The sequence below is a fragment of the Canis lupus genome, chromosome 22 (assembly GCF_003254725.2).
Source record: "Canis lupus dingo isolate Sandy chromosome 22, ASM325472v2, whole genome shotgun sequence".
NCBI lineage: Eukaryota > Metazoa > Chordata > Mammalia > Carnivora > Canidae > Canis > Canis lupus.
The window spans coordinates 31,496,547-31,568,635 of NC_064264.1; the positions used below are offsets into that span (position 1 = coordinate 31,496,547).

A 72,089-nucleotide genomic window follows, 5' to 3' on the forward strand; every position below is an offset into this window, starting at 1 on the left:
CATCAACAAAGCAAAAAAAAAATTAGTGTAACATGGTCTGCAAACTCCTTAAACCTGTCACAAGAGCTCTTTGGCACAACTTTTAAGATGTATTAGAAATTCCAATGTAAGCAGGCGGTCCAACTTGTGTTTTCTTGCTTTGTCAGTGTACACTAGATATTTATGTAAATTACTCTCCGGCCATTCAATCATGGATCAAACACTATCCGATCCATTCAATCATGGATCAAACATTATGATTGCTTTTTATTAAAATGATTCTATCAATCATAAGGCACTCCTTTCAGGTGCTGTGATTTCATATGGGAAATAATTTATAGTGAATTTATGGGTATGTCTACCTCCAACTATTTTCTTTACTTTTCATCTTTTTAACTATTACTCTTTTAATGCCTTAAATGGAGTGTCCAAAAGGATGTGAAATAGCCAAAGGAAGTTAGATATAGAGGAGAAAGAAAAACTTGGAGATTTAACAATCTTCAGTTGAATCAAGGAGAGTTGCTACTTCTTTAAAGAAAGGAAAAGTTCTTTGCAGTATAACATAGAATATGCTAAAAGGCACAGAAAGGGAGAATTGTCACAGTGGGTTTCTTTTTTTTTTTTTTTAACTGTATTTTATCAGTGGGTTATTTTTTTTAAAAGATTTTATTTATTTATTTGAGAGCGAGAGAGCACAAGCAGGGAGGAAAGTCAGAGGGAGAGGGAGAAGCAGACTCCTCACTGAGCAGGAAGCCCAGGGACCAGAGCCAAAGGCAGACACTTAACTGCTTAACCAACTGAGCCACTCAGGTTCCCCATCAGTTTTTATTTAATTTCTGCTAATAGTTAAGCTTTGGGTTTTAATGGAATCTTTTTAGTCAAAATCTGCTTACATCTTTTAAAAGTTTCCTATTTTATTTTATTTTTTTTAGATCTAGTTGTAGGAAGATAGATCTACTTGAACCAAAATGTCAAGGGAAACAATGATATTCCTGATATTTTCTCTACTGCACATTAGACAAATACTTTGATTTCCAGCCTCATCTAAAATAAGTAGCTCAGAGTTATGGCTTCTCTTTGTCAAAGCAAGGGATCATCAGGGACTTTCAAAGATGTGCCCAGTTTTTATCAGGCTGTTTCTAAGGAAGTCCCTTAGAGATGCATATACAGGAAAGTGCCTCTTCTCCTTCAGGCCTTCTAGAAGAACATTTGTTGCTACCTATGCAGACAGAGATTCTGTAATGGCTCTATCAACTCTGGATTTTCCAAATGAAATTGTTCACATAAGCATATATGAAATTCACAGGAGACACTTCCTCCAAGGGCAGACTGGTGATGTGAGGCTGGCATTTGAGGGGTCAGTGCAGAAGTACTGGGTACCAAGTGACAGGCAGGCAAGCAGGCAGGAATAGCAATAGGGAACTCAGGGAGTGACTCATCTTCTGTGTTTCTTGTTTCTTGTGTTGTGGTAAACAACGCAAAACACAAAGTTTACCACCTTAGTCACTTGTAAGTATACAGTTCGGTAGTGTTCAGTAGATCCATATTGTTGTATAATAGACCATAACTTTTTCATCTTGCAAAGCTGATGAAACTCTATACTCAAGAAATAACAACTCCTCTTTTCCCCTTCCTGCAGGCCCTAGTAATCATCATTCTACTTTATTTCTGTGAATTTGACTACTTTAGATAGCTCCTGTAAGTGGATCCACATCTCCTTTAAGTGGAGACAGATACTATTTGTTTTTTGTCATTGGCTTATTTCACTTAGCATCATGTCCTTGAGGTTCATTCATACTGTAGAATGTGATAGGACTTTCTCCTTTTTTAAGGCTGAATAATATTTGGTATATTCCACCATATATGTGTATGCTACGTTTTGTGTATCCATTCATCCATCTATGGCTAATTAGGTTGCTTCCATCTCTTGGCTCTTATGCATAGAATGACCACGTGTTATAGACTGGATGTTTGTGTTTATTCTTCTAAAGCAAATCTCTAAATCTAAAATCTCTAAAATTTACCTGGTGAAATCAAATCCCCAATGCGATGGTATTTGTAGGTCAGACCTTTGAATGACCTCACCAAGTGAGGACACAACAAGAAGACAGTGTTCATGAATCAGGTAGTGGATTCTTATCAGATATTGAATTTGCAATCTTTGATCTTAGACTTCACAGCCTCCACAACTGTAAGAAATAAATGTCTACTGTTTATAAGCTACCTAATCTATGGTATTTTTGTTATAGCAGCTCCAACATGAGTCTATAAATATCTCTTTGAGAATCTGCTTTTAATTATCTTATACACACACTGGAAGTGGGATTGTTTGATAATATAGTAGCTTTAATTTTTTAAGGAACTGTTATACTGTTTTCCATAGCAGTGTACCATTTTACAATTATAATATTTATATTTTAAAGTAAACTTCTTTTCAGAAAATAGTTTATAATATCATTGAATAGAAAAATGTGAATGGTTAAAATATAAAATAACATACTAAATCTATCTTTAAAAGTATCATGATTGATATTGTTGTTTTCTTTTTCCCCTCTCATTTCCTATTCTGATACAATGGAGAGGATTGATGCCAAACAAATGAACAAATAAATAAGTTAGTTTCCAATGTAAATTGCAATATCTATACTTGATGATCTTCCACAGCTTACATGAGAGAAGAAAATCTTTTGGTTTGTTGCAATGGGAAGGGATTTACCCTTGGGCAGTGTGGCCTGTGATTGACTTGATAATATGGTATGATAATATCAAGACTTCTGAGAAGATTTACCACTGCTCCTCACTCTCACCCAAATGCATACCTTTCCTTCTGGTTTCCTGATGTCTGGAATTCCACATTCAGGAACTAAGATACTTAGGATCCTTTCTTGAGAGCAGGTTTTTTCCTATTGAAAAAGTAAAGAGAATTGCTAGGTAGGGGGCAGGGTGGAAAATTAATTCCACTCTACAGCTAGACAATGGCCAGGTGATATGAGAATGGAGTTGGAGAAGAATACATAAGAAGCTAGGGACCAGTATGTTAGTAAATTGAACACCAATAAAAAAAAAAAAAAAAAAAAAAAAAAAAAAAAAAAAAAAAAAAAAGAAGCTAGGGACCATATACCAGCAGACTGGGAGGATACAGTAGAAGGGGATCAGGGGATGGTCTGTTACTGGCTCTAAGTCTTCTCCGGTCACACTGAGGTTTTACCTGGACTATAGTCATCTCAAAGTTTGACTGGAGGAGGCACTTACAGCTCATTCAATAACAGGCCCCACCTAACCCATTTCCAAGTCCACTCATGTGGCTGTTGTCAGGCCAAGGTCCTCACTAGTCAGAGACATCAGTTTTTTGCCATGTGGGTTCCTCCATAGCCTAGCTCACAGCCTGGCACCTGGTTTTCCTCAGAGCAAGTAAGCAAGAGAGTGAGAGAGTGTCCAATATGAAATTCACTGTCTTTTTGTAGGCTAGTATAACGAGTGACATCTCATCACCTATTCCATGTTCTGTTTATTAAAGCAAGACACTAGGTCCAGCTCACACTCTAGGTGAGGAAATTGTACAAGGGTATGGACAGGAAATGATAATTTAGAGCCATTTTCAAGACTGCCTTCAGCAACTATTAAGAGAACTCTAAAGAATACCTTAGGACTGAGAGATAGCACCAAACATAAGTAAGCATTTAGAAAGGAGGGCTCCTCCCCAAGGTACAGGGTGTGATTGTGGCCCACTGGGTGGTAGAGAAGTTCACTGAGTCATCCTGGGCCATTGTTGGTCTATAACCACTAGCCAAGGTTGGAAGCATCCTGCTAGGGAGAGGATGGGTTGAGGCTGGCAAAGGGGAAAACACAGGCAGGGACTGGGGATCAAAAAGCCTTGGACCAAGACTGATGAGCAGGAATTATTTGCTAGGGTTTCAGCAAAACATTCCTTAGGCGGGGAACACTGGTGTTCTGTGTGCATGCTGCTGGCACATGATTTGAAGTGAAATGAGCCCATGTGGAAGCTCATTTACTTCTGACCCACTCTTACTCTTAAGAAAGAACACCTCTGAGTCACAACCTCAAATGGTGCCATTTACCAACACTCCCCCTATAGTGTGTCCTGGACTCCAACTTTTGTCTTTCTGGCTCCGTAAGGTTGGAAAAAAGCCTGTCTCTATTTAGCATTGAATGCCTGGGGCAACAAAAGAGATCTCAAAATGACAAGCTCATTTCTCTGGATTTCCCACCTCTCTGAGAACTTGGGAATTCATTGCTTTATTAATACTTTAATGGCTTCAGGCTAATTAAAATATATTCACACACGTAAGATAAATATCTATCTATTATCTATCTGTCTTTTATCTTCTAAAGAAAAAGGTTCTTCATTCCTGGTGGTAGAAGTCTGAGAGTCAAGGATCACTGGGGGAGCTTTGAGCCCTCAGATCCCTGATCTAGGAGCTGGAGTGAGTTCAGAAATTTCTAAATTGAGGCAGGTTGAGGATTAGACTCTTGTACTACAGCCTGCCTTGTTCTGGATTGATGTGGGAACTGGACAGACCTGAAATTGCACAAGAAGAGAGTGAGGATTGAGGAAGTCTATGGCTAGGAACTAGTTCAAGGGCCACCAAGGGGGCGGGAGGTTCAAGGCAAATTTAAGACAAATTCTCCCTTTTTGACAATTTGACAAGAGACCAGTCCTGACATTTATTAAATTTGACAATCAGGAACTTCATGGAACTGTTTTCATGATATTTTCCAATTCTAAGGTAGTTGGAAAACTAGGTGATGATTATCATCACTGGGATGCCTTGGATAAAATTCATCCCGAGTAAAAGCTATAATATCCTAAGACTATCACAATTTCTTTCCTTCTAGCACCTTATCCACTCTTCCATCTAAATGTTCATGATGAATAATCCATATATTGTGAGAAAGTCACGTATTTATTCAAAAAAAGCAATATTGTTACTTAGATATATTTACTCTTTTATATGCAAGCAAGTAAACAAGCAATTACATTAATCTTTCATAAAAGTTTGGAGGGTAAATAAGATATCGCTTTTATTAATATATACCCATATGTGTGGATTTAATATTATATATTGCTGTAACGTGCCATATTTTCAAAGCTATAATGTTAACCACCATCTTATGTCAAGAACCAAGTGACCTGATCTTTGGTGGTCCTCAACACCACCAAAGTTGATATTTTCATCAACAAAAATATTCTGAGGAAATGTTTCATCCCTTTTGTTTACCACAGGGTGGTTTCAGTATTGTTACCAAATATTTTATATATTTTTTTCATGACAGTGGTTTTTTTTTTTTTTTTTTTTTTTGGTGTAAAATTAGCTAGAGCACATGATATTTTAAGGAGCTTTGTTTTCAAGGGGAATGTTTTTTCCTGAAAATGTTTACCACTGGAGGCATCAGCAGTGTGTTTGGCTTAAAATAAGCTTTAAGAACACATATTTAAGTTATTTAATCTGAAGTATATAAATGCAAATGAATTTGCCTGAAAAACAAAAATGCCCTTTTTCCCTTGGAATTCCAGACATAACACAGCTTCTGGGAAGTCAAGAGAAAATCAAGTCTGAGAACAATGCTGTCCTTACCTTTACTCCAGGGAAAAGCTGAATTTGCTCTAGGAATAAGAAGCAAAGGCAAAAATGTCATTGTCTTAGTAACATTTTCATCAAATTATGTAAGTATAATTTCCTAAAGATTTCTTAAAATATCTCTAATGCTTAATTGAACAATAACAACCATTTTCTACCCCCAAATTTTAAATTAATTTCTGTAAGCATTAATTTACTTAGAGCCTAACCCATTAGCAAATGATAAAGTAGGATCCAAAGTAATAATAGTTGATTCAGCAATAAGCATTTTCAGCTGAAAAACTCAGTTGTATTTCAACATGTAGCAGCTTTAAACTTCAGGTGCAGACACTGATGAAAGTCAAAAGGTTAGTGATTAATTTCCTGCCGTTGTCACTAGGCTGCTTATTATGACAGATTTCTGGAAGTGATAGACAATGGAAGTAATCATGCAAAGGTCTAGTTTGTGTGGCATGAGCAAATATAATGTAGGCCTAATACCATGAAGCATTTTGATTATTAGAAATTCTCATAGCATATGAGAGGACCAAAATATATAGGAAGTCTATCTTCCCCATCACAAATATGATGTAGGGGAAAGAGGGTAAAATAAACATATAAAGTTTGGTCATTGCATGGTAAGATGTACCTTTCCATCCATAAATATGTGTGAATATTCTTTGATGTTTAGCATTATATTGGCTTTAGCTTGATCTTGTAATATAGCTCCTTTTCTCCTAAGTGAACTTTATTTTTTTTTAAAGATTTTATTTATTTATTCATGATAGACACAGAGAGAGAGGCAGAGACATAGGCAGTCCTCTGCAGGAAGCCTGATGTAGGACTTGATCCCAGGACCCCAGGATCACGACCTGAGCCAAAGGCAGACGCTCAACCACTGAGCTACCCAGCTGCCCCTTGACCTTTATTTTTTAAAAAACACATTATGATAGACTTTCCTTTCTGTGGCTAGTATTGGCTATTAAGCTTTTGGACTAAGATCTATCTATCTTGGAACAATGAGACATCAATTGTCTTAGTTCTGATGTGGGCTAGGTATTTGTCAAGGCCCTGAAAACTGATTTATATGCAGCAGGCCAATTTCCTGATGCCTTTCTGATAACAACCTTCCTTTAAACCTCTGGATCAGAAACTGGAGAGAGGTATGTCCCTTTTCAAGTTAAGCGGCCTGGAAAAGAGAAAAGAGCACAAACCTTGGCAATTCTGAATCCTGAATCCAATTCTAGTTGTTTACTTAGCTGAGAAGCCTCACGTGAATCGTTTAACCTCCATATATCTCTTGGGCAAAAAGAATAATAAGAGTCTTGTGATGGGGAAGATAGACTTCCTATATATTTTGGTCCTCTCATATGCTATGAGAATTTCTAATAATCAAAATGCTTCATGGTATTAGGCCTACATTATATTTGCTCATGCCACACAAACTAGACCTTTGCATGATTACTTCCATTGTCTATCACTTCCAGAAATCTGTCATAATAAGCAGCCTAGTGACAACGGCAGGAAATTAATCACTAACCTTTTGACTTTCATCAGTGTCTGCACCTGAAGTTTAAAGCTGCTACATGTTGAAATACAACTGAGTTTTTCAGCTGAAAATGCTCTAAGACTAGTGCCTCTGTTGGAGCTCCTGGGTGGCTCAGTTGGTTAAGTGTCTGACTCTTGACTTCAGCTTAGCTCATGAGATCAAGCCCCACCTCAGGCTCCATGCTATGTGTCCCACAATGCGTGGAGCCTGGTTAAGATTCTCTTTCTCTCTTTGCCCCTCCCCCACCACTGCAGTCTCATTCTCTCTCTCAAAAAAAAAAAAAAAAAAAAAAAACACAAAACAAAACAAAACAACTAGTGCCTCCGTTGAAAAGTTTAAATTCTATGACGTTTGTGAAACATTCAGTATGGTGCCTAGAATAAAATGACTGTGTAAGAAATACCAGAAAGCATTTTAATTAATACATTTATTAATACATTTTCTGGTTCCTGGAAGGTAAATATTAAGGTGGGTACACTTGTTAGACTGCATGATGGGGTCTCTTTTAGGAAGGTCTTGCTTCTAATAGACTTGATTGTATTATGAATTGATTGATAGCTAAGTCTGTGCAATCATTGGTATTGGCTGTTGTGCTGGGTTGCCTTCTTTTGATGAACAACTATATGATAATCATGAAATATGTGAGACTGACCACTTCAGTGATTGTTCCACTGGTCTTCAGAGATGTGACCAAGGTCTTTATGACCAACTTAACAATAACCACTTGAAAAACAGTCAAGAAAATGGAAAGCAGTGAAGATTAGTTATGTAGATAGCATATTTTGCTTCAGTTATGGAGCTACATAGATTCAGAGGCTTTGTTAAATTCAGTAAGTTCTTAAAATGTACTACCATACACGAAGTGTGTTTCCCAATAAGCTACCTTTGGAGAGGAATATACAGATAACTGGAGCACAATGGTATCAGATCCAATTTTTACTTCAGGACATTTCTTTTTATTTTATTTTATTTATTTCTTGTTTAAAGATTTTATTTATTTACTCACAAGAGACACAGAGAGAGAGATAGAGGCAGAGACACAGGCAGAGGGAGAAGCAGGCTCCATACAGGGAGCCTGACATGGGACTCGATCCCAGGTCTCCAGGATCACACCCTAGGCTGAAGGTGGCGCTAAACCGCTGAGCCACCAGGCTGCCCAGGAAACTTCTTTTTAATTTTATATTTAATATTATTAAACGTCTGTGACATGACACTACAAATTAGTATAAACGATTTCTTCATCCTTTGGATGTTTGCTCTAAGGAAGACAATAGTGTTGCGATGGAGAAATGGTTTCAGATAGACACTTCCACGATGGTGGACCTACACCATCCACATTAGGGAATATATGAGACCAAAATGAAGTCAGAAATTTTGATAGTTTGTAACTTACTAACTTTTGAAAAATACATACAAAAAGCTATTTCTAAAAATCCAGCATTTATTGATTCATCTGTTATGTGCCAAAAATAGAGCTTTTAGCAATTCTGAGCTGTTCTCAGAAATAATGAGACTTTGCTAAGTACATGCAGTGCCTAAAGTTTGGTCTTTGAGGAGTTTAATATGCACAGCTGGGTCTTGTTATTGGTGCCAGTGGAATTTGTAGCACTATCTATTTTATGACACTTCCACACCTACTTTTACCTTATAAGGTAAAGACCCAAACTCTAAATGTGTATTATACATAGGCCTATATTTAGCAGCAAAAATAAGGATTTTTGCAAGCCAAAGAGAAACAGAAATTCTGTCTCCAGATGCTGTTTTTGACAAGCTGCATCTAAATAGTTGCTGCCCAATGTCATGATAGTTGTTGGCTAATTCCGGCCTGTTTTCTTAAAGCCATTATGTAAAACCAGATTTCTATTTTTTTAATATGACATCTAAAATACTTACGTGCATAATTGAGCCTAAAATAAAATGAAGCTTTAAGTACCATACAGACATTGATGAAGTGGCTAGTTTTATTAGACTTTAAAGTCGTGACCCCAAATCTGACTCTCCTCACAGTGTTGAGGAAGTTCTTAAATTTTATATAGCAAGGCATATTTTAAAAAAGACAAAAACTTTTAATCAACCTGATTATAATTGTATTATAATTATAATTCTTGAAGAAACTTTCAGATCCATACATGTTTTTTCCTCTCTGGGACCTGTCTTGAACATACAGAGTTAGATCCCCCAAATGTCCATTTTATACTGTAAGACCCCACCTTGGTGGCCATTGCTGATTGATGGGGGGGGGGGGGGCACCAGACTTAAGCTGTCCTACCAATGCCTTCTCATAGTTTTGCTGTTGTTGTTTTATTGTGGTGGTGGTTATTTTAAGTAGATCAGGGAAATATTTTTTTCACAGGAGATCTTGGTGGCCTCCATTAAATGACAGAAGTCAGTGCACACTTAGGATAATGTAACCAACTAGCCAAAAGGGGTGGAGAAGAGATTTTTTAACTTTGAGTTTCTCCATCTGGCTTTTGTGAAACTTAGCTATAGCCCTCCTTTTCCTTAGGTTTGGCATAGTGGAGTATTTTTACAAAATCAGTTTTGTAGAAAGCTAAAAAATTACAAAATTAGTTTCAGCATGGCATCTTTCAGCAAATACAGTAATCCAAATAGTTATGACTGATACAAAGGCCATGAGTAAGAACTATACTACCTACCTATCTAATAAACCTTATTCTAACACTTGTCCAGTTATACTTTTATATTTGTCTATCTCGCTTCACTAAACTATAAGCCTACACAGATAAGAACTTTTTCTTTCTTGTTCATGACTGTATTTATTGTGCTTTGAATAGTACAGCCATATAATTAATTGGCTTTCAGGAAATAATTGGTTAAGTGAATAAATTGCCTAAATTAAAGGTAGTAGCCATTAGTATGTCTCTTCTTTGGGGGTTGGGAGGATGTATTTTTCTCTGAGAAATATTAGTGGATTACAAAATGAATGTATTTTTCATTTTGGGGATCAGCGGACAGTTGAACAGGGATGGCATATAAATATAGCTTGGTTATCAGCTTCTAAATTACATCTCATATCTGAGAGAGGAATGATTTACTACACTTTTTCTTTGCAATTTGTCCTCTATATAATAATTCTTTTCCTTGAGGCTTAAATTCCCAATAAAATTTTTGTTGAATTGGGTCTAGCTCATGCATTCACTTCGCTCATTCATTTATTTATTCTTTAGGGTGTCTTTTGAGATTATTTTGACTGTCTGTCAGGCCTGTAATCACTAATATAGCTGTTTGTAATTGGATATTACTTCTTTACCTGTTTCCTTTTGCATCTTTCTCTCTCTGTCTACTCTAGGTTAGAGTACCTGACCTGCCATTTTGGGCAGTCATTTCTTACCCAGGAAAACCCAGTTTGGTTTTTCCTAAGTACTTTACACAATCAAAAAACCAATAAAGCCAACATACCTAGTTATGAAGATCTCTAATTACTATAGCTTCCAAAACCACACACAGATAGGAGTTTTTGTTTTTGTTTATTTTTGATATCATTCTGTTTTCTGAACTGGGGCAACAATTGACTAGCGCTAGCCAATGGATGAAGTTCTCTTAGATCCTTTCTTCTCATCTCCTTGTTTTAACTATGTATTCAGTAGCCAATTGTTAACTATCTTGTAGGAATAAGATGAAGACAGAGGCATGGTCCAGGCTTCTCAGGAGATCACACTACAATCTCATTAATGTGTTCTTGGGGGATCCCTGGGTGGCGCAGCGGTTTGGCGCCTGCCTTTGGCCCAGGGCGCGATCCTGGAGACCCGGGATCGAATCCCACATCGGGCTCCTGGTACATGGAGCCTGCTTCTCCCTCTGACTGTGTCTCTGCCTCTCTCTCTCTCTCTCTCTCTCTCTCTGTGACTATCATAAATAAATAAAAATTTTAAAAAAATGTGTTCTTGGTTGTGTCTTCTTCATATCTCTGCTAACATTTTATGTTGGACAACTTCCCTCTTGGTTAGAAGCTTGCAGACTCCACAACCATTAGGTCTTATGTATTTCATAGGTTTGGGAAGGCTTTTTCTCTCTCTTATTGTTGGCTGTGGGATTTTTGGTACATGTTGAGCTAGATGATGCTTCTTTCCAGGACTGAATTCTGTGTATTCTCTGATAACTCACTAAAATATGCTGATAAGGAAGTCAATTTATCTGAGAGATAATCAATTTACATAATGCTAATTATGTTCATATTTGGGAGCATCTTTGTTATATCTTACATTTTAATATTTTGGGGTTTTTTTAGATTTTAAAGATTCTCTCTTTCAACTTTACCTCTGGTAGAAAAACATGTCCAATCACAAATGTGGTGTCTTTGGTAAAGGTTCACCTTGAAGAGTGGGTGGCTATGTTTAGGTAGTTGTGAGGGAACAGTGACCTAACCTGCCACAGCATTGTAGGACATAAATGATATTTGGATGATACTGGCCTTTAAGGGAGACTTTAAGAATTCTGCTATGAGGGAATTCTTGTAAAAATTCCTACAAAGACTTGTAGTAAGTCATTTTCAGATGGGAATTTCTCTTATCATTTTAGAATTTTATTTTGAATTCTCAGCTCACACACCACATCGTTTCTTGATCCACAATACAAGTAGATATTTTTCCAGATACAACAGTGAATTGTCCTTGGCTTATAAAAATTGGAAATAAAATTATATAAACATTGAATGGAGAAAACACAAAATGATATAGAATATCCTTTTATAAAGCAAATATTTAAAGAAATAAGCAGGTAGGAAATATTTGGGACCTAGCCACCAATTCCTATCTTATTAATAAGACTTAACCATGATCTTGTCATTGCTGTCCATCAGCATGTTTGTTTATTAACTCACCCTGAAATACGTCTTTGTGCTAAATCTATGACATGATTAGGATTTACCACCCAAGTCTTTATAGCAAGTCAACACCAAGCTCCCTTCAGACTACTTCTTGGACTGAGTTGTTTAAATGGCTGACATTTGTTTGCACTTCTGCATATCTGATCATTAGTACTTTCTCAGTATCATCTCTGTCATTTCTAAGAGCTGCTTTCTCAGTATTTAAGAGCTTGAAGGAAAAAAAAATGAGAGGAAGAAACCATGTGGGGTTTCTGTATCCTTAAAGTAGAGAGTTATTAGTTATGTCTCCATAAAATGAAGTAATTTCAACATTATTATTAAGTAGGAGTGAAATATCCTATCAACATCTAAAACTGGTCGTCTATAGTGAAATATAATGGTTAGGGTAGCTTGGATCATATAAAAATAGCTCTGTCTAATAAGAGGTATTAGTTTATAAGCTAATTTTTATACAACTGTGTCCTGAAAAAATCAATTGTTCTTTTATAAAATATAAGACAAAACAGTATCAGTATCCGATTTTAAAAAACAGACATAACTATCTTGGTGAGTTAGATTATCAGAAAAATGTGAAGGGAGAGCCAGTTGAGAACAGGGTAGGAATAGAGCCAAAGGCAGGGACAGAAGTGCTGAAGTTTAGATGTTGTCTATCTCAGGAAAGGGTAGACCTTCCGTTGAAGAGGGTACAAACATGAGGGGATGAAACCAAGAAGTGGGGGACCAAAGATGCTAAAAAATGCAGATGACTCTGCAGTAAAGTGAATATCAGAGACAGTTTGACCTCTTTTCCATGTCTCTCCCTGGATCCAATTTATCAGGACATACCTATGTATGATGTATGAAAAAGGCACGAGAAACACCAATCTCTGTTGCTTATTTAACAAGGTTTATTATTTAAAATAATAACAGTAGAAATAGTTTCCATTTATTGAGTGGCATTTCAATGATGTATTAGTCATTTCATTTCTGTATCTGTATTGCTTTATTAAAATTTTATTTCAAAAACACTGGGAGATAGGTATTTCCCCAGCATTAAAGATGCAAATATTGATGCTCAGAGAAGGTAAGTCCATGCCTGTGGCCATAGGGCAAGTGAGTGACAGATGGAGAACCTGAGACCAAATCCATCTGACTGCAATCCCATGCTCTTAACCAAATGTTTTGATCATGTTCATATTGACACTGCATGTCAACGTCTATTCACAGCTTCCTTGTCCATCTTCCACTGACATACTTATTGGAAAATACAATGAATACAATCAAAACCAAAATTATTAAGTGACTCTTTCCAATGATTGATATTTGCCAAAGCAGTTTTTCTTTCAATCCTTTTTTTTAGACAGATCTCAACTTCAGTGTTCTAATCATACAAATTTAGAGTTCAATTCAAATCTCTATAAGATTAAAACAAATGAATAAATCAGGAAGCATAATGACTTTTGGAAAATATCCAGTGGTTATAAATCTGTCATGACCAACTAAAGGATACATCATATTAAAGAAGCAAACTTTGATGTTTTGCCAAGTATTAAAACATGCAAATTGCTCTTGTGCTGCATTATGTATATTTAAGAAATGTTGATGACAGGGCTATTTAAAGGCTCTGAAATATCCTTTTTTGGGAATATTTGTTTCTGTAGCAATTTCAAAATGCTAGCAACTCACATACTGATTTTAAAACACTTGTGGTATCATGAAAAGGTTGAACTTAAAAATTTAACTTGTGGAACATTTATTCTGGGGCACAGAGAACTAGGTTGGAATCCTCTACTTGGCACATTTAACTTGGGTGACCTGCAGCAAATTTTCTGATCTCTCTGAGTTTTAGTGTTATCATTTATATATTTGTCAAAATAATACCTTCCTCACAAATTTATTGGTAGGATCAATGAGGTCATGAATAAAAAGTGTCTTGTGCATTGTTGATGCTCCATGATGTCATTTGTAAAGAATTGAGGTGCAAATTAAATGAGATAATAATGCTAAAGAATTTGCACACTGTGATCACTGGACAAAGGTATGTGACTCTCTTCTCTAGACATTCTTTTAAATTCAGATAGCACATTGGACTTACTATTCTCACATACATATCCAAGTTCTTATGAAATGTACACCATGTTGACAATGACCATTACTACAGCTATTCATTAATTTATTCATGCATTCATGAAATGCTTATTGATTAATCACTAGGTTCCAGGTATAATCTAACAACCAGACAAAACTTGAAATATCAGTAAGTTTTTCTATTAATTGAAGATGTCTGGGTAGTTGGGCAGATGCTGACTCAAATCAACTCAGAAAGGAAATTGAGAATGGAGGCGTTTTAAGAAATGTTATGATTAAACCAACATTAGTTGTTTTCTAAATCATACAAGCTTTTTCGTAACAGATTCAGCTAATGGATAATATTAGTTGAAGGAGTATTATGCCATTGCAAAATCTACCTGATATAAGTTGTCAGGGCTCATATAAAAGCTCTTTTGTTGATGGAAATTGTTAGCTTGCCATTTAAGGCAACATCAGTCTAAAATAGAAATTGATTCCTGATTTAAGCAGTTGCTATGTATTGTAGTTATTACATTCTAATTAAATATTCCTCTTTCTCTTACAAAAGCTATTCTTTGACTTAACTTGCCTGAAAATGTATAATACTCTGTCCTGTACAGCAATATTTTGCTATGTGTATATGACAATTGAGAACACTGATTTACCTGAATTATCTCTAGTATATGGACTTGAACCTATTAGAATTTTTCATCAGATGAAATGCCTATGTAGGGCCTCAATTGTTGTTAAAACCATGGCATTAAATATATATATCCATTTGGAACAACCTCCATAGTGGATGCTTCTTACATACTTGTGGATTTCATTTCTTTATAATCCTTGGAATTCAACTATTGCCTTACTAAAACTCTTGCTTAGCCTATTTAATTTTTCATGAGTCTGTTGAGGTAATTTCCAGTTTAAATGTTTCTTAAATAGTACTGCTCTTGACTTCAGTGAAACTTCAAAAGATATTCCTTAGTTTATTATTCTAAAATTTACTCAGCCATGTTTGCTCTATTCAATAACTTAGTGACTTTATGCATTTTTATCTCATCCTCCTCTCAGTTCTTATCATTCCAGATTTATGATATCTAATTATTTTTGGCCTTTCTTCACAGAAGCCTCAACTTCCCCTTCATTATCTTAACTTTTCTTCCATGGACTTTTCCAGCTTCATTATTTATTTATTTATTTATGTCTTGACTCCAACAATCAGTAACATATCTATATTTTTTTGTTGTTTTTAAATAAGCAAGTAGATTTTTCTATAAAGTTTCTAGAGATTTTCCTTTGTTTTCTTTCTAGAAAGTTTCTAAAAAGACAGTTACCAGCATTTTGCTAAATTTCTATAACTTTTCTTTTACATTGAAACAAATTTAGTGGAGACACAGGAAATTTCAGAAAACCTGAGAAAATGAAACCTTGATACTCAGTGGAGATGGTCAAGCTCAGGCTACATGATCACGTAACAGAATCTAAACAGTGCTCAGGGAGTAACCTGTCTTATTTCACACTTAATTAAGCAGATTACAAAGTGAAATCTTAAAAGTTTCAAATTCCCTGATATTTTGGATACTGAAATGCCAATCTTATGAGAGTTAACTTTGAGAAGATTTACCAGGTTGTGTGACTGAATAGAAAGATGGCCAATGAACCTTAGCATGAGCAATAATACTCCAAGAGAAATATCACTTGAAAAATTCTTGGCTCTGGATATTGAACCAATCTAAAACAAGGACCAGTTATCAGTGGAATCCATTCCTTGAGTGTATTTTTCTAACATGTTGCTTTGGATATGCTGCAATTCCTAACTGTGAAATTCTATAACTCAATGAGTCTTAGCAACTCACTGTTCTCACCACAAACTTAATATCTTTCCTTTATGCATTAGACTGATGATTTGTTTCACCACATATAAAGCACAGTGTATAAACTACTTCTTAAGAGAAATTAGAACTCACTTTCTAGAGGTGATAAAGTTGGTGCACCTAAATTTAAATAAAAGGCAGAGTAAGGTAAGTGCATGGTAGAGGTATAAATAGAGGGCTGTGTAGTTTAAAGACAGAAACTCACAGAATTGAGTAGATTCATAAAGTTATTATTGATTGAAAGATGAATAGAATTTCAAAAGGCGGGGTGGGAAAAATTTCCAGGCAGTAGAAGCTGCATGAATAAAGGTGCAAAGGCATATTTCAGTGAACAGCAAATCATTCACTATAGCTAGGTATTAGAGTTTGCAAGGTGGGTGGGAGCCAACCCCAGAAGCTAAGGCAAATGTAGTCTACTTGGCCATGGAGTGGATTTAAAAAGCCAGCAGTAAAATACTTTTTCTATAGCTGTGTGGAGTAAAGAAGTGGAAGTGTTGGTGGGCTTAAAGATTTTTTGTTTGGTAGGGAGATTTCCAAGTGTGAGGTTTTGGAGGAGGTATAGCTGTTGAATGACTGAGTGAATGCTTTAGGGGTGCTGTGAACTCATTGCTTTTTGTCTTAGAAGGATGTTGAATCACAACTAGGGGCTATGGTGGTGCTGTCTTGATACCTTTGATCTCAGAGACATAGCTTTTGACTTGTGTGTGTATGTGTGTGTGTTTATATACTTGATTTTCTTTTTTTATATACTTGATTTTCATTTTTAGCTTTTAAAACATATAAATCCTTCTTGCTATGGCTAAAAGCAAAATTAAACAAACAAATGAAACTATTTCCTGGTTTCCAGGACTATATGGTGGACTTATGATTTCAGCTCCAATATTTTGAAGAGCTTGGAAATCATCACTCCCTTCCTTACAGAAAGAGAAAGGCAAAGAAAGTGAAAGTCAACAACAGTTCTAGAACCCATCAGAGAACTAAAATCACAGGACAAACTGTCACACCAAAATCTAGAGAGGTAGGCAAATCCAGAGAAGCATAGCCAATATCTGCTTCCCTAGAACAGAAGTCACATAAACTGAGTTCCCTATAATAACAGTGAATTATAACTGAGAGCTGCAAAAGTCAGACTCCCTTTCAGGAAGAATACTTAAGGGAGTCCAAGTCGGGAGAGAAGAGAAAAATCAAGGTTACTAGAAGAATTTGAAGCCTCTGGCACCTAAGGTAACAGCAAGTATTAAATATAGCCCAACTTCTAAATTGATTAATAGAAAATCTCACACTAAAAGCCTATTTCTCTCAGTTCCTATTAACTGATACATTATATCTAGCTTACAAAAAAATACTACAAGGCATGGAAAAACCAAAGGAAAAAAGATGAAGCAGGTGTCAGAACCAGATTCAGATATGACACAATTGTTGGAGTTATCAAACTAGATAGTCATGCTTTATCACTATTTAGCATTACTAGTCTTTCTCTGAGGCTTATGTGCCACAAGTCCTGAATCATGTGCAAAGCACTGATAATTACAAAATAAAAGCTACAAGTAGATGAGCTGTTGTATGCATGTAGAAACATCACAGAAAGCAAAGTCAGAAGTCCTAGAGAGAAGTCGCACACCTGCTTCCCCACAGAGCAATTGTTCTCTGAAGAAAAAGCCAAAAATCTCAGAGAAGCCAGACTGAAGTTTTAGAGCATAATCTTGTTGAGTTTGCTGTCCTCAGCCTTTTCTCTTAAATGCTGGGGTGGTGTAGAGGGGAAAGGGAAGGAAATGATGCATTTGCCATGTTGTAAAGCTAGATTTGTCATCACTTTCAATGGTTTAGAAACTTGAAGCCAATGTAGTTATCAACACATAGGAAAGGGTTTATATTTAATATTGTTTCCCCTGGAAACTTCCAGTTTTTCCAGCTAAGATTTGTCCTACTGTTCAGTTGTTTTGGTTCACTCTGATTTATTGCTGAGCTCATGAATCATTTGTCTCTCATATATAAGAAAAAAAAATCCTTTCTATTTATTTCCATTCTGTGTCAGTGTCTGTGTGTGGCTCACTAGGATGATAACCTCAGCCATAGGCCACAAGCCTGAGATTCAAGAGACTGATGTGTAGAGTACAATGACAGGAATTCAGGTTAGCATGTAACAGAGTTTCTATTTCCCCAGAGATACTTGTGTGGAAGACAAGGGAAATGCACTGACGTTATTAGCAATGTATTTATAACAGCCGGTACTCCCACCCTGGGTTCCATTGTTGAACTGCCAATGTTATTTCCATAAAAATCACACCAGGCTGTTTCAAGTTTATACAAATGATTTACTTCCACACTTGCAAGAGTGAGAAATGGTTCTTTAAAATGAGCATTTACTTGAAAAAAATTTCAGACAAGTCCTATGGGGATACACGTTGGAGAAAGCAATCTAAGACCATTCTTAAAAGCCTCAACATAATTATGTTAAGCTTTTCTAAATCAAAAGATATTCTATTAAAGTCAACATTGCTAAAAATTCCAAGTGTGACAGATTAAAGAACATGTATTGAAACTGGGATTTATTTGAGCCCTTTATCATGACCGCATGTATGGTGATAGCATTAATGATAATTGCATTGGTTTAATACTGTCTTTACATTACTCTAGGAATAAAGAGGTTGGGCTTTTGTTTGTTTTGTTTTATTTTTGTTTTGTTTTTTAGAGGTTGGTTTTTTAATTGGATTTCCTATCTGGAGAAAACCATCTCAAAATTTTTAAGATAAACCAAATTTATTTTTAGTTTTATAAAACTTTCTAAACATATGTCTGTCACCTATATCTGGTGAACCTTTTACTTTCTTAATGGCAATTAGAAAGGAATGGTTACTGATTATGACAGAATATTTAACTGCTTTTGTCCTAAAAATACCTAAGCCTTAACTAGATTACTCAATGGCATTTTGCAAATCACAGTCAATATTACCCTTAGTGATCAACTAGTCTAATTCTCCTAAGTCTCTGATATGCTGGATAAAAATCTCCTAGGAAGGTGGAAGTAAGATTTGCTTTTAACTAAATTTCATTTCTTTTGGGTTCTGAAATTTTAAACTAGAGTCAGTGGTATGGGAAGAGAATGACATACTTGGGCTTGGGAGTCCAAGAAATTTGGCTCATATTTCTATTCTAAAAATAGAATTTAACTTGGGTAAACACTCACGTAGCCTTCCTGAGGTCCATATTCTTAAAAAAAAATTTTTTTTAATTTATTTATTTGACAGAGAAGGAGAGCATAAGGCAGGGGGCAGAAGTCAGAGGAAGAAAGAGAAGCAAGTTCCTCGCTGAAAAAGGAGACTGATGTGGGGCTTGATCCAATCCCAGGATGCTAGGATTATGACCTGAGCTGAAGACAGACACTTAACCCACTGAACCACCCAGGTCCCCTACTGAGGTCCATGTTCTTTTTGGAGCTTGGGAGTAATTGCATGGTGCAGTGCTTGATACCCGAGAAGGTGCTCAGTAACTGCTGCTTCTGCAATTCTCTATGTCTTCATATGCCCATGGTCTTTAAGGAGCTTTTCAAATGGATAATAGATGAAGAGGGAACCTGAAGGAATTCACATCTTTCAGATGGTGTCTATTTTCTCAATGAAGTAGGAGCTTATCAAGACTGCAAAGGGGTGCCTGGGTGGCTCAATTGGTTAAGGGTCTGCCTTCAACTCAGGTCATGATCTCAGGGTCCTAGGATTGAGCCCTGCATTGGACTCCCTGCTTAGCAGGGGAGTCTGCTTCTCTCTCCACCCCTCCCTCTCTCTGTCCCTCCCCCTTTCAACTCCTCTTCCTCTCTGCCCCTTTCCCTCCCTCTCCCTCAACTCCTGCTCTTTCTCTCTCCTCAAATAAGTAAATTAAGGGACGCCTGGGTGGCTAGTGGTTAAGCGCCTGCCTTTGGCCCAGGGCGTGATCCTGGAGTCCTGGGATCGAGTCCCACATCAAGCTTCCTGCGTGGAGCCTGTTTCTCTCTCTGCCTGTGTCTCTGCCTCTCTCTCTCTCTCTGTCTCTCATGAATAGATAAATAAAATCTTTAAAAAAATTAATTAATTAAAATCTTTAAAGCAAAAAAATAAAAATTAAAAAATTAAAAAGACTGTATAGTGTAATGAAGATTCAAATGAAGATTTTGAATAGCTATTGCTCCCCTGTCTACAAGAACTTGGTATCTTTATTATACAAATATTGATGTTCTGGTTTCTTTCATTCTAGCCCAGGATTTGTGGCAGTCATGACTCTACATTTTACTGCTAAGAAAACCACAAATAGTTCGTGAGATGAAATTAATGCAGGTGGAAGAGTAGGAATTGTGCTTTCTTTATCATTTAAAATGTTCTCACAAAGCTGCAAAATATACTATTGGAGGTAAGACAAAGTGGTTGTATTCATTTGTTCACTCATTTATTTAGCAAACAACTTGGTAGTTCATTTCTTTTCATCAATGAATAATATATCCATTGTACCAGTTTGTTTACCCATTCACCTATTGAAGGACATCTTGGTTGCTTCTATGTTTTGACAATCATGAATAAATTTGCTATAAACATGCATGTGCAGGTTATTGTGTAGATGTAACTTTTCTATTTATTTGAATAATTACCAAAGAGGATGATTGCAGGATCACACGGTAAGAGTATGTTTAGTTTTATAAGAGTTGTCAAACTGTCTTCCCAAGTGGCTGTATCATTTTGCATTCTCACTAGCAGTAAATGAGAATTTCTGTTGCTCCACATCCTCACCAGCAAGAACTGGTATTGAGAGTAAAAGTGAGAAAGTGTCTCAGGGTTATCTGAGTATGAAGCTGCAGGTAGCAAGACAAAGGAGAAAACTTGTTGAGAGGAAATGGGGTGCTTGGTAGCTGGATCAGGTAGAGAAGAAATTAAAAGTGAACAAAGTGGGAGAGCTTATTGGGTATGTGTCAAGGATTATAGTCTTTATTTATTTATTTTTAAATTTTATTTATTTACTTGAGAGAGAGCTACAACCAGAGTTGGAGAAACAGAGCACAGAGGGAGAGGGAGAAGCAGATTCTCTGCTGAGCAGAGACCCTGATGTGGGGTTCCGTCTTAGGACCCAGAGATCAAGTCAGACGATTAACTGACTGAGCCACCCAGGTGCCCCAAGGCCTATAGTCTTTAAAAATCCATGGGATCCCTGGGTGGCGCAGCGGTTTAGCGCCTGCCTTTGGCCCAGGGCGCGATCCTGGAGACCCGGGATCGAATCCCACGTCGGGCTCCTGGTGCATGGAGCCTGCTTCTCCCTCTGCCTGTGTCTCTGCCTCTCCCTCTCTCTGTGTGACTACCATAAATAAATAAAAAAAATAAAAAAAAGATTTAAAAGAAAAATCCATGAGATCCCTGGGTGTCCCAGTGGTTTGGGCCCTGCCTTTGGCCTGGGGTGTGATCCTGGAGTCTGAGGATCGAGTTCCGCATTGGGCTCCCTACGTGGAGCCTGCTTCTCCCTCTGCCTGTGTCTCTGCCTCTGTATCTCTCTCTTTGTCTCTGTCTCTCATGAATAAATAAATAAAATCCTTTAAAAAAATCCATATGAATGGGTGAATGCAGAAAGCATTTTGAAGTCAAAGTGGTAGGAGAACCAGAAGAGTAATGTCAGGGAAGCTAAAGGAAGAGTTTACAAACAAAAGGGAAGGGCATGGGAAGGAGGTGCTTATTAAATTGTGTGTGGGAGTCATTCCCAGACTACATAGAGGTTTTCAAAGCAGCCTACCAACACACAGATTCCAAGGTTGTTCACAAATTTCCTTAGGTCTCTGTCTATTTGAGCAGTCAAGTCTTCAAGAAAAGCGAAAGAATGGTAAAGCCCATATGCAAAAGCCAATTTAGCTTTATATAAATTAAAATACTATAATATTTAGTGTTTTTAGAGTACAAATATTCTGTAAGAAGCAAAATCCTTTAATGAGGACAGAGACACACTATTAGAGAATATGATTGCGTTTTAAAGTAGAAATCCAATTTTACCCTTAATCTCATGATGCCTTGGACCTAAGATGTTTTTTATCTTATCAAGGGGCCCTTGTATTACTCTGTAGATTGATATTGTATACCCAGCTACATTGCTGATTTTCATGGATGTGCTGCAGAGGTCTTGGCCCCAGGCAAACTGCATTCCTTTGAGGTTAACCCAAGTAGGGCTTTATGGAAAGCACTGTACAAGGGACAAGGGCCCCAGAGTAAATGCTTAGGGAGTCAGCCAGCTCACCACTTTCTAGGCAGCCCTAATTCTCAGCAGGCAAATATATCTCAAAAGGTCACTGGATTCCAAACTGTAAAAGAAAGAAATAAGAACATCTATCTTACATTTTTCATCTTTATAATTTGTTTGTTTATCTTTAGAGATACTGTGAAACAATCAAAAGGTAAAACACTACCTCTACATAATACCTCAAAATTATAGAATTTTTAAGTTTGGTTTAGATTTAATGCCAAAAAGTATATTGAAAAAGCAAAGAATTCTATTAGGTCCATTCATTTTGCATTTTTAGATGACCAATTCCTCAGTAATTGACACTATCAAGTTGGTCAAATTAAGCAAATATCATAAACCTATTAAGATAAAAAATATGCATACGTGTATTTTTAGATATTAAATATCTATCTATCTATTTCATAATTTTCTTATTTCAGTGTCCAAAAATAAAATAATTATTCAGGGAAATGAATCAATCTTAAAAGACTGGTAGAATTGGCATACATAGAGAGGAAGAAGATTGTTCACATATACCAAGAATGAATGACATCTCTGGAAGAATAAAGAAACCAGACTTTCTAGAATCTGTTAGAGAGAAATGAAATAAAGTTTGGGTCAAAAAGGTGGGATAACTTTAAAAATAAGACAGAAGAATTTACATATAGAATGCCCTTGAAAAGTTTATGGATGTTGGAATAGCATAAAGCATAGAATGGGTTTTATAGAGGGATGATTTGGGGAGATGTTGAAATAAGGGCTATTAGGTAGGAGTTGATTACAGGAATCTAGGGATCAAGTAATGAATCTGTAAACTACTGTGGCTGGGATGGGGAAAATAAAAAGGAGAGGGCAGACTTAAGAATCAATTCATAGGAAAAAAATTAGTCGTTTTCAACTTTCCTTTAAATTGGCATTAACTAAAAAATATATGATCATGCTTCCTAATGTGCAGTATTTTTAAAGTTTCATATTATGGAGAATTTCACACCTACACAAAAGCAGAAGATTATAATGAACCCCAGTGAATCCATCACCCAGCATCAACATGCAACCAATCCTACCCCTATATAGCCCCACCTACTGTCCCCTTATTTTTACATACAATTTGCCACACTAATATTCAACAGTGGTCACAATAAATTTTATTAAACTTTTACTTCAAAATCTTTTTGCATTTATATTATTTTCTAAAACTTATCAATGTTGCAAAATCTGTTTCAAATTGTGCATATTCTCATTTGAAATAAACAAGAGATGAAAAAACTACTAACCATTTCAACAGTCCTAACTACATAGGTAAGACTTAGAAAAATTCAAGAAAATGCTTTAAGTTTCTTTTGTTTGAAATCACAAGCACAATTTTATGGAATAGTAATTACAGGTTAGAAATCTTCCTCTATACCTGATGAAAATGCCTTGCAAGTATAGGCCGTTGGTGAACATTTATTCAATTGACTGTTGAAATAACAGTAAAAATGGAGTTCAAGTAGTGGCTGAATTTAAGCAAATGACAATATAACCACTGAGGTTATGATTGATGATAGTTTTAGCTGAATGTAAGGAATAGCATATAATTAATAAAAATCATCAAAACTAATAAAGGGATATATTTATTCCTTAAAACCATAACATAATCTCCACTTAGAGCTGAAGGCATTGTAATCTGAAGATTTCTTTAGCAGTTAACGGTGAATTGATGGCAGAACTAGGACTGTATCAGGGTTAGTTTTTTACTGCTGCCAGAACAAAATGTCACACATTTAGGTTGCTTAACACAGCACACATTTATTATTGTACAGTAAATCAGAAGTCCAAAACTGATCTCATCAGACTCAAATCAAGATGATGGCAGGGCTGTGTTTCCTTCTGGAGGCTCTAAGAAAATTACTTGTTGCCTTTCCTGGCTTCTAGAAGCTGCCCTCACTCCTTGGTCATTATCCCTTCCTCCATTTTCAAAATCAGCAAAGGTGAGTAGAATCTTTTTCAAGCCACATGTCTCTAGCCCCCTTATCTGTGTCTTCTACATTTAATGAACTCATGCCCACCCAGATAATTCAGGATGATTTGTAATCTTGAGGTTTTTAACTTTCATCACATCTCCAAAGTCTCTTCAGCCAGGTGAGATTACATATGCATCCATACCTGGGATTGGGACATGAACATCTTTGCGGGGCCATTATAGACCACTACAACAGTGTCTTTGTGATTTGAATGAATACATTTTTCCAGTCAATATGGATTCAATTGTAATAATATAATATTGACAAATCATTAAACAATGAATTCTGTTACTACAGAGTGGATCATGTGTGTGCTTTTTCTTTAAACATGAATCTACTGCTCTGTAAAAATTTTGAGTTACCGTATATTTCCTTTGAGTTGCATCTTAAGTGTTCTCTCCTGGGCCCACTGAGAGAAGTAAGAAAGAAATATACTTTTAGAAGGAAAGGTCTTACTATGGGCTTTGAGGTTTGGAAGGCAATGGGTTTATGTGATACAAAAAATAGATTTAACCGACAGGTATTTTAACATATTCACTAGATGTAAGCAGTTAAATCTTAACACCTAGAGGTATAAAGGTGATGATTCTGGCTTTTTTTTTTTTTATTCTTAAAGTCAATTCCAAGTAGTAATTTATAATTTTATTTAGGCATCAAATTTCTATGAAACTGACAAGAAAAAGTACCACTTAAATCTCTAAGCCTGTAATTTGGGGATAATAATATTATTTATGCCAGAAGGCAGTAGTGAAAATAAATGTTATAATGGATGTAAAGTTCTAAGAGAACCTTGGACACATAGTAATTGTCCAATAAATATTAGCTATTATTTTTATTGATTAGTGAGAAATCCTGAATGGACTAGCCTATAAATATTCTATTATGTGGCTCTATGGTGGTTCACTCATATTCTATTATAGATTTTATGGAATTTTTTATGTATTTTGGCAGAATCCATGCATTTGGGTAATTTTAAAGGCCTCAAAACAGGACATATGATCAAGAACATCTACTTGCAACCAATGGAGTGTTGGCTTCTCAAAAGAAATCATCTAGGAGGTTTATGAATGGATTCACACAAAGGCTACTTTTTTGTTTTTACTATATTGTTAGGTTTTGTGACAAATTTTTAAAAAATTCTGAGAGATAGATTCAGTTTTTGGAAAAAGCCAGGATCCATGGGTGGTCATTTTTTGAATAGAGCAAGCTATTAGTATTTTGAATCAATGGCGAGGTGTGAATGCAGAGTAGTGAATCTCAATACTTTCTTGCATATTAGAATCACTTGAGAAGTTTTGGAAATTACAGTTGTGTAGCTCTCATTCCCAAAGATTCATACTCAGATTTCTGGAGTTAGGGAACAGGTCAGTTAAAAATGGCCACAAGTGATTCTGATGTATGACCTAGAGTAAGAACCATTGCTTTCGTCCAATTAAATCAGAATCATCATGTTGGAATATTGGGGTCAGCAATTTTTAAATCTCCCTAGGTGATTCCGAAGTACAACCAACATTGAGAACCTTTGCTTTGTACTTATAAGGCTAAACAAGATCTGAAGATGTTCTGCAAGGCTTTTGAGCAACAAGCCATCCTGAGATGAGTGCTGTGATGAAAGAACTTCATGTACATGTGAAGCTTTATGCTCAAGAGTATTTTCCAAAATCTTCCTACTTTGTTCCCATCTTAGCTGAGTGCTTTGAGTGGGATACAGTATAGGATATGTACTTATAAGACATCCTGCATTGCCTATTGCTAAAGGGCAATATTTGTGGAGGCAAAGCTTGTTCAGGGGAGGAGGAGGAACTCCATGATCCTCTGCAGGTGCTCCTAATTACTGATGAAGGGACAAGAAGAAGAGCATGAATAACACAGGTCCTTCTCTAGTCAAGTCTCTTTTCTGTCATCCTCCATCATTACCTGAGAGTCATACACATTTGCTAGCTCCTACGTAGATGCCTGGTGATCTCCTAGCTTTTTGGCTCCTGGGATGCTTTCATGAATAGTAGAGGAGGCAAAAACTAACACCCGAAAGAGAAAATAAAGAAGTATTGACAGAAAGGAGGACTTGATGAAAGATGGGTTCTCATCGTCACCATACAAATGATTAAATGCCCTGAATTATGTGAGCATCATGACTTCTGATCTACTAATTCTTAGCCATTTTCCCATGTCCCAGACCACTCTGAGAATCTGATGAGAGCTGTGGGTTTTCCCCCAGGAAAAAATGCACATGTCCTCAGGCACAAAAAGGTTTGCTTATCATTTTCTTTCCCGTCCTCCTGGAGTCATCACTAGACTGCCAGTTTTCACAACTTCACTGGCTACTATTCCTCAGCCTCATTCCACTATTAGCTGTTGCTGTGCAAAGTGTCAGGAGTCAAAAATATTTTGATCTTAGTTTTTGTGAAAGGTAAGCACTAGAGATAGGTATGATAACGAGTTCAAAAGACTTTTTCATGTTTCATGTTTCTCACTCTTGCTAAGGAAGGTGAGAATGCCTGAGAATCCTCCAGTTGTGTGTAGGCAGAGTGATCAAAGCTTAGAACAGGAGGAGAAAACAGTCAAGTGAGGAAAGAAGGCAGAGATAACAATAACCAGAGACCTGGGTGGAGGTTTAGTAAATATAATTCTGTTATTGTCCAGAACTCCAGCATCCTTTAAATGTGTCCTTGGAGGTTCCAGCAACCCAAGTAACAATCAGAAGAGCAAGGCAAGGGCAAACCAAACATCTGTTCTTTTAACTCCTTTAGTAAAAAATAGGAGCAGTGAGGAAATAGATTATTGATTTGTGTGTGTTGGGAATGTTGTGCCTGAAATCATTACACAGGCAGGGAAAACATGAGAAGGGGAAATGCAAATATCTAATATTGAAAGTGGGCTTTTAAAATGTAATCAAGGAAGGCTTTGGCTAGGTTGCCTGGGTGGCTTAGTTGGTTAAGCATCTGCCTTCAGCTCAGGTCATGATTCCACCCACGGTCCTCAGATTAAGCCTCATGTTGGGGTTCCCTGCTCAGCGGGGAGCTTGCTTCTCCCTCTCCCTCTGCTTCTTCCCCTGCTTGTGCTCTCTCACTCTCTGTCAAATAAATAAATAAAAATCTTTAAAAGAAAGAAGAAAAGCAAGGCTTTACTAAGGAAAATAATGGGATTGCTTGATCATAATGACCATCTAGGGCTCAGTAAGAATCCACCCTCCAGGACACAGGGATGGTGCATTTGCTCCAGGCAGTATTTCTCCATCTGCTCTGTTTGAGGGCATTAAAGTGGTGCTCCTCCCTGCACTTCCCCAAAGTGTTCTGTCCTTCTAATGTTGCACAAACTATGGTGTCCCGATATCAGGTGCATATCTTTCTCTCCACTATAGCACAAGCTTCCTTGTGCTATTCTCTACCCTGTGTCTAAAACAGTGCTTAACACGTAGCAAGTGCTGAATAAATGTTTCTGTTGAATGGAATGGAATTGACCCAAACCAAATTTTAATGACAAAATACAACTAGTTCTAACAAGTATTTCTCAAAATATTATTCGGAATGCACAAAATAACTAAACTCTTAAGCAGTGAAATGCCGATTTTAAATGAAAACGTGGGAGACATGTCCCATGGATGTTCTTTTGAATGCTTTTCTCATAGTCTCCTAAAAATAAAATTTGGAACTTCTTTACGCAACTGGTCTTTCAACATAGATAAGCATAGATCTGGCCTGGGTTGTTGCAGCAATAAAATTATTTTTCTATCTCTGATATTTATGTTTTCTTCTGAGAATATCTAGTTGAAATGGTGACATTTTGCAGTTTATTAGCAGTCAGCTACATATGTATTGAAGTAATATTATGTAACCCTAAATAGTTTGAATTCCCAAAGGGACAACAAGATTTTTTTAGATGACATGTCTTATTATTCAAGACTCTTAGGAAGTCTTTAAATAGTCCATCCACTAGCAAATGTGGCTTAAAAACACTGGTTTGTATTTTAAATGTCTCTCCTTTCCAAAGAGATAATGAATTAAAATTTAACATCTGCTTTCCAACCAAAAAGGCGTCCAAATGAATTTACATATAAATGTGAGACAAAAGTCAATATGCCATAAATAGTTCAAGTCCATTCCCTCAATTCATCAAGAATTGTGTCTGAACTCGGATAAAAGATTGCCTGATAATGGTATTGCACTCTATTAAGTCAAATACTGTATCAAATGAAGTCATAAAATATATAATACACAATTTTCTCCCAACTATTGGCCCACTGTTAAAATTGTCTTTTTTTTTTTTAATTTAAAGGTTAGTTTACCCGAAACCTCTGTTTGACAACTCTGTTACAGTAAGCAACATTAAGAATATATTTGTTTATTGGTTATAGAGAAAGGAACGCTATTCTCTCCAGAGTTAGAAGATGTTCATGTGAAGTTAATAATAACAGAAGCTCATTTTAATTATACCTTTACGATGATGGGCAATGAGGGGGGCACTTGGCGGGATGAGCACTGGGTGTTATGCTATATGTTGGGAAATTGAACTCCAATAAAAAAATTAAAAAAAAATAATTATACCTTTACTTCATAAAATGCTTTAGATGTATGATTTCATTTGATATTTTAAATATCCTGTGAAGTAGACTGTATCTCCACTTCCCCCGATTCACAAGTGAGAAAAATGATTTCAAAGATTCATTCACTCATTCATTCAACAGATATTCACTAAATTTTTATTTTGTACCATACAAGTGCTAGGGCCTAGGAAACAGAAAGTTGGACAAGACAGACAGCTTTCTGCCTTTGTGTAAGTTATGTATTGGAGGTAGAGACAAATAAATAAGGAAATAAAAATAATTGTAAGTTCCTTTGTTATAAAAGAAATAAAGAGAACTTATTTTGGGAGATATGGGGGAAGTAGAGAATGATCTTAAGCGGACAGTTAACCATGGCTTTTGGTCATTGTCAGCTGGTCATTGGTGAATCAAGGCCTTCCTCACGTTTTCTGCCTCCTGAGCTGGTGCTATGTAAACTGCTTTCTACTGCTAGATGGGCAAAATTGTGAACTGCTCCTAAAAACGAGTTGGGCACTTTGGGAAATGATATTAATTTTTTCAGGTCCCTTACTGCCCTTGAAGTTGAACAGACAAGAGAAACAGGAAGCAGACTTCCCTCTTCTGCCCATAATTTGGGACACCTTTAGAGTTATGATATCTCCCTGGTCTCTGAAGTAGGAGAATTTGACACCTGTCTCAATAGAAGCACTCAATTCTGTTTCTGATCTGGGTACCGGAGTCCCTCCTGGTTAAACAACTACAACATAATTGGGCCTCCTGTGTCATTAGCCTCTCTTTTGTAAGTATTACGTTTCATCCTGCATTTTCCATATTATGAAAATATTTCCAGGTTAAGTGAGAATAAGAGACCAAGTCTTTATTTCACAAGTTAAGCAGCCAGGTCTATGGTCTAAGTAAGATTAGAAGCTAAATTTACATGCTCAGGATTGCAAAGACCATTTATTCTTTCCCGACAGAGTCGGGAAAGCAGCTGAGCAAAATGGAATTCCAGTTTTTTAGAGGGTTGTTATAACGACAGGAGTTTGGTACAATAATGTCTATTTACTCCTCTCAACACTTGGTTACCTCCCTCGTGACCCTGCAGAGCCTGAGGTAATGCATTCTGCATGGTAGCTTGGGTCTGAGAAGGTTCTAAGAATTTGCTGACAATTATGCATTGTGTTTCATTATTTATCACACTGGGGTAACGTGAATCTCTCTGATGTCCACTGCAGGCTGATCTGAGGCCCCCGTTCACAAGGGAAGTCATGAGGAATCTTATCCTGCTTTCAAAGCCTCCTCTGCCTCTGCCACTCTCATTTTATTCAGTAAGGATAATAGTAGTAGCTTTTGTAACTGAAAACTACCATCTTGTTTCTAAGAACTTGACTCTGTTTTAACCTGGTGTATTTGCTGTACATTACGTACCTCATGTTATCAGAAATTTGGGGGCATTGGCTCTGGAAAATTTTAACGACTTCAAAGTGTAACTGAGCAGCCAGAAATATTTCTACGGGGTCAGCTGCATTCCACCAACACCAGAAGCCTGCACATATCTGGCGTTGTAAATAAATAAGGGACATGATGTTTGAAGATGTTTGAAAAAACGTGGTTTTCCCTGACCTGTGCAACATCGTTTGGAATGTTTCTGTAGCATTCCGGCTTGCCTTTCCGAGCTATGGATTAAGGCAAAATTCCAAGACTTTTCAAGAACTGATGTCTTTGTTTTTCAGTGAGTTTGTGCAATTCATTAAGATTATTTGATATAAAAGTTTAGGAAAGAATATTTGCTTTATTTAAAACTTTCTGAAATCCATACTAAAGCAAAACTGTGTTTCTATGCATGCTTGTTGAGCTTGAGTGTTTGAAACTTAGAGAGCTTGAAATTCTAGGCCTGCTAAAAAATAAGGAATAAACAGGTTCTAGAATATTCTAGTGGCCTGGTGGTATTTTCTGGGTAAAAGGGAGGCTAGAGAGTGTATCCTCATAAGTGTAAATTGGCAGTGGGTGTGTGGACTGCTCCCCAGTAATAGGGAACAGCTGAGGAGTGCCCTGGTGAGGGTGAAGGAGGATGGCAGGGTCTGGGCTTAAGGAGGCAAGTGAGGAGAGGCAGGAGGATGTCATTTAAAGAGACCAGAGAGTGAGTTGTTAAGAGAGAATGTTGGAGCCACATCTGAGAAACATCCAAGGCTGTGTGACCAGGAGACTCAGGGATGCTCTGAGGGTCTTCCTCCACTCTTGCTGCTCCTGCAGTCAATTCTCCATACCACAGCGAGAGACCAAATAAATATTAAGTCAGCTCAAGTCATTTCCCTGCTTAAGACTTTTCAATGCCTTCTTGTAACTGATAAAGTCTAAATATATTTCCAAATATTAACTGCAGAGAAATCTCTAGCTCCTTGTCACTACCTAAATGGATGTAAATGATATGTCCCGGTGAACTTTCCAATCTCCTTTCCTACCCTTTCCCCACTCCTCTCCAACCACACTGATTTCCTTGCTGATCCTTGAACGTGCCAGACTTAATCCTTCCATGGGCCCTTCTTCTTGCTGAACCACCCCCTTCTCCCCTAGAGTCTTCCTTCTCAAGTCTTTTCTTTAGGAAGGGCTTCCCTATGACACTCTCTAAAATAGTCTTTCCACACTTTTAGTCCTCTGTTTCCTTATACCAATTAATTTATTTTCAGGGTTTTTTTTTTTTAAGATTTTATTTATTTATTCATTAGAACCCACAGAGAGGCAGAGTAATAGGCAGAGGGAGAAATAGGCTCCTCGGGGGAGCCCAATGTGGCACTTGATGCCAGGACCCCGGCATCATGACCTGAGCAAAATGCAGATGCTCAACTACCGGGCCACCCAGGTTCCCTATTTTCAGTTTTATACTTTCTATTATGCTATATGTTTATCAATATGACTGTTTCTTAGTTGTCTTGTTCAAATCTGTAGGCCTAAGACTTAAAACGGTGCCTGGAACACGATAACTTCTTGATAAATATTTGTCGATTCACTGAAGGAATGGATATCTGCTGATGTAAAAGATAAAGGAAAGCCATGTGGCAATTTGGGCCATGACATTTGTAGTAAGGAGACTCATGAGAAATGGCATGAGGAATGAGGAGCCAAACAGGAAGAATAGTTCAAGAAACTAAATTCTGGAATAATGAATAAGTTAAAATATGCTCTAGAATGTACTAAGAATGCAAGACCTATAGATTATAGCCCTACTAAGGCATGCATAGTGCCTAGTCCAGCTACATTTTGATTTTTTTTTCTTAAACCATTGTAATGCCCTTGCTTTTCTCACATGAAAATCCATTTCTTCCATGCATCCCAAGGCAAACAGAGGAAGATATCTTTTGTAATTTGCATTAAATTTGGAAAATATTGTCTGTTTGGGTATTTCTAATTTCCTATTCAATTGTTTTTCCAAGTGGGTGAGGAGAAAAGGAGGAGGAGAAGAGGGGAGGAGGAGGAAGGAAAGGGACTGAGAGAGAGATAGAGTTCACTCTCCTTCTTTGATCACAGGATCAGGATGACTTCCAACAGCAGAGTCACGATAGCAACAGAATGCTGAGAGCTGAGGGAAGATGGGTGGGGAGGAACTCTTTTCTGAGAAAGTGAGAGAGAGGCAAGTGACTAGTGATAACCAAACACCAGTAGGAAAGTGGTAAAGAAGCAGAAAAACTGACTCAGCAAATTTTGAGCATTGATATTTTTCTTCTTTCCAACACAGAACTGGTAAAGTGGAGACAATATGACAAAAGATAAGGGGGAAAGGCACAAACATATGATTTTATTTACAAGAGCGTTTGTTATATTTCTTTTTATTAGTTATATACCCTTAATGATAAGGTATTTACTATTTTTAATCTTAAGGTGATGTGCATTTAGAAATTAGAAAAGCTGATAATCAATGAAAACAGATTAAAGACTGATTTGAACACTTTTAGGGTTTAAATAGACAAGCTGTGGACATGGGGGCTTTCTGTGGTGTGTGCCACATTTGAGAAACATGACTCAGATGATTTTATCATGGGGATAAAATTGGTTAGATGAAAAGAAAAATTGTTAGATGAAAGGGTAAATACTTGGAAGATTTAAAAGGGAAGTTATGAGCTGGGTGTAATAAGAGAAAATCCATACACTCCATCTGGCTGTATGCTAGAAACTGCGTGTATTTCAGGAACCGGAAGTTAGTTTCTGAGAACTTCTAAAGCCATGAGCATTGCAACATTCCCAGGATGACTCAGCATGGGAAACTTCAAGTCTGTGTAAGCAAGCAGGGTGCTGTATATGGGGTAAAGCCTCTCCTGCTCCTGAGCTTCAAGGGAGAAAACAATGAATGGGGAAGGTACTTGCTCTCTGAGTTGGGGAGAACAAAAATGTTTCTCATATCTAATATCTCTGCTCTAAGCATCATACTTTGGTCAGTCTTTGACACTTATTATTAATGCTAAATGATATTTGTATTTCTTCTTTTGATTATATTGTTGTTTCATTATTGATAATTTATTTCAAACTTGAGTGTAAAAAGGAGGTCTTCATAGAATATATTATTTTTCCTCCCATAGCAACTCAAGTAACCGTGCCCAATAAATGTGACATAAATAAATGGATGTGTAGGACGTGATGACTCTTGGGCCATCTTAGTTTTCTTATGCTATGCATTTTCCTTAAACAACTTGACTTCTCCTGTGCTTCCAATTTTTTTCTGCTGTTGACTCCCAAACCGTAAATACATCCCAGATCTTTATTTTTTTACTTCTAGATATGCATATTCAACAGGTTCCTCTTTCACTTCTCCTTCTCCTCCTTCCCCCTTTCTTTTACTTGTTACTAGACATCTCCAATATTTCACACTAAGCCAGACAACTATTCTGAACTCCCCACAAACTTGCTTCTCCTCTGTGCTGCCACTTTAGTTAATGGCATCTAATGACAAGCCCAGTTGTCCAACATACAATTGATCACCATTTCCTCAAGTATTCTTTTAAATACTTCTAGGAAGCATCCCTTTCTCTCTATTAATATTCCCATTGTCCTAGTTCAGGTTACCATCAAAGTGACTCCCTCGACGACAGATTTCTCTGACTTCAGAGTATCTCTTTAATTTGATTGCACTATCGTAGAGAAAGTGTCATGTTAATCTGCTTGCGCTGCTAAAACAAATTACCAGAGAATGAGTGACTTATAAACAGTAGAAATTTATTTCTCACAGTTCTGGAGCCGGGAAAAGTCCAAGATCAAGGCATCAACAGATATGATGTCTGACAAGGGCCCAATTCCTGGTTCATAGACAGTGTCTTCTTGCTATGTCCTCACATGATAGAAAGGGGAGGGAGCTCTCTGAGACCTCTTTTATAAGGACACTAATCCCCTGCATGAGGGCTCTACCTCCCAAAGGCCCACCTCCAAATACCATCACATTAGGAGTTAGATTTCAGCATATGAATTTTGGGAGGATACAAACCTTCAGTCTACACTATGATTTTTCTAAAATATAGCTTTAATCCTGTTACTACCTAAAACCCTTCATTGATTCCTCATTGCCCTGAGGATAAAATCTGAACTCCCTATGATGGTTTAATATCTCCATGATCTGATTGGTTCCTGCTTTCCTTTCCAGCCTCTCTCTCTCTCTTCCCCCCCCCCCCCCCCCCCCAGCAATGCCACTTCATACTCTACCTTCTGCCGGACTGGGCAGCTCTCCTCACTATATGTTATGTTCTACTCCTCTGACATTGAGCATGGTGTTCCCCTGACCTTCCACCCAGCACTTTTGGCCAGCTTCCACATCTTAACCCCTTCATGTGATGGTATCCTAGTCATTGATAAATTTCAATTTAGAAATAATCTCATCAAATAAGAATTTCCTAGTTGCTTTCTCCCCTAGGCCCTCCCAATGACTGCTGTCACTCTCTGTGCTTATTCTATTACGGCACATTTCTCACTGTGTTATATGGTCCATTACTTGTCTGATCCCCATATCAAAAAACTTGGTGAGTGCAGGAATGTTTACCTGTCTGGTTCACATTCATTGTATATCTAACTGCCTGGCTCAGAGTGAATCCTTAAGAAAGATTTAAGTCATAAGATTATGATGCTACACTAAAAAACTATAATAGAACTTTAAATAAAATGTCATAGAGGTTGAGACAATAAAGAGTTTAAACTTAACTGGGAAGAATGGAGAAAGAGGGAGCCTGGGGATACTTCAGAGAGGTGCATTTTTGTACTCCATCCTAACTAAAACGATGGACTTTTCCTATGGGATTTTGGGAGTGAAGCAGAGTATGGCCTTCTCAAAGATGCTACTCTGATAAAATGCCCTAGAGACAATGATGACAGCTGTGACATGGAAAGGGAGACTTTTGGTAAAAGGTCTTGACATTTGGAGTGCTACACGAGAGGATGTGTTGTATCTTGCCCAGTAAATAAAGCTCTATTAAAAAACTTAAGAGGCTGCATTTGCTTTGACAGTATAAGAGACAATTGCCCAATATCAGCATGCACATTGCATAAGTGCTGTTTTCTCCAAATATAACATTTTCAAAACCAAGTTTTCTAATCCACTGTATTTATCCAGGTGTGCAAGACTCTGAGTTCCTAACTTGGAGGAGATAAGCAAACACATCAAGAATTATAATATAGGGGAATCCCTGGGTGGCTCAGCGATTTAGCACCTGCCTTTGGCCCAGGGCGCGATTCTGGAGTCCCGGGATCGAGTCCCACGTCGGGCTCCCAGCATGGAGCCTGCTTCTCCCTCCTCCTGTGTCTCTGCCTCTCTCTCTCTCTCTCCCTCTCTCTCTCTCTCTCTCTCTCTCTCTCTATGTCTGTCATAAATAAATAAATAAATCTTAAAAAAAAAAGAATTATAATATAAATAAGAATCCCTAAATCCTATGATTAAGAGTATCTCTCCTGATAGTAGATGGGGGCAAATAACAGATCTCTTTGTGCCTCAGTTTCTTACCTGTAAAATGCGTACCACAAGAAAGCATACCTCATCCTGTTACTGATGGATTAAATGAGAACTTTTAGAATGAGCCTGGCACATTATCCATCCTAGGTCAATATTTACTATTGTTATTATTGTTTTTGATTTAGCACAAAGATAAAGGCTAGGGGAGCGCGAAGTGCTACTGCACTGCAGTCGTCTGTCTGTGTTCTCAGAGGCCCTCCAGAGCTGCCTTTGTGGGGCAGTGGGGCATACATCCGAGGCCTGAGTTCCCAGTGCAGGTGGCTCCCTGCATTCTCCTGCCTCTGACTCCACCTGGGAGTCAAGGACCCGCTCACAGGCCGCTGAGCAATTTAAATGTTACAGGCAAAATAGGAAACAAATGTAACATCTGGTGGGAACGGAAACCGTTAGGAGAGGGACCCAGCTGGCTGTCCTCGCTGCCTGGAGCAGCGTGCGGAGGGACGGAGGCGGAGATCTGACACCGGTTCTGCAGGGGGACCTTCGCCGGCCCCGCAGGTGTGAGCCACCCGCGCCAGCGGCCACTCGGAGAGCGCCCGGCGACGCCCTGGGGGGTTCGCAGCCACAGCCGCGTGGGACGAGGACACCGTGGGCGTGGGGACAGGTCCACAGCCCTGGGAACCCACACGAACCGAGCCCCCGGGGACACCTGCCGCTTGGCCGACCCCGCCCCACCGACCCGCTTCCAGGGGGCCTTCCAGGCAGGTGGGAAGTGGTGGCCAGGGCAGAGGGAGCCCGCGGCCCTGGCTGAGCGCCGCGGGTGCCATCTGAGCATCCCCCGGAGGTGGCCCTGGACTCTGAGCAGCCTCGCCCTCCTCACCTGCCCTCCTCCCCTCCCCGCCTCCCCTGCTGACTGTGGGGAAACGAGTGGAGTTCTTCCCAGACGCTGACCATCTTCAGAAACGGGTTATTGGGACGCCTGGGTGGCTCACTGTGGAGCGCCTGCCTTCCCCCACCACGGCCTGATCCTGGAGACCCGGGATCGAGTCCCACGTCGGGCTCCCCGCGTGGAGCCTGCTTCTCCCTCTGCCTGTGTCTCTGCCTCTCTCTCTCTCTCTGTCCCTCATGAATAAATAAATAAAATCTTAAAAAAAAAAAAAGAAAGAAAGAAAGGAAGGAAGAAAGAAAGAAAGAAAGAAAGAAAGAAAGAAAGAAAGAAAGAAAGAAAGAAAGAAAGAAAAAGAAAGAAACTGGGGTTATGGTACTTTCTGAAAGTGTGTGGAATTTTAACTCTACATACATAAGTTTGCCTATTTTAAAACATGTTTCTTAAAAAACAACAACAACAAAACAACTGCAAGTAATTTCATTTTATTGAACATCAGAAACTGCCTACAGATCCATAGAGTGTTTTTAAAAAAAATTTTAAAAGACTATATTTTTTTAAGTTTTTATTTATTTACTCATGAGAGACACACAGAGAATGAGAGAGAGAGGCAGAGGGAGAAGCAGGCTCCATGCAGGGAGCCTGATGTGAGGCTCCATCCCAGGACTCCAGGATCACGCCCTGGGCCAAAGGCAGGCTCTTAACTGCTAAGCCACCCAGGCATCCCGAGATGTTTTCAAATTTATGAAATGAAATGAATGCAGGAAAACTTGTCTTGCAATAGCTGGAGATGAGCTTCAGAGAGAACAAACCTCTTCCAGTCACATCTATTATGCTCAAAAGGCCACTGTCTATTTATATGCTTATTAGGGCTATTGTCTGTTGAATTCAAATAATAAAACACCAAAAAAATTTTTTACCTATTAAAAGTGGAAACTATCTGCAATACTTTCTCCCATTCATAACATTACAAAACGAACAGATTCTTCTCTCCCGCCTCTCAAATTTTCAGCAGAAAGGAACAATAGTAACATGCATACCTTTTATTGGATTATGCTATAAATTAGATGACTGATTTATGCTCAATTTAATGATTAGAAAGTGCCTAAAATGCTTAATGACAAGTCTCTATATTTAAATTGTTACTCCATGTCTACCTTCCATGGTGGTCTAGCTAGATACTAGCCCATTGCAATTGTTGACACAAAGTTCTTCCATTTTTGGAGAAAACACAGTTACTAGTTTTGGCTGTAAGAGTTTATTTTCTCCTCATCAGCAAGCCTAGGCAAGGTTCCACAGACAGTATTTTTCCTGTTTGTCACCACCCAGAAGTCTTTAAGCTATTCAGGGAATAGGAAAAATGAGGGGTCTTCTTTGTGAATCACTTAGAATCAATCAAAAATCTTTTTAAAACTTTGGTCTAACCCAGGAGTGAGTACCATAAAGAGAAAGAAGTGAACTTTTAGGGAACTAGAAATGGCAAGGAATGGAGCTTTTCTTCTCATTCTTCAGAGCAACAATTGGAGCATACAACCTTCAACATCCCATTATAATAGTAACATAATCACATTCCCCAAAATTGAAAATAATGAAAATATCAACATGATCCCAATAGTTCACTTAATAATGTTTTCCCTTAAGGTAAAAAAAAAAATGTAATTTTTTTATCATGTCTGATTAAAAAAACCACCCTGAATCATAAAATAAGAGGAACACAGGATATATAGTCAACTGAAACATTTTGAAAAAGAAGATTGAAGACTATGGCTTTACGGCAAGTGTATGATCTCAGCATTAAAGTAGAAAAAAAAGTGGAATTAATGATATTTTAAAAGATCTTAAGCAAAGGAGCACAGTGGTTGAGAGCATAGATGTTAGAGACAAACTGGTTTCAAAGCCTGACTGCCACTGAACTCTTCCTGCAACCTTGGGCAGGCTACCTCAGTTTCTTCATTTGCAAAATGACAATCAATACTCATTGTACCTACTTTCTTATTTTGTTCTTTAAATGATGGTTTGATGAGTTAATAATAGTAGGTACTTTTTTAATAAAAGCCTAAAACTTCCAGTATTCGGTAAAACTTTTTACTATTCTTCGCTCTTTAGTATTTCAAAATTATTGACCTATAATGAAGAATAATTACATCTAGCTTCTGAAAGTTTAATTAATTAATAATTAATAATAAATTCCATTTTCAATTTGGAAACCAAATTTAGTAAATCTCTTAGAATATTACCAGAAGCTGTGTTTCAGAATTAAAAAAACCCTTCCCTACAAATGAGGATATATTTTCTGTGTTTTGTGCTATCTTTTGAAAGAGGATATCATTGCACTATGAGTTGAAAACTCTGCACAGAAGGTTCATTCATGCTGACTCTAAATATTACCAATGGGAGGAAGATTCCAATGTATCAAATTTCATCACTGATAAACCTATGAGTAATGACTGATCTTCCTTGGGACTAGGTCTAAAACATTCTCTTCTCAGATGCCAAATGTTTGGCTTAATTTTGTGGTCTGCAGTTTGAGGGCCTTTTTCTCATAATTTAGAATTGATAAAGCAACTAGTTTCCTGCCCTAGACACTTTATCAGATAAGATCAGCTTTTATCAGAGTTCATCTTATTTAATCAGCCCAAATTCAGGTTTCCTTTCAACTTAAGTCATAATTATAATCTTCTCTGTGCAAGAAAAAAGAAAGAATCCTTACCAGATCATCTGTGATAAGATTTGTGACCAGTTTCTCCTGCAAAATATGTAAGTTTTGAAATTATTTCCTCTTCCCCCCCAGGAGAGTATAAATAAACTCTTCCTGTGTGACTGTTTAGTTTTCTTCAAAATATATTAGACTGTTTTTATCTTAGCCATTTCTCTATTCAAGGAGAGAAGATGCCACATATATCTTAATTTAGCAGCACTTCTTGTTGGGATTTCCAGATAAGGCACAATATAGGCTTTAAATATAAAAAGGGTAGGTTGTTTCCCACAAAGCACACCGGTGTTCATAGGATAAGAAACTGGCTCCCGTGTTTTCTGATAAAACAGGAATTCCTAGCACAGAGATATTTTTAGCACATCTGATAGAACATCAGCTCCATCCACATTTCCTTAGCATGTTGTGCTATATTCACCCTCCGACATTCCAGGATTGGCTCATTACTCAAGGTAGTAGGGAGAAGTCACGATATTTCTCTCACAAGGAGAAAGATCAGAAGCTCCTGTTATTATGACATTAACATATTTTTCTTTTTTTTTTTTCCATCAAATACACAACAACATTTTTGCCTCCACTAGCAATTACTACACACGCTGAAAGTTAGACCAAGCCCTCTGGAAATTTTTTATTTGTCACTGTAGCACCAGTATGTTTAAATTACATGTTTATTCCTGTCTACATTTTGAAGATGGCTCCGACTGATTAAAAATTAGAATTTTGTGTTTACTTTGCTGCATTTATTTCCTTTCCTAAGCAATTGACTAACAATTAGCTATTGACTTCTTTATACACAGAGATCTTGGATAGAAAAGATATTCTCTTTTTTAAATAGACACAAAAATAAGTAAAAAATATTTTTAAAAAATTGTTAAGCAAAATCTTGGTCAAAATATAAAGAGGTTGCCCATATATAGAAAGCTCATATTATAATTGCATGTGTTCTTAAACATGATTTGTAACATTTCTCCCCCCTTCCCAAATATGCAATTTTGATTTAATACCGGATTGATAATCACCTGACCAAAATTAGCTTTCTTGTTTACAGTTACCAAAGATACACATCAGTAATGCAAATGGAAATAATCTTGAGTAATTTCTTTTTGACTAAGACTACTTTTATCACAGTAAATCTGGATTATAGGTAAGAGTAGCTGGAGTTCTATGTCTATATATTTATGTATCTATGTATCTATATTTATATCTATAGAAGTTAGAGATGTATATGCCTGTGTGTGTGGAATAGTACCTAGAATCACATAATAAAGCTTTTCTCTAAAGTTAGGGATTTGAAGAGTGAATAACATAGAAGGACACACCCTCTGAGTTTCAAAAAAATCACTGAATTTTATAGATTTGTGGTTTAAAGCTTAAAATTTCAGTTTGTGTATTTTTTATTCCAAAACAGTTGACCACCTGGTTTTAAAAAGAAGGGTTTCAAAATATTGCAGGAGTGAAATGACTCATAAAATAAAATGTAGACAAAGTAGAAGTAAATAAAAAACTTAAAACTCAAGATTATTTTAAAAGCACATATGTTTTGCCTTAAGGGGAAGGTGGAGCCTTGCCAACCATCTCTCCTCTCAGATATTCAGAGTACATTTGTAGGACATTATTCTAACACTTAAATGTCAGTGGTTCCTTATTTTAAAAAGATTGTCTCTTTTAATGTCGAGTATTGAAATATAAAATCTATTCTTTTCTTAGGGCTTTAATGCAAAGTCTATTTTATAGCTTCTAGAATCATTGCTAGGAAGATTTTGAGTGCTCTTTTTGGAATTCTGGGAGACATAGAAATTAAACTTTATTTTCCTCAGCTTGAGAAAAAAGACCTGAGACAAAAGTATTTTTCAACTGCTGGGACTCCTTAAAGTCTTTCTTTCCTTTTGTTTGTAAAACCCTTTCCAGCTCCCTCCCAGCCTCTCTGAGTATCGAACTTCTTTGTCTTGACTTACAGATAATTTCCACTTTTATGTTAAAATAGAGAACATATTTGTTCCCAATGAGAACAGGCCTTTCCTGAAGATACATGGACACCTTGTCAGGTGTATTTAACCCCAACTCCGATAGAAGGAGAGACACAGGGATGAATAACATTCTCACCTTCAAGTCCCTGCTGAGGGTTAGACAAACATCCTGGTGTGTCCTTTCGTAGTTTATTGGTTTCCTGAGCTAAATTAGGGATTAGGATTCGAGCCAGGGCTAGAATCTCTTCCTGAATATTGTGATCCCAAAACTCAGAAGAATCAAGACCCGAGTCCCCACAGCAAAGCCAGAAAAATAAATAAATAATAATTAGGCCAACACCTCTGACATTTACCCATTCCCCTGAGTGCCATGTCTTGGGCCTGATAGACTTTGTTTTCTGGTTTAAGCTGTAACTGTTTAGAGCAAAGAGCAAATATTTTGTTCTTGCTAAATATATGCATCTTTTCTGAACTCTACATATAAAAAATAAGAATAATAACCATACCTTTAAAGTTCGCAGAGCACGGGTGGGCCCTCTCCCTTGCCAGGTAACCTATAGGGCAAGATTTTCTTATAAATCCCTTCACAAGAGGTTACAGACTGATAAGTATGTGAATTTTGTTCAAATGAGAGTTTTACTAAAGATTTAATTAACAAAACCATTTTTGGGGATCTGATATTATCTCAGTAGAGTAGAGAAAGGCTGAAGTTTTGCCAGAAGTTGACCTTTTCAATTTCAACAAATAGCCACCGATGATGTGCTAGGCTGGAAAGCAGATGCTGGAAGGTTAAAGAATTCACTGTAATCTCTCATTTTTCTCCCTTTCTCTGCATAGCTGGGATTTCAAAAATAAAATTTCAAAAATAAAAATGCCTACACCCTTGAGGAAGTATTCCAGGGGCTTTGGAATCCGACAGATTTGTCTTAACTACCACTACCAGTTGTGCAATCAGAGCTTGGCTTCTGCAAATGAACGTGGTTCCCACTTGCGTGCGATGGGTATTGACGAGTCATGGCAACATGTACAAGGTATACAAAGAGGTAAACATCTGTCAGCTGGAAACTGCCAAACTCTTCTTTACAAGCGGTGAACAAAGCTGGACCCACTATCGACCCTCCGAATGAAAGATTTCAAATCCTCTGTACGTTTTGAGTAGCAAAAGAAGTTATTCCTTTTTAAAGATAGAGTTGATGCTCTGCGCAGAACTGAGTATTAACTAAAAGAGAGTAGTGGTTATAATGGAAATTCTGATAAGATTATTTGATATACTTCAGAGCATGTACATCCTCTCCTTGACAGAGTGGAGAGATTGTTTTGATTTGGTTTGGTTTGGTTTGGTCACCTTCCCATCTCCTATTCAGGTTTCTTTCACAACTCCCTTTCTACCCTAAGCTGGGGAAGCTCTGGGAACTGCTTTCTAGTCTGTTGGGCTACTGAGCCGGACCTGCCCTCGACACAGATCCTCATCTAGAGCCCAGAACACTTTGGAACCAGACTTAGACCTGCCTGTCTAGGAGCCATCACCCATGAGCCAGAAAGAATCAGTTAGCCCCAGGAGAACAGGGCACTAACAGAACACTGGGACAGCTACCTGCCATGGCTCTTAACCAGATCCATCCAGCTCTGGACACACCCCCGGGGATGAAGATCTATGGTGGTGGGGGCTTCCAGAATGATGCTGTCCTCCGCTACCCCGCCCCAGATACATGGTACTTTTGAACCATGAGCTGAGACCATATGGCCTTTGGAAAGCTGAAGGGTCAGCTTGGGAACATGTCTCTTCATTTAGTCCCTAATAAGACAATAAATGTTGTTTTTAGAGGCCTTCAAAAAACAACAAGAACCAAACCAAACCAAAACAAAACTGCCTAGAAGTTTTTCTTTGCCCTACCATCGCTAGGAGGCTTATTTCAATAAGAAGCACTCTTTCACCCCAAAAAAGTTCCCCTGTGGCCCCTGCAGTCCATTAGTTTCTGTCAGCGCTGCCCTGGGCAATCACTTAACTGCATGCTGTTACTAGAGCTTTGCCTCATTCAGAATTTCAGATAAATGGAATCATGCTCCACACAATCTTTTTGTGTCTGGCTTTTTCTCACATAGCATGTTGTTTGGGAAATGTATCTGTGGTGTTGACTGGATATCCCATCATTTGTCTATCTAGTCAACATTTGAAGGAGGTCTTCTATTATGAATAAATGGGCTGTGAATGTTCATGTACAAGTCTTTGAGTGGCACATGTTTACATTTCTCTTGTGTAAATACCGAGAAGTGTGTTTCCTGGGTCTTACAAGTATATCTTTAGAAGGAATTGCCAAACTGTTTTCCACAGTGGTTATACCATTTTGCATTCCCACCAGCAGTGTGTGAAGGTTCCTGTTGCTTCACAACCTCACCAAAACGTGTTATTGGCAATCTGTTCAATTTTTGCCATTGGAGTAGGTATGCAATGTCATTCCGCTGTGGTTTTACTCTGCACTTCTCAAGTGATACTGAAAATCTTTTCACATGCTCGCCTGTTACTTATATATCTTCTTTGGTAAAACCTCTTTCCAATTTTTGTCCACTTTTTATTGATATATTGTGTCTTCCCGTTAATGAGTTAAAAATTTCTGTATATATTCTAGATACAAATTGTTTGCCATATGCCTATCTCACAAATATTCTGTATTTCTTAGGAAAAACGCTAAAATCATGAATTCTGTTTCTCACTCAAAAATAAATCAATAGGAAAAAGACAACCATCATATGATTTATTTCACTCAGCATAAGACTTTTCCAGTTCCATCCATGTCGAAGCGGATGGTAGGTATTCATCCTTTCTGATGGCTCAGTAATATTCCATTGTATATAATCTTTATACATTCTTCTTTATCCATTCATCTGTCGAAGGACATCATGGCTCCTTCCACAGTTTGGCTGTTGTGGACATTGCTGCTATAAATATTGGGATGCAGGTGTCCCATCATTACACTACATCTGTATCTTTACCCAGAATCTTCTTAGGAGCTACTAATCTGAATCTTGCTTGTGCCTCCCAGCACCCAGGAAATTTTGAGGCAGCCTACGAAGCAGCAGAATTTGGGGACAGGTATTTTTCTCTCTGATGTTTAACTGTTTTTTATTTATCTCATTTAAACCTTTACCAGATGGTGCACATTTTCCTCATGCTGCATTTCTTTAAATGATTTTTCCTACTCCTGTCCTGTTTTGAAGGCTTATAATTTTTTTTCCCATACAAGGCAAACTCATCTCACTGTCTCCAAAGTTATCTTCCAAAAGCAAGAAAGGTAATTTACCTTCCAAAAGGTAAATAAATTAAGCCAAATTGGTCCTTTTTTGAATACTCAATGCCAGCAAGTGCCTACAGAACAAAGTTTAAATTCCTTGAGATGGCACCCAAACCGTGTCATTATTTGGACCAATTCTGCTTCCATGAATTCCACCTAGAATCTCCTTTTCCACTCTTCCATTCTTTTTTTTCCCCACTCTTCCATTGTTATCTCAATTCTCATTCTTTTTTTTTTTTAAGTTTTTATTTATTTATTCGTGAGAGACAGAGACGGAGAGAAAGAGGTATAGACATAGGCAGAGGGAGAAGCAAGCTCCCTGGGGGAGCCTGATGTGGGACTCCATCCCAGGATGCAGGGATCAAGACCTGAGCCAAAGGCCCAGGTGCCCCTCTCAATTATCATTCTGAAAAACTTCCACCCAACACCATCTTTCTCATTCCTCAGTGAGTATTAATGATAATTGAAACTAATTACAGTTTCAGCCCCTTCTGGGCTGTCAGACCTTCACAACTTTGCAGCTTACACCTGCATCTCCCCTTAGCTGGGGCCACCTACCTGTTACAGTCTCAACTCCATTCAGTTTTTCCTGACTTACCTTAACCTTGTTGGGGAAGAATTTCAGAGGGTCTGATCCATACGGCCATTCTTGTCACCTAATACTACTCTTTAACTCAGGGCTGGGAACTAGGTTTGGGGCTAATTCTGGGAAACATAGTATCCATTTATGGGAACTAGAATCCAATTTTGTTACTTAGGTCCTTTTATCACTCTCTACCTATAGAATCACTCCTTGCTCTTGCCAAAGTCAATCCCACCTGAAAAGGTCCTGAAGCCTCATCCTCGAATGTTACCCCACAGCCTGCATTTTCTTGTTCTGAGAGACCTATGACTGATGACTGCTCCCCTAGTTTTCCAGGGATGAGCCTGGAGGATTGGATCCTTCAGCTGTGGCCAGCTGTTGCTAGTCCCACAGCTGTGCTCTGGATTGCTACATTGACTTAAAGTAGTATCTTTTCAGAGCTCATATTAAGGCTTGTGATATATTTTATAGCACCACATACATTTTTGTGTTTTAGGGAAATGAAATTAATATGATTCTAAATAAAATGTTTTGAAAGCTATATTTTGCTCAAAAGAGTCAAGTTGTAAGCTATTTAGCTAGGACTATTTGATGCCATGGTTCATAATGTCACAATATTTTTAAAAGATGTATGTCTGTTCTTATTTCACACAACTCCTTTTAAAAGGAAAAGTTGAGTGAGTAAAGAATTTATAAGGATAGAGTATACAAAATATAATGGCTTTAAAATAAGTTATTTTCCCCTGAACACTATTAGTTATAGGCAAACTTTCAGCTTTATATTCTCCCCCCCCCCAATCTGTATTTTAATGTATAATAGAGTTTTAAAAATACATTAAGGCTTATATTCTTCCTTAAGCAGAATCCTTGAAAGGGCAAGTGATGGGTTATAGATTTGGTTTTTAAAAATCTGACTGTATTAAATAAAAAAACAAATATGAAATCTTAATAGATTGTAAGTTAAAATTTATATGACCATTATCTAGAAAAAACAAGGAGAGAAAAGGTATTTCTCTTTCTTTTTAAAATACAATATAGGCAAAGTTATTCACAATAAAATAAACCTAAAGACATGTTGGATAATAATTAGACCCTCTCTACTCTAGCCCCTCCCCAATTACTGGATGCATGAAGCACACCCACTTTTCCTATCTCCCATTGAGGAGAAAGAAACAAATTTTACGTATGATACACAAAAAACAGAGTTCTATTTTTCTCTTATTTTCTTTGGTCTCCTACTTGTCCTCCTGCTAATAGCCCAGGTATTGTAGCTAGCCCAGTCTTCACCAACACAGATGACCAGGAGGCCATCACAGTGATATAAGGGGTGCCCCTTCCCACCACCTGCAACATACCAGATTTCTACCATTAGAGATTAGTTCCTTTGGGAAAGGTATTGTATCTGTAAGAGTGATCTATAAAAATTATATTTTAAAAAGTTTAAATGTCAGAGTATAAGCCCTTGAGGTCGTAACTTATGAGACGGAGCTAAGAGATAGAGCTGAAGTACACAAGAAAAAAAAAGATTCCGATAACATTCAATTGAGAAGGGCTATAGAGAGAACATGCAAATAGCAGGGGCTCAGAAGGGCAAAAGAAACTCTTTCCATCTGTTCTTTCCTTTCTTGCTCCCTTTAGGAGCAACACACTTACTCAGAGAGTAAGTGTCTCCCAGGACCACCCAATCTGTCTAGTACATTTAGGCTTTTCTCAGCCATGTAGTAGCAAGAGAATTTCTATCCTCATAACTCTTCTTTTATTCTCCATCTTGAAAGCAAAAGTCCAGAGAATACAAAGAAACTCGATCTTATTGTTTATGTTTTATGGCTTGGTATTTTAAATTTCTAATAGAAAAGAACTCATACTAATAGACATCTAATACTAATAGAAAAGAACTTGGAATCCATAATTACTTGAAAAAAAGTATGAGGAAAGGAGAGGGATCTTTGCCAAGCTCACTTCAAGTTATAATTTGCTTTGAAATTTCCAAAAATGGAAAATTACAGTACATCACACATATCTTTATATCATTATAATAGCTGACCCTTTCAGAATATGCTTTCTAAACATTTACTTCTTTTTAAACACTTTTGCTTTGGAGCAATGTTCTTTTAGAACTTGTATTGAGCATTATTATATATTTCATAGCAACCTGGAATACTTTTCTGTCTCAGAAAAATAAAATTGATGTAATGCTAAATGGAAATTAAACACTAAACAAAAACTGTGGGAAAGCCTTACATTGTACTGAAATGTCAAAGCTGTGAAGCATTTGAGGGCATGCATACATTTCATGCCATAGTTAGTGCCATATATGATTCTGAGTCCTTTACATTTACAATCATCACAATGACCAGTAAGGCAGGCAGGATTACTATCCCCAATTTACATGCAGGGAAACAGAGGGTTGAATTATTCATCAAGGCTCACAGAGCTGGGGTTTGAACATAGGCAGTCTGGAGCCATGAATGAAAGCAGGGCTTTACATCACTTCTTGGCAACAGACTGGTGACCATGGACAAACAACTCTTTGAAGATAATTCTTATTTCATAATGAGCCTTCTCTAAAGTGAATAGGTATGTACTGTTCTGTTCAACTCTGTAGGGAAAGGAGAAAAGCAAGAACAAAAAAGGATTGGAGTCTATCTTTCTGTACTCTAATCTATATGTACATTTATCACATTCTCCTGATTTTTGTCTAGATTACATACATACGTGCATGTTGTAAGCAGTCCAAGCTTAGCTATTTCAGCCCAGCCCTGGAACCTAGTTGTACCTGGATCTAGTGAGAGGTGAGAAGAAGACCAGTTGCTTAACAGAATGGAGAAAGGGCCCTCTACCCCCCACACAGGGCAGAGAGGATACCCAGTTTTAAAACAAACAAACAAACAAATGCTTTAGCAGTTGGTAGAGAGAAATCATTTGAAATGCAGCATGAGATTTGCCTTTATTCACCTCCTCATGGAATCATGTCTGCATCTTTTGAGGACAGTGGGGCTGTTTCAGTAAGAACTTTGTAAGATTTCAGGGCATGAGGAGCACTGCTCTGATTCTCCTCACTTTCTGAGAAAGGCATCCTATCTCCACTATGTGCAGAGCTGCATGTGACCTGCCACACAAAGTGAGTCAGGCAGCAAGCATGTCCTGCGGCCAACTCCAGACAAGCACTTCCTTGGCAACTGCCCAAGGATCACTGCAGGATACCCAGTTAGGTGGGAGAAAGAACCAACTCTTGCTTCAAATTATATTTTATTCTATTAAAAATATATATGTTGTTGGCTCCTAGCCATTGGAGTAGGGACACTGTGGAGTATGGTGGTTAGTAGTCAAGGCTTTGGAGTATTGAAAATGCAGTTGGAATCCTGGGTCTGCCACTTTTCACCTGTGTGACCTTATAGAAATCACTTAACCACCCAAAGCCTCAGTATCCTCATCTATAAAATTGGGATGACAGTTTCTATTTTACATAATTATTGATTTAAATCAGGGATAGGCCAAGAGAGAATTGAGGATATTATGTAAGCACCTGCATAACCATTTAAAAGTAACTATTTACAGAATTTTTTTTTTTTTATTTTTTTATTTTTTTTTTTTATTTTTATTTTTATTTTTTTTTATTTACAGAATTTAAAGCTATTCTTATGTATGACTTGTAGATAATACGTAAACAGGCAATGAACCCACATTTGGCCTGTGGACTGTAATTTGCTGACCCTTTTACTAAATGAATGCATTAACTTGGTGACTAGCACATAATGATAGTAGGTTATATGACTACCATTATTACTTAAGCCTCTTGGCACTCAGGTAGAGCAAATCTTAAAAGCTAATCCAGAGACTGGTTAAATATTGTATATTTATCAATGAAAGAGAATTTTTATTTTCTTAGCTGTAGAACCCCCCCATTCCCTCAATCTTATTAAGGAGTTTTCATTCATTTTTGAATGAAGACTTCAATCAAAGTTCTGAGACAAAACTCCTGAGGCAATCTTAAGAAACAATAGATGACATCCTTTTTAAGATGGAAAGAATAACTAACTCCTGATTTTCCCCCTTTTTCCTTTCTATTTTTTCTTGTTGGAGTATGCAAACTGAGAGTGAAAGCTGAATTCCTCAGCAACAGAAGAAATCATAAAGATTGTGATACAGGTAAATATAGAGCTGAGGATGTGGAAGGAAAATTGGATAAAAAGGGACCTGGAGGAAAGAACAAATATGATTCAAATGAAATTTTTAAAATATTACAGTAAAAACTTCTCCCTGTTTTTTTTTATAGATATACATTATTTGCTCTTGCTTTGTTAAGGTGGATCTCTTTTAGCGTGAGAGTCTAGGGAACAGTAGAAGAGTCTCGTGGACATGAGATGAAGCCACATTCAGCCATGGAGGCTGCTCACTTGTCTGAGGTTCAGGCAGCCTAGTGTACTGAGTGCACAGTTTCGGAGTCAGATAGAACTGATTCTAACCTTAAGCTCCAGTTGTTGTTGTTTTGGGTTTTTGGTTGTGGTTTTAGCAGTACAATTTGGGAAATCTACTTGACTTCTCTCAGTATTAATAGCTTTCTTTGTAGAATAGGCCAACTCACCATTTTGATCTAGGAATAAATAAAATAATATGTATAAAACACTTAGAATCTGCTAAAGAATATATGTCCTCAGAGGGTTATTGTATATCTTGACAAAGTATATTTAGGAGACACTGCCTATGAGAATGGCAGGTACTGAGGTCAAGCAACTCTTCTGGAGGCAAAGGCTGTGGACTCTACTGGAGGAAGTCAGAAGCCAGAAGACCTCAATGGCAGAAGCTATCAGTGATACATGTTTCTAAAACTTTCCGTTAAAGTGTACCCAGGAGCAGATGAGGAAAGCCCATAGCCCTGGAGTCCTAGGAATAACTCCAAACAATCACATAGATGGAGTATCAGGTAAGAAGAGGTTCCCTGTTTAGAACTGTCTGATCACTCCAGAAATACTGTTGATGGCTGACAGAAGTCATCCATTGACATTTCATCCTGGATAATTCTTTGTGGTAAGGATGTCCTGTGCCTTGAAGAATATTTAGCAGCATCCCTGCCTTCTACCCAACAGAAGCAAGTAGCATCCCTCTCCTAGGTGTGAAAACTGAAAATGTTTTTTTTTTAAAGATTTATTTATTTATTCATTCAGAGAGAGTGAAGAGAGAGGCAGAGACACAGGCAGAGGGAGAAGCAGGCTCCATGCAGGGAGCCCGATGTGGGACTCGATCCCAGGTCTCCAGGATCACGCCCCAGGCTGCAGGCAGCACTAAACCGCTGCGCCACCGGGGCTGCCCGAAAATGTCTTTTATCTACATAGCCAAATGTCTCCTGGGGAACAAAGTTATCCCATATTGAGAAACACTAGTCTAGAAGAACAGTTTTAATTCCTCCTTGGAGACCTTCAAACATAACTACAAGGTGGACTTTATGGAATTCTAGAGACTCTTCAGTAGGAAGTGGAGGACAAGCTGATGAAAAAAAGTTATACTTGTAGGATACAAAAGCTGAAGGACATGCACTCATGAGTAGGATGTTTAGGACTCTTTCAGGATGTGTCGTTGCTGTCTCAGTCTCAGCATATAATTGAATATTCTGAAGTATAACTGTTAGGGATTAGGTTCCAAGTCCCAAAAGTTTAGAGGCCTACTAGTGCCATCTTGGGTCCTTCAGGCCTTTACATTTGCTGTTCTCTTCTTCAAAACTTCTTCCCTGAGGACCAATGCCCCCACAGCCACCCACCATTTTTTTCTTTTTCGTTACACACCCTTTGATGGTTAATCTTATGTGTCAACTTGACTGGATCATGGGGTACCCAGATATTTGGTCAAACATTATTCTGGGTATGTTTTGGAGGGTGTTTTTGGATGAGATTAATATTTGAGCTTTTAGATTGAATAAGACCAGATTGCCTTCCTTAATGTGGGTGGGTCTCATCCAATCATTTAAAGGTCTGAGTAGAACAAGAAAGCTGACTTTCTTTTAAGTAAGAGGGAATACTTCCTGTTTGACTGGTTGAGGTGGGACATTGGTCTAGTCCTGCCTTTAGACTCAAAGTAAATATTAGTTCTCCTTGGGTATAAAAAGAGCCTGCCAAGTTTCTAACTAGAACTCCCACCATTGGCTCTCCTGGTTTTCAGGCCTTCAGACTTGGACTGGAACCACACTTAAACTCTATTAGGTCTCCAGCTATTTGATGGCAGATCTTGGGCCTTGTCAGCCTCCTAAATCACATGAGCCAGTTCTGCATAATAAAGCTCTTTTTTATACATGAAGATACATGTGTACCACTGATTCCATTTCTCTGTAGAATCCTAGTACAACCCTCTCTTTCCTTTACTGACCCTTCTGCATCTTTTCTGTCTCAGCCTAAACAATATCTCTGAGTATCCTTCTGCAAAGAATCCTCCAGATTGACTGGTAACCACTTATTTGGGCTCTAGACTGACCAGGGATCTACTGACTTCTTTAGATCAAAGTTTCCTCAGGATAGAAACCCCATCTTGTTCACTCATGTATTCCCAGGACCTAGTGTTGCCTCTGGCATAGAGCTAGAAATCACAAGATATTTATTGAATAAATGCATAATTGCTTAGTAGGAAATAAGCACAGCTTCAATAACATATTTATACTTTGTTTAAAAATCTTTATATAGGGATCCCTGGGTGGCGCAGCGGTTTAGCGCCTGCCTTTGGCCCGGGGCGCGATCCTGGAGACCGGGGATCGAATCCCACGTCGGGCTCCCGGTGCATGGAGCCTGCTTCTCCCTCTGCCCGTGTCTCTGCCTCTCTCTCTCTCTCTCTCTGTGACTGTCATAAATAAGTAAAATTAAAAAAAATCTTTATATATTTCAGCTACTACTTACAAAGACCATGTTATTAATAAAACACCATTGAAGCCATTGCTATTTTTTTCTTAAGATTTTATTTATTTATGAGAGACACACAGAGATGCAGAGACACAGGCAGAAGGAGAAGCAGGCTCCATGCAGGGAGCCCGAAGCGGGACTCCATCCCGGATCTCCAGGATCACGCCCTGGGCTGAAGGCGGCCCTAAACTGCTGAGCCACCCCGGGATCCCCCATTGCTATTTCTTGAAACCAAGGAAGGTGATGTCATATTTTTAAAAGTGACCTGGTAAGGGGGAAAGGATCTAGTAATGACTCTAAAACCTAATGTATAAGGTGAAAGTTGAAGAGGCCTGCCTCACTTTGAGTAGAATATTGTTCTGTTCTGTAATTTTTTAAAGATTGTGCTTAGAAGCTGTTTTCCCCACTTTATACCCTGTTATTTATTGTCCTGCTCTGTGGATTTTTTTCATTAGAGGTCTATTTGTGCCTGGTTTGCCTTGAGGGGAAGGATGATACAGAACTCTCATCTGTCTCTGTTACTATGTATTATTACTTGGGAAACGTCAAGGCAAATGCCATATAAATAAATAAAATGCTCCAGAAGCTTTACCTCTCACTATTAGGCAGTGGAGAGAAAGAGCAAATGTTTAAGTTTTAAGAGATAGACTTAATAAAAATCTGCCATTTTCCATAGTGCAGGAGAAAAAGGATATTCTTCTCAAGCATATGTAATTTGGCATTGAGGATTAATAAAATGTTATGGAGTCTGGCTTTGTTATCTCTTTGTAACGATAGTTATTTGGTTTTATCACAACCTGGCAGCCTCAGTTCTATTGGGCTTCATGTACATATTCAGCTATCGAGTAATAAAAATAATCTATTGGAAGGCGTATATTATTTTATTAGGAGAGGCTAGGCAAAGCTGATTCATTTTCCATTGCTCAGAGGACTCATTTTTGGTTAATCTCTTTGATTTCCTCAATCATGTGGAGTATCAGTAAAATCCATTCAGATTTACCTTCCCCTAAATTCCACCTGAGGAAATTCAACTCCTTTCAGACACTGGTGAATCTCCTACTCAGTACTCTTCTTGAGGTAGCATATGAGCAGGTTCAATCTCTTCATATCTTCTGTGCCGCTGATCGCTGAATAATGTGGAGAGTGTCAACACAGAAAATACTTATGGAGAAAACAACAGAATGCACTTTCTTTTCTTCCCTCAGAAGTGCTGAGAATTGGGGTGCCTGGGTGGTGCCCTCAGTTGATCCTCCAACTCTTGATTTCGGCACAAATCATGATCTCAGGATTGTGGGATCAAGCCCTGGATTGGCTCCAACCACACTGGGCATGGACCCTGCTTGGGAGTTTCTCTCTCCTTCTCTTTCTGCTCCTCCTCACTCCTCTCCCTCTCTCAATAAATAAATAAATAAATAAATAAATAAATAGGCTGAGAATTGAGTGTTCTGGTAAAATTAGCATCCTTGACAATAGAAACCAGTGTCCCTCATGAGATAGTGACTATATACCTGCCATAGCGGGATTGCAAATTTTCAAACAATTAAAATCCTAGAGCACTGAAGATACCGCTCCAATCACGTAGGATGTGGTAGCTGTTTACTAAAGATGGTCCTCATGGATATGCCTCCCAGTGTCCATGCTCTCCTAATGAACCCCTCATACTGAAGCTGAGCTGATCTTGTGTCTTGCTTTCCCAAAAGAATGGGGTAGAGCAGCAATGTTTGCATTTCTGAGAGTGTAAGTTATCTTGTAAGAAGTTCTATTGTCCTGAAGGAAAGACCACATGGGGATAATATGTGGGAAGATCATATGGAGGGAGATACTCTGAGTCTATACAGGGAAGGAAGGAGTAAGGGAGGGACACAGAGAAAGAGAGAGAGAGGAATCCAGCTGCCCAGCATCCCAACTAAGACAAGCTGTCCCTACCAAGATGCCAGGCACATGAGTGAAGGCACATTTTGGACATTCCGTCTTGGTCATTGAATATACAGCCACCATCTGACTAAGCTGCATAAAGAATCACAAGCAAGAGGGCAGCTCTGGTGGCTCAGTGGTGTGGCGCTGCCTTCAGCCCAGGGCCTGGCCCTAGAGACCGGAGATTGAGTCCCACATCGGGCTCCCTGCACGGAGCCTGCTTCTCCCTCTGCCTGTGTCTCTGCATCTCTCTCTCTCTCTCTCTCTCTCTCTCTCATAAATAAATAAATAAATAAATAAATAAATAAATAAATAAATAAATAAAATCTTAAAAAAAAAAAAAAGAATCACAAGCAAGACCACCAGAAGAACAATATACCTGAGCCACAACCAACCCACAGTATCATGAGAAATAAAAGAATTGTTGTTGTTTTGGGCCACTAGGTCTTGAGGTAAATTATTCTGCAGTCATAGATAAACAAAGTAGGCACCCTAAAATAATATATTTTAGCCATCTTACACTATAGGTGAGGAAATTGAAGACAAAAGCAGTGAACTCATTTAACCAATGGTACAAAGTAATTTAGAAAAACACTGGGATTAAAACTCACATCTCTGAATTTCAAATGAGATGTCTATTCAGGGTATCTGGGTGCCTCAGTCAGTTGAGTAGCTGCCTTCAGCTCAGGTCATGATCCCAGGGTCCTGGGATCCAACCCTGCTTTGGGCTCCCTGCTCAGTGGAGAGTCTGCTTCTCCCTCTCTCTCTGTCTTCCCACCACCACTTCAAGTGTTCTCTCTCCCTCTCCCTCAAATGAATAAATAAAATATTTTTAAAAAGTCTGTTCATATCACTATGCTGAGTTACTTTAAGTAAATGAGCACAACACATCTCTGTGATCAGTAATTTCACTTTTGAGAATCTATCATTAGGGAATAATAAAGAGAAAATATTATGTCTAATGCTGTCTATCACCATATTATTTATAGCAAACAATTAGAAATATTAAGTCAAAACATAGAGACACAGTTAAAAAATGTTGTCTTTATACTTAAGAAAATATAACCATTAATAATAGTGCTTTTGAATAGCATGAGAAACATGTGAGATAATCGTAAGTGAAAAAAATGGAATACAATGAAAGCTGAATGCAGAATGGTTTATGCAAGAACCCTAAAAAACAGGATTTTTTCTTTTAAAGATAGGTAGAGAAAGCAAATGGAAAAGTTATCACCAAAAAATTGATTATGATTATGAATAAGTAGAACCTTTATTAAGATTAAAAGATATTTATTTTCCCCATTTTTTTCTGAACAGTTTCCATGTTTTCATAATGGGCAATATATATTGGAAAAAATAAACATGTGCTGGAGTAAAACTTGATTGACTTTATTTTAATGTCTTTTGATCATTTGAAAAGAACTTTTGGGTTTTCTTTGACCTTTGAACATTTTATAGTCCTCTACTGACAAAGGAGGAAAGAAATAGGCTCTATGTACTTGATTACTTCTTCTATGGTTCTTTTTTTAACATGATCCTGATGTCAGCTTAATTTCATTTGTATTTTTCTTAGAAAAGACTGGAACAAAATAAAATTCCATTCTAGTTATTTATATTCTTTGCTTTTTTTTCAGTTTTACATAATCAGAATTATAAATAGTATTTAAAATACAAAATGAATGTCATTCACTGTATGAGAAAATTAAAATATTAAATGATTACTTTAACTGGCATTCCTCTTCTTATTTTCCATTTCCAGATTCTAAATTTACAATAGATTTCTTCAAAGAAGAAAACTGCCTGTCTTTTTAGAATAGAAGTTATGCTATTGAAAGATGGTGTTAGCCAGAGCACCTGGGTGGCTTAGTTGGTTAAACATCTGCTTTCAGCTCAGGTCATGATCTCAGGGTCCTGGGATCTAGGCCTGTGTCAGGCTCCCTGCTCAGCAGGGAGTTTGCTTCTCCCTCTCCCTCTGCTGCACCCGCTGCTTGTGTTCTCTCTCTCTCTCTCTCTTTATCAAATGAATAAATTAAATCTTTTAAAAAAAAGATGGTAGTAGCCTCTTACTCATTTAGCCAATTTGCAGGTAAGTCTTTCACTTAAATATGTTATGTAACAAACCCATTTCCCAAATGGTTTATTTTTATCTTTGAAATTTTATAGTGGATATGATATATTAGAGAATAAAATATCAATAGTGAAGTTATTTTTACTTGCTAGCAATTATTTTAAAATGTGAAAGATGATTCAGACTTTTTAAATTTTAATTTAATTTAAATATGGATTCTTTGGGCTGTTGCCTCTACCTCTAATTTCCCCAGTGCCTGGTTGTAACCCAGAACGGGTTCAAACACATTTTAAATATCTGGAAGGACTGGTGACTTGAAACATAGCACCAAAGTGTTAGAATAAGTAAAGCAGGAAAGGAAGACCTCAGCTCATCTCTAGTGAAACAGAGCACATTAAATATATATATTTTACACATTTTCCATGCCACAGTATTGGCAGGTATGTTCCCGCCCCTGACTTTCAGAATCATAGCTGTCATTGATGGTTGAGATTGAAGGATACTTTACCGCCTAGATAAATAAGGAATAACACATAATCTGGAAAAAGTAAACAAATCTATTTAAGTCAGCATTATTATTTATCTATAGTTAACTTATTTTAAGGGTTACAGGAGTTATTGTCAAGGAAGTTACACACTGGTGAAAGAAATGTAAATACATTGCACAAAAATAAGTCATTATGATATTACGGTAATCTGTGACAGTACTTTATTCAGCTATGTTCAAAGTAGTAGTTGTAGAGGTAAAAATACGTCAGCATATATCTTCAAGGGGTTCAAGAAAAGAAACTCTTCGTTATAGAACATATGAACACATTTTGAGTTTGAAACAATCGCATTAGTCATAGATCTTATTTTTAAATATAATCCAGTTTTTAAAATAGAGTCATTTCCATTACTAGCTTAAAAAGTGAGATTTCATCTTTGGATGACCTTAAGTTTGAAGAGCAACCTGAAAATTATATAATGAGGAGATTATACTATGTTTTAAAGAATTTATACTTTAGATATATTCTCTTTTCTTTGTAGTCTACGCTGAGTCTACATATTACTTCATATACAATAAGAGTTATTTGTCAAAGAAAAGATTTGCTAGCAGTTGTGGGGATTGAACACAAAACTCAAAACAACTTCTGGTACCTATCCATGACTCTCTCACTACAGATGACTGGATTGCAGGAAAACACATGCTCTCCTGGGCTCATCATATTCTTTCTCCCTGATTTGGGGATTGGAACACACAGTGCTCTGGGTCAGTTGTGCATGTCACACATTGCAGGCACACTGCAGGCATGCAAACTTGGAGCTGGAGCTGAAGCTGAGGCTGAGCTGCCAATTGGGTTCCCACTTTGGGATGATATGCACTGAGAGATGAGAACTGGTCTTCAGCAAGAAGCAGGATAACAAGGAACAACAGGAAAAAGCTAGGTTTCAATCACAGGAAAAAGATAGCTAGATTTCCAATTCTGGAGAGCAGCCTTTGTTTCCCAGTTTTTGCTCCAGCCTCAGCCAGCCCCAGCTGTGTTCCTGCCACTACTGTCTCAGAGATGATACTGAATCTTTATAATATTTCCCATTTTTCTTATGTGAATCTCTATTTCTGGCTAACATAAAAGTTTCTTCTAAGTCAATAGCCATTTTCTAATTTATAGCAAAGTATAAATGCCAATTTTGCCAGTGGTATTCCACGGGAGACATTAAACTCTTTGATTACATTGTAAGCTTTTAAGGATAGGACAGTTATTCATGGGTCATAGCACAGTGTGTAATCCTTAAAAATGTGCTAAATCAAATGAACATGGATGATTAAATGAAAATTTGATATATCTGCTCCAACTGTTTTGTATTTACCCTATTATTTTTTATATCAATGGATCACTTTCAGCTTTTTTACTTGTTTCTTTACAATTTTAGGTGCACGGTACTTAATCTTAGCGTCAGGAAGAAACATCAAGCATCTGACAAATGAACTGTAGATAAACCTATATATCTGACAGTTATTAAGCACTAGCTTGAATTTTGTCTAGGGCATCAGCCAAATGGCACCTGAACAATCTTTTTTTTTAATTCTAGTATAATTAATATACAGTGTTATATTAGTTTCAGGTGTACAAGATAGTAATCCAACACTTCTATACATTACTCAGTGCATTATAAGTGTACTCTTAATCTCCTTCACCTATTTCAGCCATCATCCCTTAACCTACCTCCCATCTGGCAACCATCAGTTTGTTCTCTTGAGTAAAGACTAATTTTATGGTGTGTCTTTTTTTTCATTGTTCACTAGCTTTGTTTCTTAAATTCTACATGTGAATGAAATCAAATGGTATTTGTCCTTCTCTGACTTATTTCACTTAGCATTATACTCTCTAGATCCATCCATGTTGTTCCAAATGGCAAGATTTCATTATTTTAATGGGTGAATAATATTCCTGTGTGTGTGTGTGTGTGTGTGTGTGACATCTTCTGTACCCATTCATCTATTAATGGATACTTGAGCTGCTTCCATAATCTGGCTATTGTAAAAAATGCTACAATAAACATAGGAGTACATATATCTTTTTGAATTAGTGTTTTCATATTCTTTTGATAAATAACCAGTAGTAAAATTACTAGATCATATGGTCATTTTATTTTTTTCATTTTTTGAGGAATTTCCATCCCGTTTTCCACAGTGGCTGTACCAGTTTGCATTCTGACCAACAGTGCATAAGGGTTCCTTTTTCTTCACATCCTCACTGATACTTGTTATTTGTTATGTTTTGGATTTAGTCATTCTGACAGGTGCAAGGTGATATCTTATTGTGGTTTTGATTTGCATTTTGATGATAATTAGTGATGTTGAACATCTTTGGAGACGTCTCTTGGCCATTTATATGTCTTCTTTGAAGAAATGTCTTTCATGTCTTCTGCCCATTTTCATTTGGGTTATTTGTTTTTTTGGTGTTGAGTTGTATCAATTCTTTATATATTTCAGATACCAACTCTTTAGTGGGTATATCACTTGAAAATATCTTCACCCATTCCGTAGTTTGTCTTTAGTTTTATCAATTGTTTCCTTAATGTGTAGAAGCTTTTTACTTTGGTCTGTCCCAGTAGCTTATTTTTGCTTTTGTTTCCCTTGCCTCAGAAGACATATCAAGAAAAATATTGCTAAAGCCAATGTTAGAGAAATTGCTGCCTGTGCTCTCTTCTAGGTCCAGTTTTTCCAACACCATCTATTGAAGAGACTGTCTTTTACCCATTATAATAATCTTTGATGCTTTAAGAAAATCTGGTTATTGATTGTTCTTTCTGCGTTTCATTCTTGCTTTTTATTTCTGCATTTTTTAGGTGACTGAATTCTAAGAACTTCCAAAATGACCTTACAACTCTAGAGTGTTGATGTCATTAAATCACACAGGAGAAAGAGTTTGTATTTTCACATAACATCCAATCCAAAGACATTTATAAAGGTTCTGAAAAACAAAGAGCCCTGTAAGCTGTTGTAGTATGAATGGCCTTTCTTCCTCTGCAGGTTTTCCTAGATACCTCAGTTGAAGTTTGTTGTAGATCAAATGATTGAGTGGATAAGATTTTCTTCCTCCCAGGGTGGGAGGTCTTTGTAGACACTTCAGTCAGTAACCACCAGAACTGAAGGTTCTGCAACACTACTTCCCCTTTTCTTTTTGGTTTAATTAATTATGCCCATAACAATTTATCCATTTTTACATTAATTCAGATCTTCATTGAATCATGCTACACTGTTTTCAAAAAATACTGATTTTTCTGCAACTAGAGGTGGAAATAATGGCCATGGGGAAGAGAAGGTCAGGGGAGGAGGGAGTAGTATTGAATCTTACTTTTTTAAAATTTAAAGAATTTCTTGAAAAAAGTAATGGAGATTAATGGAGGGATGCTTTACAATTAAGAAATCAATTTTTAATTTTTTTCTCTGCTTTCAAATAGTTATAGTGATCATCTATTTTACATATTCATCTGTTTTGCTAAGTAGTCAGAAATGGATGTATTAACATTGATGTATCAGTGTTGTACAAGATGAAAGATACCTCCTAACTTGCGCTAATGAATTCTGAGTCATCTTTCCATGAAAGTTACAAAATGAACCAAAAAGTTTTGTTGCCAGAGAGACTTTAGTGATTACATAATAATTAATTTTGTCCTTAATATTAATATTTGTTTCAATTCCATCTTATCCAAACACTTCACTTCATTTTATGTATGAAAAATACAAGGCTACAAGATGAAATAGCACTAAAGTCAATTGAAAGTTAGTGGCTAAACCCAGATCTTCTGAATCAGTGTCTTTCCCAGTGTACGGCAATAATATTTTCTCAGATTTTTTTGAACCTTATTGGAGATGACTAGTATACACAACATACTTTTGTTTTTTATCGGATTATATAACAATACATATCTTTGAATCTAAGTATTTGCTCCATTAGGAATGAATTCAATGCCCTGAAATCAATCTATGAATTAATTCTGTTAGTTGGCATGTTTGTCCAAGTTGGACATTTACTCTGGTTTCTAGAAGAAAAAATCTGGTTAAAAAAGGATTTTGTGAGAGGAAGTTGACTAGCAGATGATTAGAAAATTCTACATGTACTCTTCCTGTACTACTTCTTGTCATTAAAAATAAGATTCAAGATTTTTGGTTAGAGAACTCGAAGTGAAAATAAATATTTAGAAAAAAGTTTAACCTAACTTAAACTTTTTGTAAGGATATTTACTACAAAAATATAAATTTGGACTTCATCCCAGGCAAAATCTGGAATGTATATTTAAAGGACTATGAATATAAGGAATAATTACTAGGATATCACATGGATTCCATAAAACATTAGGAAGAAATCATATCAGACTAAATCATGTCCCTCTTTCATGGGCTTACTCTACTGAATAATCAGGAATATATAGAAGATATATGACAAGTGTATAGATGCATTAGCAAGCCATTTGAAATGTTTTCTTATGAAATTTTAGTGAAAGAGATTGGAAAATATGGACTAGATTTAAAAGAAATAGATTTGAGGGGATCCCTGGGTGGCTCAGAGGTTTTGCACCTGCCTTTGGCCCAGGGCGGATCCTGGAGTCCTGGGATCGAGTCCCATGTTGGGCTCCCAGCAAGGAACCTGCTTCTCCCTTTGCCTGTGTCTCTGCCTCTCTCTCTCTCTCTCTCATTCTCTCTCTCTATGTCTATCATAAATAAATAAAAATAAATCTTTAAAAGAAAGAAATAGATTTGAAAAGAGTTAATTTCATTCAAAAGTTGTCCAACTAATAATAATCTAATAACTATCATTTATTTATTGAGCACTTGCTATGCATGAATTATTATACTAACCATGCATTTTATCATTTAATATTTAATATAATTTCATTGTAGCCTACGACAGAAAAACTCAAATTTTATAGATAATAAAACTGCAGGTTAGATAGTAAATCAACTTTCCCAAAATCAGTCAACAAAAGAAGATACCAATATATGAACACAGGATGTTTGACTCCTAGACCGTGCTCTCTACCATGAGGTTAATATAATCTTAGTGGAAGTTTAGCCTTGACTTTAGTTCCATTTAGTTCAGAAGAATTATCCTCCTTGGATGAAATACAGAGGGCATGCCCAAATGATGGAATTGTAATGTCATATAATTTTTAACCTATTGACATGAAATAAAGAATCATTTCTTTGTATTGCTGGTAGTTTTGCTTACTTTATTCTATTAATATTATTTTACTGGGCATTTATAATTTGAATGACAGAATCAGGATCTGGAATGATATTGAAATTTAATATTATTAGGTTGAAGTAAACAAGATGAAATTTAATGAAGAACTCGCCCTCGTGTCCAAGAAAGCAAAGGAAGAACATCTGAGAGAAGCAATATGTGTGGCTTAGCATGGGTGATATTGTGGTTTATAATGAAAATACATATTTGGTTTCTGTCCCTGGTACAGGACTCCTAAAACCCTTGGAATTCTTAAGCTTTGAGAGAGCTCAAGGTATCTCTTATTATGTTAATGAAGTAATGTTTTGGAAACTCCTAGGTAACCTACAGATTCTGGCGGTTGCCTGGAGAGCCAGCCAAATGATTAGAAGGTCAGAGCTTTCAATTCCATTCTCTTGACCTCTAGGGAGGCCAAAGGGGTTTGAAGTTGAATCAATTAATAATGGCCAATGACTTAATCAATTATTCCAATGTAATGAAACTTTTCTAAAAATGAATAAAATTTGGAGAACTTCTGGATTGGTAAGCATGTGGAGATTTGGGAAGGGTAGCATACTGACAGAACATGAAATTCAGCTTATACTCAAAGACTTCGCCTTATGCATCTCTTCGACCTGGCTGTTCCTGAGTTCATAGAAAACTGGTGATCTAGTAAGGAAAATGTTTCTTTGAGTTCCATGAGTCACTCTAGCAAGTTAATCCAATCCATCTAGGGAGTCATGGGAACCTCTGATACATAGACAGTCAGGTGAAATCCTGACTTGCTATTAATATCTATGGTGGGGGCAGTCTCGAGGAACTGAGCCTTTTATCTGTAGGATCTGATGATACCTCCGAATAGATAGTGTCAGAATTAATTACAGTTGACCTTTGAACAGCATAAGGATTAGGGGTATTAACCTCACTGCACAGTTGAAAAATCCATGCGTTATGTTTGGCTCCCCCAAAACTTAACTACTAATAGCCTACTGTTGACCAGAAGCCTTACCAATAACATAAACAGTCAATTAACACACATTTTATATGTTATATATATTAAATACTGTGTTCTCATAATAAGTAAGCTAGAGAAAAGAAAGTGTTATTAAGAAAATCATAAGGATCGGAAAGTACATTTACAGTACTGTACTGTATTTATTGAAAAACATCTGTGTGTAAGTGGACCTATGCAGTTCAACCTTGTGTTGTTCAAGGGTCAACTGTAATTGGTCAGAGTTAATTACTGTTGATGGTATGAAAAAAACATACATTGGAACATGTGTGAAAAAGACTTTGGGGTTTTGGTTTATAGTAAGTTCCAGGAGAAGTGACACATTTATGTGAGAGCTCAGAGAACCTCTATAATCACAAAAATATTAATAGAACAATAAAGATGGCAACGCTGGACTATTGCACATTGATCAGAATATCTCTGACATTTTGTTGCATATTCTAGGTGCCAAAAATCATATAGATATGTGTTCATGTGAGATTGCTAAAAGAAATGAAATCATGTCATAGAGAAATAAACAAGAGAATGTTAAGGTTGGGCCAGGGGGTGGATGGGGAGTAGCATTATAACTATCTTTAAGTATTAAAAGATTTTCCAAGTGGAATGTGGCCAAAGACTGGTATACAAAGTAAAGAGTTTGGGTCAATGTATGGTAAAAAAGCAAAACTTCAGTTTTAAGATGAGGAAGATATTTTTAATAGTGTTGTTTCAGGATAGCAGGGGCTGCCCCATTAGGAAATGGGTGTTTAGCCCTGGAGGCATTCAAGCAGACTCAGAACAAGCAAATGTCAGAAATTTGATAAATAAATACAAATAGTCTCATCCTTGAAGGAAACTCTAAATTATGTGGTAAATCTGTAACTTTGGATAGAGAAAGTAAAAAGTGCCGATAATTATGCAGATTAATCTCAAATGCAGCCAAACAGACCCACTTTCATTGGTATTCTATAATGTTCAGCTTACTCAATTTGCTGGGGGGAAATATTCTGCATATTTAAAAATAAGGCCTTAGAGATATTTGCTTAGAATAACTGTGACTTGCTCTAATGAGTAGTTCTAGACTTCATATAAATTAAATAGCAAAAACAAAGAAGTCGATCTAGTGAAACATACTGAAAATTGACTGTGCATTATATCTCTCCCAGTCCCAATCTGGTCCCTTATCATTATTGCTTATTTACTTATTGTTTATTTATGAGATAGTCATATAACCTGTGTATCTATCTACTTAAGTACATGAAAATAATGTCTTCATGGTATTTTGAGGAAGATAACTGGCTCTTCAGTGTGGCTTGATTCTTCTGTTCAGGGAGCGTACATTACAGCCATGCTTTGTAGAGAAAAGTATCAAAAAATGGTTTGTCTTGTGTCTTTTTTGACTTCTCATCCCCTTCCAGCCACAGTCGTCTCCCTCCTTCCAGACTCTGGGAATTGAATGTATAATTGCAGCCTGTTGTCTGCAGAGTAATTTTAGCCTCATTTGACTTGTTGCACAGCAGGATGACAAGAGTGCTGGCTGTCAGGCGGGGTCAGAGGTCAGCACTGGACTGTGGGCAGCAGCCTTATCAGGGTTCTCTGGAAGGCTCTTCTCAGCCTTGGGACGGGTCTGCAGCTGGCTGTGTGTCTCTTCAGATGACTATGGATGAAAACATGGACTGTTTTCAAGACCCAAACTCCCAGCATGCAGTTTGGCTCCTTGTTTTCTTACCAAAGATATGACAGCCATTCTGAAGTGAAAGAAGCTATGTTTTTGTGCTTGCTGTATAAACTTCGAATGGGATACATACATTAGCTAGCATTAAAATATAAGTTTAGTTTCCTTTATACACGTGAGATTTTAAAATGACATAAAAGAATGTTAAACCAGTATGCTACATAGGATGGAAACTGCTCAGTATTAAGTAGAATTACTTGGATGCAAACAAATGAATTTCATTCACAGACTAAAAATCCTATAGATCCTATAAAGTATCATAAAATCAGAGTTAAAAAAAAAGAAAGAAAAAAAAAGCACATCATATGTCAGTTAACTTAATCCTATAGGTGATAAAATAATATTCCTTAAATAACCTTTCTTATGTTTTATCTAGTCTATATTGAAATCTCTGATGGGATGCAAATTAAGATATATTTCTAGAGCTAGAATACTATTATTGAACTCTTCTCCCAAACCTGTCTTCAGATATCTGAAATATTTAACATTATGGATCTTCTCTAAATTTTAGGTAGACATACTGATCTGACACATAATTTCAATGAACAAATCTACTAGAAAATGAAATTGAGAATTTGCTCATCAAATTTGCAGATTTTACTAACCTAAGTGACAATGTTAATATTCCAGAAGCCAGGAATAAAATACACAATGACCTTGAGAAAATTGTTAATCTAAAAAAGATGATATAAAAAAATAAAAAACAAATAAAAAAAGATATTTAGTAATGGCCAATATAAAGTGGATGGGCAACAGAAAGTTTAAACCCAAATATAGTAGGAGGGCAATAGCCCATGAAATGTTGTTGTAAATGTACAAAAGAGAAGTATGAATAAAGTGCTTTTATGAAATATGTTGGTGTGATTTTGTGATGTCTATCAAATCTGTTAGCCATCAGCAAACATTCCTATTGCTCTATTTTACAAAAGAAGAATAGTGTGCTTCATTCCTATTCCCAGATGTCATCAGAGAAGTCATTTTCAGATTAGGTTAGGTGAAAACATAGAAATCAGGATGTGGTATGATACTGAGGAAGCATACAGGAAGTGAGAGCAGTAAGAAACATATGCAGGCTGAGGTGGACCGCCGTGATAGGATCAGAGACAAGAATTGAAAATCAGTCTGTTGAACTAGAGGTGTTAGCAGCAGGGATCATGGTGGGTGTGTTGGGTAGCCCCAAGTTTAGTTTTCTGCTTATAGCAGAGGGATTTGAGACACATAATAACTTTAAAGATCTGGTTGTATGGCTTCCTTCACTTGACCCTTCTAGTCAGTGCTAAGAGAGCTACCACCATTTCTATCATTATAATTAATGTTTCCCTTATTGAAGACTTACTGTGTGCCAGGACATAGTATAGGGATCATTCGTTCCTTTATTCATTCTATAAATATGTGTTGAGCCTAGAATATGCCTTATATTGTGATAGTTACTAAGATACAGTGGTGAGTAAAACAACATGGTCTTTACTCTCATAGAAGGAAGAGATAGATATTAACCATATAGTGTATATAACTTAAATAAATATACATATAATTAAAATGTGATAAGTGCTATTAACAATAAGGAGGGACACTAGGAGACTGGAGGCTCTGATTTGGTCTGAGAAAGTTCTGCAATGTGAAGGATGAGCAAGAAAGAACTGGGGGAAGAAGAATGGGTAGAGAAGTTTCTATCTCTGGATAGAGAAAGTTCTGGATGGACAGGAGAGCTAGTGAAGTATTAGGGAGAGTCCTCCAAAGAGGGTGGGGGATGAGGAAAGAGGCCAGCTCACAGAGGGCCTAGAAGAGTATCTTAAGGAGCAGGAGGAAGCTGCTGACAGTTTTCAAGTACTGATATAATGTGATTTAATTTCTTTTTTTTTTTTAAAGATAACCCTGGCTACAGTATAAAGTATGAGTTGGAAGGAATATACAAACTAGTTTGCCAGTTACTTGGACCATCATCAGAAAGATAAGGAGTAATTATATATTCACTATTCACAACCTAGGAGGATCCTCACTCACAGAGGAATAGAGGCTTGAAGAAGTAAATTCCCTAAGTCTGTGTGCCTATATGCCTACATGAAAGATCAACTCTTTTGTATTTTGTCTTCTTGGTCACACACTCATTAAAACAAGATTCATAGAAATGTAGAACTGGAATAGAAACTTAGATCCTTTGTAACTTAATTCATTGATTTATTCAAATAATATTTGTTGAGTTGCAGTTCTAGGTATAGGGGATACAATATTGAAAAAAAAACTTCTTTTAATACAGCTTACTTTTTAGTGGATGAAAATGTAAATAGATGAACAAGCTAGCTACCTAAATATCAGCAACATGATGATAACAATAAAACAGGATCAGGGGTGCCTGGTGGCTCAGTCAAATAAGCATCCAGCTCATGATTTTGCCTCAGGTCATGATCTCAGGATTGTGGGATAGAGCCCTGCATCAGGCTCTGCACTGAGCATGGAGCCTGCTTGGGATTGTCTCCCTCTGCTCCTCCACACTCGGGATCTCTTTCTTTCTCTCAAAAGCAAACAAACAAACAAAACAGGATAATGTGGTAGGCAGTGACAGAATGGCTTCTGTTGTTTGGTGGAAACAAAGAAGTTCTTCTAAAACCAAAATCATAAGGAGAGTGACCAACCTGTCTCCAAGAAACCTCTTTATGTTCTCTAATACGAGTTGAAGAGAGGTATGTTCCCACTATACCACCAAGAAGAAGCAAAACTCTTTTATGCTTGCAGGGGATAAGTAGAACTAATCCACAAAGGGCAGACCAGATACTTGGGGCATACACCTGAGACTTGGACATCTGGAAGAATTTCTTGCTGGTCCATGAAGTAATGAATATAGAAAGCATGCAGTGAGAGAAGTTATAAATCCCATTCCTACTGTGTTTGGCTGAATTTTCACATGGCCACCATGGTATTCACCGCTGGATATTACTTCTGTGACTATGTCACATGGGGAAAGAAGTTTCACTACTAATCTGTCAACCTTACACTAGGAGTTTGCCGAGTGGGCCTCCCCTAATGCATAAGCCCTTCAAAGCCATAAAGCTTTCTCCTGATGGCAGAAGAGAAAGTCAGAGAGATTCTAAGTTATAAGAGGGATTGGAGAAGGCATTGCTGGCTTGAAGAATATTGTATGATGTACAATGTCTAACTAACATTTGCTCATAACCATTACTAAAAAAAAAAAAAGCATCCAAAATCTATAGTTAGCACAAAACGGGTATACTATCTTCCTGATAGGATATTTCAGTATCCTCTTTAAAATGTTTTTAAAAACTTTATTTTATTATTTATTTGAGAGAGATAGCACAGAGGAAAAGTGAGAGCGAGAAGCAGACTCCCTGCTGAGCAGAGACCCCCTATGCTGGGCTCCATCCAGGACCCCAGGATCATGACCTGGGCTGAAGATAAATGCTTAACCAACTGAGCCACCCAGGTGCTCCTCAGTCTTCTCTTTTTAATGAACAGATACAAACTTGAGCTGTGTGAAGATACCTTTGTCTGGGTCTTACTTGGCCATTGTGGAGTGTAGAACACCAAGGAGATGGTAATAATCCCATGTTCACTATTTTAAATCAATAAACGTGTGCAGTTTTATTTGTTTTTAAAAGAACCAAATGCAGAGGTGTGGACTTTCTAATCAATAGCGTAATTTTGTTAAGAAATATATACATTTAATATTTGGAGAAACTTTAATCAAATGATTGCATCCCAACAAGCAAGTTGGGCAACACATGTTTTACCCACTAGTTGTCTCTGTGCTTTAGAATTTGGTCTAGAACATATCTGAGTGTGCAGTCTACATTAAGTGCTTTCAAAATCCCTTTCTGTCAAAACCACTATCATATGATCAAAAAATGACACAAACTTGTTACTGATAGAATAAAGTCACATTCTTTAATAACACATTAAATGAGATATATGTGTCCATGCCTCCCCACCACCCCCAATCTCTTTTCTTCAGCAGAGATGTCATCTCTCTACCAAACACTTGTGCTTCCTCTTCCAAACTTGTCATTAGGAGACAGCTACCTAGCTGAAAGCAAGGACTACACTTCCTAGCCTCCTTTGAAGCCAGACCTGGTCAGGTGATTGTTCCTACCTGTAGACAGGGACAGTATGCCTCTTGTTCTTTTTCTTCATCGGCCAGCCATAGGTAGAGGAGTCTTTAGGTCTTAGAGTGGATGGAGCGTCACAAGATAGAAACATTTGGAGTCACTGAATCATCACATGGAAGACCACATGCTGACCAGGAATATATACAATGTACTATTAGAAAGTGTCAAGTAAATTTCATTGTGTTAAGCTAAGAACTGTGTGTGTATGTGTGCCTGTGAAGCATAAACTGTAATTCTTTTTTTTAAGATTTTATTTATTCATGAGAGACAGAGAGAGAGGCAGAGACATAGGCAGAGAGAGAAGCAGGCTCCCCTCAGGGAACCCAATGTGGGACTGGACCCCCCTGAACTCCAGGATCCCGCCCTGAGCCGAAAGCAGAGCTTAACTGCTGAGCCATCCAGGCGTCCCTAAATTGTAATAATTCTGTAAAATTTGTCTGTAATGATCTTTATAGCCTGAAAGTTTCATACATCTGATGAGAAGCTTATAGGATACGTCAAAATGTTACTAGTTCTTCAAACTCCTGTTATAAAGAGAAAATGCAGTAAGAACTATATCCTATTTGGCTTTTTATTTTAGAGAAAAAGTATCTCTTTGTCATTTTCAAATCACTACTTGGAGTTCTTTATTTCATTATTTAAAAAAGTAAACATTAACTAGATCATTTTTTTTTTTAGCTCTAAAGAATTTCCAAATTCATTAAAAGTTTTTATCTGTTGTTGATGTCATAACACAGTTAATTTTCAATCTATTTTAATAAATATTTGGTCTCCCAAAACACACTTGATGTAACAAGTAATTAAATGAAATTGGTAGTCAACAAGTAATGTTTTTTCTTTGCATAATTAATTTAAAACAAATCATAATTTAAAGGGAAAAATCAAGAATTTTCTTTAATCATAATGAATATTATGAAATGTTATAAACTCAATAATAAATCTATAATAATAAACTGACTTAAAATGAAATATTTTGTTTTCTTTTAAAAGTCCACTTCTTTCTTATATACCACATGAAACTATGAAATGACTTAAATAACTTTTAAAAGAATTAATAAAATTATGTATTATTGTGAAAGAGGCTTAACACTCAGAAAAAATGAGATGACAGTCTGATATATTAGACAAGACTGTCAATAGTAAGAATCAATAATAACAATGTTATACTATTCTTCAATTTTCCTTTGGGTTTTATTTCCTGATCCATTTGAACCTTCTCTGATAGAGTAGGTATCTCCTCAACATGATTTGACTTTGATTTCTCTAGGCTGGCTCCACAGAATTCCTCCCTCCTTCATACCTGCTTTCTTCCTTCCAGATCTGATGAGCACCCACTATGGGACAGATACTGTTCTAAGCCCTGGCATTATCACTGTGAACATAGCTCCTGACCACAAAGAACGTTAGATCTAGTGGGTGCAACAGACAAGTAATAACTAAAGTGGCAATTATAATGCTCCACAATATACACCATGGTAGCACGCAAAAAGAACAATAAAGAAACATATATGGCAGGATTAGCTAACCCAAACTGAGAAAGTCAGAAATTCTCCCAGAATAAAACTATCTATGTCCTAGCCTGTGTGCCGATGGAAAGCTGGCCAAGTGCAGAGTTCAGGAAGTTTTCCAGAACAGAGCACAGCAATGGTGGCAGGGGCAGTATAGAGCATCAAAGTTGGAGCAGTAAGCAGGAGCCATCACACAGGACCAGATGAGCCATGTTAAGAACTTTAGACTTCACCCTAGGGGTAATGGGGGGCTAGAAAAGGATTTTAAGCAAGAGAGTGACAAAGTTCATTTTGTGTCTTAGGAAGATTACTCCTGCTATCAGAGGGTAGAGAAAGTGGAGGAGGGCTGTCTGGTTAACGGTGGGCAGTGGTGGAAGGAATCCTGGGAAGAGATAATGGTGGCCAAATCAAAGTAGTGCCTTTGGATATTGAACAAGTGGACAGATTGAAGAGACACATAAGCAGTATCAACTGGATTTAGTGGTTTTAAAAGAAAAAGCAAGAGTAGAGGTCTTCTTATACTTCATAAACACGTATTTTAAGACTAAGTGGGTTCCACTTAACTGTTGAGACTGGGTTCTTTTGGCTCTTTTATCATACTAGCTTCTCATCTGATTCCAAGCTGAGAGGTTCAGTCCTGTCTCTGACCTATGTGTAAAGAGAAAAAGACATCAAGGCCTCCTAACACAGTCCCGCATCTTATCTTCTCCTTCAATCCAGGACTAGGAGAGCAGCCCAAGTTTGCATTTCAAATAATTCTATTAGTCGTAATGTATGATTGTTCCTCATTCTTCTTATGTACCAGGGGTTTCAAAGTTACTACTTATAATTCCAGGTGTTGGATCTTGATGCTTCCTGACAGATGAAGGTTTTGTGCATATTTTCCTCCTGTTCCTTTCAGACTCACTCTGTGCTCTCCAATGCTCTGTGTAACAGCAGTTACATTTTAATGCAATGACAGCTATGAAAAAATAAAACTATCAGTCATTGTCAAATATTTTATAAATGGAGACAGAAGAGGGGTTCAGTTCTCTGTGTAACAAGGACAGAGGAGAAAGGTCAGTGATATATCTTGTGGTATAGGATTTCCCCTTAAGCAATCTTCTGCTAAGACTTGCTCACAGTGTGGAAGCTTTTGTTGGCCAGGGACTCTTAATACTGCCCCTCAATGTAAGGCTACAAATATTTAAGCCTCTGCTCTGTATGGTATTGGAGAAAGGAAAGGATACATTCAAGTGGATTTGGGGAAAGGATTAATTTTTGTCATTTATGAAAGCCAGGAACTAATATTCACAGTTATTTAACTCTTGAAAAATTAATTAGATGACTTATAAATTATGTATGTGGGAAAAAGAAAATCTATCAATGGCTGGCTTGAGGATTCAGAAGAGCACTTAAGTTGATAACAAAAGGTATTTTGTGCAGCAGGTCACGTTTGGGGTGGGCTTTTGTTCTTCCTTTGTGCCTGAAAATGGTGAATACTGAATTGTACTTGTGTAATCCCCTGGTAGTGAGGGAACTAGTCATTTCAATAGAGTTTATCACTACGTGCTTGTCTGCTGTTTGGAAGCATAAAAGGCAATTGACAAAAATTGAATAGGAAAGTCAGAGAACTAAAAAGTTTCTAGAAGAACTAGGATGTCTGAATACCTAACCGATGTGCCTAGCAACACCACATGACCTCATAATGAGCCCTTCTCCCAGATCTCTTGAGAAAAAAAATAAGCACAGTGACGCTGGAAGTCAAAACCACATGTGTAATATAATAAGTAAACATATCTGATGCCAAAAGAAGTTCAGAATTATATTTAAAAATCTCTTGTAGAGTAATAAAACATATTTCCTTACAAAGTGTTGTCAGCAAGCCCTCTTACTCAATTATAGATCCCAACAGTTAAAACTTGTAATAGACAAGACTTGCTTAATTCACGCTTTAACTGAAATCCATTGTTATTTCTTATCGTACTTTCTTGAGGCATTGATGAAGACGTTTTGCAATGACTTGAACATTCCAACTCCCAGACCAGAAAAGTGCTGATAGCAACGGAATGTCTAGAAGACCACACCCCATACATCCCTTTCCCTGCACATGGTCACCACTGAACACGTATCAATCTCCACTTGTGATCATGCGCTCTTTACTGCTCTCTTGCACATATCCTGCTGGACCTCTCTCTAAAAC

General features: G+C 37.3%; 1 long non-coding RNA gene across 1 annotated transcript; it reads left to right on the top strand.

Moving 5' to 3' along the window:
* Positions 1-5,520: 5,520 nt before the first annotated feature.
* On the top strand, positions 5,521-43,846 carry LOC112655788 (uncharacterized). The gene is made up of 3 exons (XR_003133890.3): positions 5,521-5,665; positions 20,101-20,253; positions 41,943-43,846. It is a non-coding gene; the product is annotated as an uncharacterized LOC112655788 (long non-coding RNA).
* Positions 43,847-72,089: the final 28,243 nt, after the last annotated feature.